Below are 60,948 nucleotides of genomic sequence, written 5' to 3'. Positions count from 1 at the left end.
TTTTTTCATCGATTATTTTTTATTAGATTTGTTTATTTCACTGTGTATTGTCAAATTCATTATAAAGTCAATTTTTTTTTTTTTTTTTAAATAGAACTATACATCACTTGTTCTGTGTGTTTTGAATTGTCAAAAAAACCTCAAAACAAACAAACAAACAAACAAAAAGCCTCGTGCAGTACGTCGACGTAACGTCTTGATAACGTGCGTCGTGACGTCGCTGCGTCACAGTTTTCCCTCCTCGTTGACGGAGCTCGCCGGCGGCGCCGATGTTTCTCTGAAAAGTCTTCCCACCGCGGACACTTTTGACTCCCCAGCTCCAGCAGCACGACACGGCGGCGGAACCGGGAACGGCGGATCGCTGTTTCAGGTAAACGCCCGTCGGAGGAGCCGCTTTTCTTCCGGAGCTTTTCTGTTGTTTTGCTAGCGTTCGGGTATCGGTTAGCGGCTAGCTCGCCGGCTAACGTTAGCCCGACGCCCGGGACTCTTCCGCGCCTGTTTACGGCGGTAAGTCGGGTCCATGCAACCAGGAGCAGGAGCCGGGTACCAGTGTGTACCGGGACGGAGGCCTCTCAGCCGTCTTGGCAGGTCTTTTTTTTGGTGTGTGTGTGTCTGGAGGCCCAGTTAACGTGTTGTTTGCCGCGGCAGGGGCGATGCTATCAGGGGTTAGCCGCAGGAGTTTCAAACTGGTCTCGGCTGGCTCGGACTCACTGCGTCACAGGTCCGATCACCGGAAAGCTCTGGATTCAAAAACCGCTGGCAAGTCGGTCAAACCGGGACTGTGACGTGGTGTTGTGGACTCACCGCCGCCGCCCGGTGGGTTGCACGTGGAGCGTGGGGGTCAGGTGAGGCCCCGGTGCGGTGGAACGGTGAAAAGTGAATTCGCAACAATTCGCTCAAGTGTTTAATTTCTCTCAGGACAAGAAGAAATGCTTCTTTTTCCTCCCCCATTGTTTTCTTAATTTCAATAAAACTGTAAGCCTGAATAAGAAATGACAATGGCATTCATATAGTTGTGAATTTTACGTAAAACTATCTCAAGCAGGAGACACACTCAGTCCCAACAGTTCTATTAGATATAGATGCATTATCAATCCCGAGGGAGATGAAAGATTTCGACAGTCCACATTCAATCACACCTTGGAGCAATTTAGTGTCACTGATTGAGCTCGAGTGCATGTTTTTGGACTGTGGCTGGAAACCATAGGAAACCCCCTCACTGGCTGAACATGCAAACTCCACACAGAAAGGCCCTGGGTGGTATTTGAACCCACAAACGTCTGTTTAAAAAAAAAAAAAAAAGATGCAGGACTGGTATTACCATGCTTTAATAACTGGCATGATGTTTTCAGTGAGGAGAACTGACATTTTAGTTTCTGCTCCCCCGAAAACCTCTGTTCGTCAGTCTGTTTGAAGGTTTGCAAAGTATCCAGGGCACAGTGGTACACAGCAATACTTGCAGGCGAGGTCTCGTATGAAATAATGCTACACTAGAAAATCGTTTTGGATTTTTCTTTTAATGGTGGAAACTTCCCGTCTGGTTTGATCGTCTCTGGGAGAAAGACTATGCCGCTCCAGTTGAAAACGCAAACCACCACTTCCTCTTCGTCCAGAGTTTCCTGGCGTGTCTTCCCCCATCATAACACACATTGCTCGGGAGCAGAATTTGCTGGCAGTCTTTTGCGATATGCATGTCGCACCTCTCACCATCACGACAATGAATGTGAGATTATGCAGCAAGACAATGGACAACCTTGTCTCTTTTATTTGAATAACATGGAGTTTGATTTGTTTTCTTGTCTTTTTCTTTGCAGAAGACGCATGCAGTCCTGTTAGCAGGACAAGATGTTCAACAAGTCGTTTGGTACTCCCTTCGGTGGGGGGACGGGGGGCTTCGGCACCTCGTCCACCTTCGGACAACAAAGTAAGTAACTCCACTGGCTGGTGCAGGGCAAAAAGGCTGAATAGTCTCAGGTTTATACATGATGATGATGAAATCAGTGCGATCATGTCAAAACCTGTGAACGTGGTTTGTCAACATGAGCTAGTGCAGTATGGCGAATGTTTAGAATGACTGGGTTATTGTGAGGGCCGTCCGGCAAGTTTCAGAGGTCCTTGAATGCGTCACGTCGTCTGTTTCTACAGACACTGGCTTCGGGACGACGGGCGGCTTTGGGACTTCAGCGTTTGGGACGACGACTAATACCGGAGGACTGTTTGGAACCACACAGAACAAACCTGGTGCGTCAGAACCACACACACACATTCTGACTTCCTCACCGGCGGAGTTTGATGCCAGAGCTGACATGACGACCAGTGCTGTGTAGTAGTGCTGCTCCAGTATGGGAAAAATCCTAATCGCCATTACTTTGGGCAAGACTGAAATCACGATTATGTCTTTGAATTTGGAACAGCATTTCCAGCAGCAACAGATCGCACACATGCTGTAACAACAAAACTACTTCCTCTACAAAATAAAGTTCCCTGCCACCCCACAGTAACTGGGTGAATTATGACCTCAGCTGATCACCACAGTGGGGAGCTTCATTTTGTGGAGAGGCGGGTGTTCCTGGTCGGTAGTATTTTGGTGTTACGCAGTCTGTGTGCTGCGCTCACATGTTGGAGAGAGAAAAGAAAAGTGTTTCTGAGAACGGTGGATTAATGGAGAATAACGTTTGGAGTTCCTTGCCTCCGACTCCCGAGCATCGGCTCTGCAACATAATTGTTTTTCCTGGATTGTATTGATTTTGAGATCACCTGGAGCCAAAGTCGTAATCATGATTAAAATTTGATTAATTGAGCAGCCCTACTGTATAAGGAGGCACCAAGACACATTGTTTCACTTCCGATCCCGATCTGATACCTGGCTGTGGATATCTGCCGATACTGATGTTATTCCGATACCAGAGCTGTTTGCTTAAATATTATTATTAAAATCAGTATTGTTGATTTTATATGAGACAGTAATAAAGTCCTCTCTACAGTAAAGTAATAAATGTAGGAATGTTTGCATGTTTTCTCTCAAAAAACAACTTGAGGTTGGTATAAAGGTCAGAATGAAGCAGTACAAAGTAGACAACAGCTTTGCAAACATCCACGATTCTGTTGCTGATTCTGTTTTGAGCGTAAAACACGTCCAGACAGCAACGTGTTGTCATGAGAAGTTAGGATGTCCACAGTGCTTCTATTCTCGCTGGCTGCAAGCTGTGGGATGGGTTTCCAGACTCATGACTCCACGTCTCATTGAGACCCGCCTCCGTTCAGGAAATCTATTCCACATTTTGCAGCCAGCCAGCAGAGCAGCGGCAGGGATTCCCTTGTGGAGTCATTCCAGCAGAGATTAACGTACAGACGTGGCCTCGTGGACCGGAAATCTCTGCACGTTGGATCGGAAATACCCGATCTGTGTATGACGTTGGTATTGGAACCTGATACCGATACTGGATCAGATCGACCCCATCCCCAGTGCTGTGCATGTTCCTAAACACCAAATGCATTTTTTTACAAAGCAAGTCGGGGTTCTCCACAATTATCTGGACGTTGGCTGAAGTTACAGTAAGTGGGCGGAAGATGTTCTGTAATCTGGATGTTGGCTCTTGAAAGAAACCGATAAACAAACTCTTGACCAGGCAGAGACGCAGAGATGAACCACTCGCTTGCGTACAGCTCTGTGAATGGATTCACTGCTATTCAAGGATTCTAACGTTAATGACGGCTCCAGGTTAATGCTAAAAGGATCCAGCGTGGTTGAGTGCTGCTGTGGGTGGAGCGTGACGGTCAACATGTGGTGTCTCCTCCTGCAGGCGGTCTGTTTGGCTCCAGCACCTTCAGCCAGCCGGCCACGTCCTCCACCACCACGGGCTTCGGTTTCGGCGCGGCCGGCGGCACGTCCACCAGCCTGTTCGGGAGCACGGGGGCGGGCGCCACCGGCGGGCTCTTCTCCCAGCAGAACAACGCCTTCAGCGCCAACAAGCCCGCAGCGTTTGGAAGTGAGGACTCTCGGCCCCCGGCGGAACCGCCCGCTTCCCGTCGGGCCGAACGGCCCGGTTTAAAAGCCAGTGTTCGGACCGCACCATTAAACACCTCCCCCTCCTGTTTCCTCAGGCTTCGGGACCAGCACCAGCAGCGGCGGCTTGTTTGGAGCCACCAACACCACGTCCAACCCCTTCGGCGGCTCCACCTCGCTGTTCGGAGGCTCTGGGTTCTCCGCCACCCAGCAGCCGGGAACCACCGTGAAGTTCAACGTGAGTTTCTTTGGCCTTGGTGGCAGCCATCATGGTTCCTCATTACGTGGAAGGCTAACTGGATGTGTCACAATCTGATGGTTGGACAGTCAGGAAATACTGCCAGTGCGTGAGGAAACATGGTCACATAGTTAAATTAATACACCGGGAGCTTTTCCTTTTTGCATATGTTTATAATGGACAGGGTTTCTTAAAAGCCTGCGATAACTCGGTCTTCAGTTTCTCACCATGATGGAATAAAACATCATTTGTGAATTAAATCCAAGAGAATTATGAGATTTGTATTATTATCGTAAATAATTAGTGTGATTCAAATACATGTTAACACGTGTGGTGTTCCACAGGGAACTTATCTGGGACTACTGAAGTACATTTTACATGAATGACCTCGGTTTTTTTGTGTTTTTCACATTGATGAACATGAGATTTCTTGCTTAAATGTTAAAAAATAGCAGGAAGGTGTTTAAAATGTCTTTGTTTGTTTTTTCTTCTTTTCCCCAGCCCCCGACTGGCAGCGACACTATGGTGAAAGCAGGCGTGACCACAAGCATCAACACCAAGCACCAGTGCATCACGGCCATGAAGGAGTACGAGAACAAGTCCCTGGAGGTCGGTGTGGAGGCGGACGCCGGGGGGGGGGGTGGGCGAGTGGCGTGGCGTCTGACCTCGCTCTGACCTCCTTCTCTCTCCGTCTTCTGTGGCTGCAGGAGCTGAGGCTGGAGGACTACCAGGCGGGCCGGAAGGGACCCACCAACCCCATGGCAGCGGGGACCGGCAGCCTATTCGGGACGGCCCCGTCCAGCACCACCACAGGTCTGTTCGGTTCCTCGGCCCCCAACACCAGCTTCTCCTTCGGCCAGAACAAGAGCACCTTCGGAGCCGGTGAGAAGCTGTTTGATCGGAGCTACGTCAGTGTCGGAGAACATCTTAAGCCGAGGTGTCAGGCATAAGGCCCGCGGGCCAAAACTTGGCCCGCGAGAGGCTCCAATCCAGCACCAACCGGCAAGAAAATAATCACGATTCAAAAGAAAGAAAACACATTTTAAAAAAGATAAAAAGGGGAATTTCTTAAAGTAGTCAGCTCGGCGCCGAGTTTAGACGACAACTGTTTCAAGTGAAAAATGAGCGAGTCACGTTACACGACGACGGCCACTGGAAATGCTCCGAATTTATCTCGGTGGGATTGAGGGGGGAAAACGCGACGTTTTCTGAAACGCTGCCACAGCGCATGCGCACCGTGATCACAGTGACTGTTCTGTAAGTAGATGTACAATGACGGCGCGACTCCCAGTGGACGTCACTCTCATGAACGTTGCAGTGTAAACATGAAAGTTTTCTGAAAGGAAAACACAAAACCGATGTTTTCACTTGGAAATGTTGTGTGAAACGGGCGAGCTCAACTCGGTAGACCGTCACCAGGCTGCCCCTTCCTCCACCAGGGCCTTTTCTCTGGCTGCGAGTTTCATCAGCTTTCATGTTATGCTTATCTACATAATCTGGGATTGAAAACTCAAACTGGAGACTGTGACAGTGACGAGGTCAAAGACTCAATCAGGTGTTTTGTCCATTTTAATTTTTTGCCCCAGAGACGTTTTCCTTTGAATTCGGTGCGATATTCAGTGGTCAAAGCAGGTTTCGAGTGCAAGTAGGCTTTTTTACAACATACCCTTGATGTTTTCACAATTCACTTTCCTGTACGCTGTTCAAACATCTGTAAATACTTTTCTTACCTGATCAAACTATTTGTTTTCTCCACACAGACCTATTGTCTTATTGTCTCGAGTCAGTGTTTGATTTATATATATATCCCCCCTCTCCCTCTGTGCAGCGGCGGCTGGCGGTTTTGGTGCGGCCACCGGCGGTCTCTTCGGCCAGCCGGCCCAACAGCCGGCCGGCAGCCTCTTCAAGCCGTTCAGTCAAACCACCACTACGCAGACCACCGGCTTCTCCTTCGGGAACACCAACACCATGGGACAGACCAACACCAGCAGCATGGTGGGTGTCGAAGATGCTAGAATTCTGCCACCGGGGGCTGTGTTTTTAGCCATTTTGGTGGGGGGGGGGGGGGGTCACTAACGATACAGTTGCTGAAATGCCACATGTGGCTCAAGAAATAAATAGAAATGATTGAATGGGGGGGGAAATATATCTGTTCACGTGTGTGTCTCTCCAGGGTCTGTTTGGAAACACGGCGGCGTCTCAGCCCAGCGGTCTCTTCGGCGCTGCTCAGACCAGCACGGCCTCTGGCTTCGGCGCGGCCTCCGGCCTCTTCGGACCGGCCAACACGGGCTTCGGGAACGTGGGCACGCAGGTGAGACACCGGAAAACAAAGTCACATTTTGAGACCCCATTTTACGAGACGTTCTGGAAAAACGACGCCACTTTATACAATAAACGGCAAAAATGCTGGGAACAGTTGTCGTCGGGAGCCAGACGGAAGCTTTGAGAAACTCTGACAAGTTTCTCCGCCGTATTTTAATGATGAAAGATTTTTTGGTCATAAATAAAGCTGTAAACATTCTCTTCGCTCGGATCAGTGGCTGGAAACGCCTTTTTTACTGCCAACAAAGTCGCATGATGTTACAGCACCTGTGACTGTGCATGCAGAGAACAGTACACTGTAAACATTGGAGCTCCTTTGGTGGCAGAAATGTACTTTTTATTAGAGAAGCGATGTTAAATTCAAGTGTGAAGGCCACAAACCCCATTCACTGTAATGAATGAGGCCTTTTTCTGCCTGTGCAGAAGGACTAGTTGCCTGCACAGTACCAGCGTTTTCCACACGGTGCATTTTCAGAGTCTGTAAGCAAGGTTGTCGTTGTTGTAAACAAACCCCCCCCCCCCCCCCCCCCCCCCCCCCCCTCCACGCAGCCGAGTCTGTTCGGGAACAAGACAGCCGGCTTCGGCACCACCACCACCAGCGCCCCGTCCTTCGGCACCGGCACCGGCCTCTTCGGGAACAAACCCGCCCTCGCACTGGGGACCGGAAACAACACGTCCACCTTCGGTACGTCTTCAGCTGGGAAAGCATGCCGGCAACCACAGGTCCCTTTATATATAATCTGCAGGACAGACGCGTCTTTAACACTTTATTACGTTATTTGAATTATCTTCAAAGGTCATTAGATTTACTTTCTTGGACGTCTTTGGTAGATTTTTGGCCATTTTTGTATTTTTAGTCATTTTAACCATGATGGCTGTTGAAGAATTTAGTTTTCTACAATAAGTTTTCTGTGTTTGGCTTTTTTCTTCTTCTTCTTTTTTTTGCCATTTTAGTAAAATTACCAATTTACCTTTTCCAAACCATATTTAGCCACTTGGCAGCTTTAGCTGCTTCAGGAACCTGGCAGCTTTAGTCATGTAGCAAATGTATCAGTTTCATACATTTTGCCCCTTTAGCTGGTAGTGTTTCTTTTTTTATTTTGACTAAAGAGCCACATGAGGACTCGGCACTCCAGTTAGCCGTTTACCATGCTAACTGAGCATTCAGCCATGAATAAAAGAAAATCATTGATCAGTTTAGTTTTTTTTTTCTTTGTTTGAAACTACAGAAGTTTGCACCCTGGAACTTTTTTTAATGTGTGTGTGTTTTTTTTTTTTAACTTGTGTTTGGAGGTTTTGGAGCGAGCACGGCTGCTGGAAACCTGTTTGGAAACAAGTCCACCACTGGAGGCCTGGGCACCGGACTGGGAACCAGCTTCGGTGCCGGTAACGCTTCCAATTTTGAAAAAAAAAAAAAAATCTCACTGCTGAGAACTTTAGGGCTCATCTGAGAGAGGCATGCGTCGGTCTCAATGCCTTGTGTGTCTGCGTGCGCAGCGGTGGGACCCGGGCAGACGTTGTTCGGGAACACCCAGAACAAGCTGGGCACCACTCTGGGAACCATGGGGACGTTCGGCGCCTCGGGATTCAGCGGCGGCACGAGCACTCTGGGCTTCGGCGCCCCGCAGCAGCCCGTCGGTGAGCGGCCGAGCGTCTCCCGAAGTTGTTGCGCACTTATTGGAAGCTTTTCCCTTGCGTCGCCTAACCTTTTCCTGTCTCCCCCCCCCCCCCCCCCCCTCGCAGCGCTCGCCGACCCCAGCGCGGCGGCGGCCCAGCAGGCCGTGCTGCAGCAGCAACTCAGCGTCCTGGCGTACTCCCCGTACGGAGACTCGCCGCTCTTCAGGAACCCGCTGTCGGACCCCAAGAAGAAGGAAGAGGTGGGTCGAGCGTCGAGGAGCAGAACCTGTCGGGGGCGGGGGGGGGGGGGGGGGGCAGTAATTCAGTGTTTTTCAACCACTGTGTTCCGCGAGATATAGTCAGGTGTGCCTGACAAAAAACATTTGTGTGCAGATGTATAAATACTGTGGCGAGCGCCGCGGAAGAATTGCTCTGAGTCGAGGTTCTATTCTGCCAGCTGATCACCAGAGGCTTTTATTTTGACATGAACATACGCAACCGGAACTACATAACACATTTCTCACTCATGGTTGCACACCAACATCCAACAAACCAAACCAAACTAGACGAAATAATTAACTATCTGAACCGAGGAACAAAAACACAACACAAGCACAAATCAACACACACAACAACCCCAACAATAACTCTCAATAACCTCCGGCAACACATAATCTGAACTCCCATCATGCCCTGCAGCGACCAACTCCGTGATGCTACAATACTCTTCACCACTAGATGGCAGCACAGAACGTTGCTGGTGAAATGAAACTTAACAGAGTCAGTCTGGTTAATCTCCACCTCCTGCTCCCATCTTGTATCAAAGTACTGTGTCAGTGACAGTGATGGAGAAGTTTTTGAAAAGGAAGAATGTTACCAGGATATCAGCTCTGTGTTCATCCATCAGGTCCAGGTTTCACACTGAGGGAGTACAAATTAAAAAAAGAAATTGGGAAATACTTTTTTCTGTATTTATTTGATTCCTGTTGATAAAGCATTGATGAGAATGACTTTATATTGTTAATAGAGGCTACAGAGGTTCACATTTTAACATTTCCGGGTGGTGGTGTGCCTCCAGATTTTTCCAAACAAAAAAGTGTGCCTTGGCTCAAAAAAGGTTGAAAAACACTGCAGTAATGAACCGCGAGGACCTACCCGCTCGGGTTTCTCACGTACCGTCTGCTCCGACAGCGTCTGAAGCCGACCAACCCCACGGCCCAGAAGGCTCTGACCACGCCCGCCCACTACAAGCTGACGCCGCGGCCCGCCACCAGAGTGCGGCCCAAAGCGCTCACGTCCTCGGGGTCGTCCAAGTCGCAGCTCTTCGATGGCCTGGACGACGACGAGCCCTCGCTCACCAACGGCGCCTTCGTGCCCAGGTACCCCTTCTCGTTGCCACGGCGTCCCCGGGAGATCTGCGTGTAATACTGATGGTGTGTGTGTGTGTGTGTTCGTGCAGGAAAAGCATCAAGAAGCTGGTGTTGAAGAACCTGAACAGCAGTCAGTACAACAGCTCGCTGAACAAAGACGCCAACGAGCTGTCCTCCCCCCCCGAGTATCCACACAACGGACACAGGTTAGCGTCCCAACACCTGCCACGGAACCTCGGTTTGACGCTCTCGCCCACCCAAATGCAGAAAGCCGACCGTCTGCTCCTTCGTCCCCCCGCAGCCACGTGGACGAGGACGAGGACCAGAAGGAGGCGGCGCGATCCGGCAGCCGAGCGGACGACGACCCCGAGGTCACCCACTTCTACGTCAACCCCATCGCCAAGCCCATCCCTCAGGGCCGCGGCCACCCCAGTCTGCACGACACCATCAGTGACCTCAACATGCACAAACAGTCCCGCATCGGCCTGGAGGTCAGCGAACGCATCACGGGGGCATTTATGGGATGTCGGGAGTAAACGGGTTGCGGGTCGCTTGTGACATCGGGTCCGGTTCCGCTCCTCAGGACTCGGTACGGGCGGGTCAGGGCTGCAGCAGCGGGTCCATTTAATTTGATTATTAGAAGTGTTGGCAACGGGTTTCGCTATCCATTCGTTGTGTCGCGCAATTTACATGTCACTCGGCCGGCACTCGCTCTCTCGGTAACATCTAAGTGCTCCGGTGAGGGGAGGCGTCACGGAAGCTGACTGGCGCTCCAACACGCAAGTTGCGGCACGGCATTTGAGCTAACCGGCTAGCGGCCGGCGCGTGCTCCGGCCGCTAGCCGCTGGATGTGGGGAGACAAACCACTTACCTATCCGTACCGCTTTACCTTACTGCTCCGTACCGCTTTACCTTACTGCTCCGTTGGTTCATTCAATATCGACTGGTTCTAAAATGTGATTTATTTTTTTTGTTAACAGATTCATCGATTAATCGAAAAAAAATAATAATGGATTATTCAAATAATCAATTGCAGCCCTAGTTAGGGTTAACCTGCACATATTACTATCCGGATACAACAACCAGATATTTGAAATTTTTTGAAATCTCATAATCGTTGGCTTACTTTCTGAAAATATCTATTTTGATTTGAACTGAAACACGGGACTTGGAATCATTCCTTTTATAAATGAACGGATTTTGAACGTGGGCAGAGTAAGAGTTGCCGTTGCATTGTGGGAATCACTTCCGTGTCCCGTTTGTCTCCTCAGCTGAGTGGCGACGACGTGTCCGCGTCTGTGGGCGAGGAGTCTCTGCAGGAGGAGCGTGAGGACGAGGAGGACGAGGACGAGCAGCAGGAGTCCCAGCATGCACCTCACCCTGCAGGTAACGCACACACCTGTGACTCCTGACCCTGCGGCACAGGCCACAACTCTTAATTCAGCTTTGCTCCTTTAGTCCTCCCATCAAAAATCCTCAGACGCTTCAAGTGAAAACGCATCATTTGTGAGTTTTCGCTTCAGAAAAGTTGCATATTTTTATGGCCGCGTTCTGAAAACGACCAAATCCCAGGAGAATATGGGCTGGGAATCTTGACTTTATCGTTGTTGGCGTCCATCGACTCGTACACGTGCATGAGAACTTCTTCCTATGGCCTTGGTGTGCATGCGCAATAACAGTATTTCAGAAAAATTGTTTACCCCAGCTTTGACACGATGACTGCGTCGGATGGCGTTTTTCGAAACAAACGTGTTTTGCATTTTTACTTAAAGACTTTGTTCTATAAACAAGCCCTGAAAACAAAACACTTCTATTTCAGTAGACAAGAATATATTTCCAAATAATACAATTGTCAGGGTTCTGATGAGAACTCTAGTGGTCCCAGCATTGCTCCCTGTGGATCTCCTCAATTGTATCAATGCATGTGACAGGAAGTCCCCTCAACTCCACGTACACTTCACTGAAATATCATACAGTGTTGTTTTTACGCACAAATAGACTGAGTGGGTTACTCTGGAGTAGAAGATGGAGTAATGCATTCCTCCCAAGTAATCTCCAGTGTAACTCTGGAAGGATGGCTGCAGTTTATTTGATGAAGTGCTCTGAGTTCAGTATCTTCCATTAGAGGTATTAAAAGCAGTACCACGGCATGTGTTGTGTGTGTTTCAGGCATCGTTCTGAGCCGTCTGGGCTACTACACCATCCCGTCCATGGAGGATCTGGCTGAGATGGTGGATGTGCAGGGCGACTGTGTGGTGGAGAACTTCACTGTGGGGAGGAAAGGTAAGAACCGTGCAGCTCGAGGTCTGGGGACTTTTTAAATCCGCTACTGCTGCTTTGTCTTTTGTCTTTTTTTGTCTTAAAGTCCTAGTGAAATGTAAAACACTACTTTGCAAAAAACGATAGTTGGGGTACTACTTCTAAGGTTCCTCCGACTCTGCCCCACCACTGCTGTCGCATAACAAAGTTATTTGAATTTTGAATCTCCAGCCGAGGAAGTCGGGGGAATCCTTCTTCGTGAGCGTGACGTCAAGAGTTGTGCAGATCTCCATCTGTTGTGTTTATATCGGCTTGTTTCCCTCTTAAATATCCAAGTTTTAACAGTGTTTTGAAGTTATAGTCGGCGTTTTATGAGCCTTGATGAAAGATTGAGCCTGGAAGAGACCAAGAGAGGAGAAAAGGAGCACAGGCGGCGGGAGCGGCTAGCCGCTAGCTTGCGCGGCTAGTAGACAATCAAGTAATCCCTGGACTCGTCTTCAGTGATTCCACGTAGTCGGAAAAGCGCTTCGACATGATCCAGGAAGTCATTCTGCCAAAAGTCAGGAGCCTCAAAGGTGAAAACTGCTGAGGCGAGGACGAATGGAGGACGAAGCGTCTTCTTCTTCCTCAAACATGTTCCAGACGGGGTCACCGATGGCAGAACGACCTTCTGTGTCTTCTTCATCAATCACTGGGTTTGAGATGATGATGATGAAATATGGTTAAATTCAGCCTCTTCGTCGTCAAAACTCTGATCCTCCATAACGTAAACACAACTTGGGCGTGTGCACAACCAGTGACATCACTCTATTATTGTCAGAAGCTCCGCCCAGCAGCCAAAATACCCTGTTTATCGGATATTTTCTGGCAGATTGCCGTGTTTTAACATTTTACCCTTGGACCAGTTGGCATAAAAAATGTCCCTAGAAGCGACAGCCAGAGTGTTTTGGAGGTGGAACTTTCATTTCACTAGAACTGTAATGCTCCGCTCTGATTGACCCTGGCAGGTTACGGCTCGGTCTTCTTCCCCGGCGAGGTGAACGTGACGGGACTCCACCTTGATGACATCGTCCACTTCAGACGCAAAGAGGTCATCGTCTACCCAGACGACAAGAACAAGCCACCGGAGGGGGAGGGGCTTAACCGGTGAGCGCAACCGTCAACTCCAAACCTGCACACTATCAATCTTTTTTAGTTTTTCTTCTCCTTTGATCGATGGCTCCTTTTTTTGTGTGTGTGTGTGTGTGTCGTCAGGCGTGCGGAGGTGACTCTAGACGGCGTGTGGCCCAACGACAAGACCAGCTGCACGCAGATCCGCAGCCCCGAGCGACTCTTCGACATGAACTTCGAGGGCCGGCTGGAGAGAGCGTCGTGGAAACAGGGCACCCGCTTCCTGGAGTACCGCCCTGAGACCGGATCCTGGGTCTTCGAGGTCCGTTCAGACCTCCCCTCCTTTTTAGTTTTTTTGATTTTCAGTATCCAGTTTGATTTTATTTAGAACCTGTTAGTAGTTGACATCAACGTGATGTCACTATCGGCTGTGACTGACCCCCCTTCCCCCTCCCCCTCCTCCTCAGGTGGCTCACTTCTCCAAGTACGGCCTCCAGGACTCTGACGAGGACGAGGACGTCCCTCTGAAGGTGGACGCCAAGAAGCTGAAGACGTCTGTGCCGGCATGCAGACCCCCTCAGCAGCAGCAGGTGGCGCCGCAGGCTCAGGTAGAGCAGCCTGCGCCCATCCACACCCTTCATCCTCCTCTTCCTCACTGACACGGCTGTGTGTGTGTGTGTGTGTGTGTGTGTGTGTGTGTGTGTGCGTGTGTGTGTCGCAGAGCTGATGTAGTCTTTGTTTTAAGGACATTTTTATATACATATAGAACAGGAGTTATTTGATATTCAGCTGCCCCCGCAGCACTGCAGGTCACCAGTAGGGGGCAGGATGCCAGAGTTTTTTGAAACGGGCTTTTCTTGCTGGAACTTTTTCTCAGTGACCAAATGAAGAAACGTTGGTTCTGTGAACTGTCAACATATTCAGTCTGATTTCCCCAAGTTTAAATGCTCATTTGCAGCCCCTCTGGTCGCCCCACAAAAACTTCTGTACATGTCAAACTGATTATCCTTTTTTAAAATCTTATTTTTAACTCCTGTGCATACCAGAGTTCTTTTCAAATACCCTTCACTCTTGCTCAATGCTACGTGTTTAGCATTGAGCTGATATGAAGATTTGCATTTCTCGGTGGGTGAATTCTTTGTTCAAAGTTTGCTCTTATCTAGTTTTTAAACTGAACCATTGCTAACGCTGCTTCACGAAATAAACAATAAATACCAGAGTCTCATATTAAATGTCTTCATTTCTATAAACCCCTACAGTCACCTTCATTTGATTTAGTCAATGTTTTTTATAATTTAACAACAAAGTTTTAATTCAGTCTCACAATGGCTTTGTTTTTCAAAAATCATCAGTTTATTTTAAATATTCTGACAAATTACTTGCATCAGAGCCAATTTTGAGGATTCCAAACTCCTTTTCAACAGTATTCAAAAGATGGAACAAATTACAACATAATCTGCAGAAGTTGTGGACCCAGAACTGAACCCTGAGGTACTCCACTGTGAATCATGACTCGGCATTATCAGTCTGCACACAATGCTAATGATCAAGCCGTGCTGTGAACGGTTTCAATAATAAACATGCCCTATTTTGTATATATGCATATATTGTAAAATATCCAGAGGCACATTGTAACCACATGATTTTTAACATTGTATTGTTGCGATGCTAATAAAACACGGGATTTGTACGAGAGAAATCTGGAACCAATAATGTACCAACTGCCAACATTGTAATGAAATAAAGTTACATTATGGAAGTAGAGTTACAAAGAAATATCTGAATTTTGTAGCAGAATAAAACATTTTTTTTAATTAAAACTTTTTTTTGTGCATTTGTTTGTCTGATTTTGTTGATTGGTTTTATAAATTCATGTCAGGAGTTCTAAACGTTAGAGCAACGACCTGGACTGACGTAATTGCAACTTTTCTGGCCCCCTGAATCATTGTGCAACAAACGTGACAAATTCATTTAAATTTTGCAAAAAAAAAAAAACAAGAACTGAAAATCTTCATGTTCTTAGAGCTGCTTAAACAAGAAGTCACGTGAGAGTCAAATTTGACTCCTTTTTGTGTTTTAAAGGGAAAACCTGGTGTTGGTAACCATGACAACAGGGGGAAAGGGCTCATTTTAGTACCACTCCATCATTGTAAGGGAATGATGTGACTTTGCTTCGCATGTTCCAACATTGAGCTCTGTAAACCAATCAGAGGAAAGCTCTCGGTGAGCAGGAAGTGCCGCCGTAAACTCCTTTTGAGCAAAAAAACAAACCTATACATGTATATACACGTACACGTTTCTTTCCATTTGTCTCCAGTCGGTCATCATCGACACGCCCGGCGGCAGCATGGCGGAGCTGGACAGCGACATGGCCGACATCACCCAGAGCTGCCTGGCCGAGATCCTGCCGTCCGGCGAGGAGGACTGCAGCGAAGTGTTGGAAACGATGCCCGGCGGCTCCTTCTCGGCGGAACACGAAGGCATTTCCACCGCCGGCCACATGGCGTCCTCGCTGGGGATCAACCCGCACGCCCTGCAGGTTACTGTTTTCATTTATTCTTGGTTAAATTCAGACTCGCTGAATTCAGCTCATTGTGAATTAACCCGAGAGCTTTGGACTGAAATCTTGACTAAAACTTTAAAGTCCGAGTGAAATGTAAAACACTACTTTGCAAAAAACGATAGTTGGGGTTCTACTTCTAAGGTTCCTCCGACTCTGCCCCACCACTGTTGTCGCATAACAAAGTTATTTGAATTTTGAATCTCCAGCCGAGGAAGTCGGGGGAATCCTTCTTCGTGAGCGTGACGTCAAGAGTTGTGCAGATCTCCATCTGTTGTGTTTATATCGGCTTGTTTCCTCTTAAATATCAAAGTTTTAACAGTGTTTTGAAGTTATAGTCGGCGTTTTATGAGCCTTGATGAAAGATTGAGCCTGGAAGAGACCGAGAGAGGAGAAAAGGAGCACAGGCGGCGGGAGCGGCTAGCCGCTAGCTTGCGCGGCTAGTGGCTAGCGGGAGCTGCTAGCTCGTACAGCTAGCGGCTAGCGGGAACTGCTAGCTCGCGCGGCTAGCGGCTGTAGACGATCAAGTAATACCTGGACTCATCTTCGGTGATTCCGCAGTCAGAAAAGCGCTTCGACATGATCCAGGAAGTCGTTCTGCCAAAAGTCAGAACTCAAAGCCTCAAAGGTGAAAACTGCTGAGGCTGCTGAGGAGACGAGGACGAATGGAGGACGAAGCGTCTTCTGCTTCCTCAAACATGTTCCAGACGGGGTCACCGATGGCAGAACGACCTTCTGGGTCTTCTTCATCAATCACTGGGTTTGAAATGATGATGATGATGAAATATGGTTAAATTCAGCCTCTTCGTGGTCAAAACTCTGATCCTCCATAACGTAAACACAACTTGGGCGTGTGCACAACCAGTGATGTCACTCTGTTATTGTCAGAAGCTCCGCCCAGCAGCCAAAATACCCTGTTTGTTTGGATATTTTCTCACAGATTGCCGCGTTTTAACATTTTACCATTCAGCCAGTTGGCATAAAAAATGTCCCTAGAAGCGACAGCCAGAGTGTTTTGGAGGTCGAATTTTCATTTCACTAGGACTTTAATATGACAACTAGTAGAAGAACACTTACTGTAAGTGTATTTTATAGGCGGTACTATCATAAAAAGTAATGCTCAGGAATCAGTATTCCTGGTAAGTGCGACACACTTGCAGATAGTTGGACTCGTATTGGTATTTCTTTAAGAAAGCTGGACTGTGTCCGATGATATAAAAAAAAAAAAAAAGTGCCGATGTTTAGAGCAGAATGGCTGCAGGTTGTGTTTTTTTTAATCAAAGCCATTGATTCCAGATCATGAAGGCGTCTCTGTTTGCGGAGGAGGACGACGATGGCGACGTGTTTGCGGACCAGACGAAGATGTCGGTGGACGTGTCGTCCCCCCGCCTCGTCCTGCCGGCCAGACCCTCTGGTACGTGGAGCTCCGGTCCGTGTGAGGCTCGTCTGTGGAAACGTGGAGGAGTGAATGAACCCCTCTCTCTCTCTCTCTCTGCAGTCGGTGGTCTCCTTCAGGCTCGCTTTACCTCCAGCCTCCTCCCTCATCTGTCGGACTCCCCCGCCGTCGCCCTCCCCGCTTCTCGCGGCTCTCCCGCGGCGTTTGAGCCCTCGCGCCCCGCCCAGCGGGCGAGGCCCGCCTCTGGCCCCTCCTTCCTGCTGCCGCCGCAAGCTTCGGAGCCTCCCATCAGGACAGTGGGGGTCCGGCGACTGGGGGGGCCCGTGCCCCTCAAGGAATCCATCACCCAGGGGAAGGTGGGTACTGAGGGGGAGAGAGGAGCACGGTGGGGGGAAATAAAGCCTTTTAAAGGACACACACAAGTTATTGAAATGTGGCAGTGCCATTAAAGAACTGATTTTGAATGTGGCTACGTCACAATGTGAGAATGTTGTTCAAAGAAGAAAAAAAGTAAAGGTTTGTATTGTTCTCGCTGTGGTAGAGGACTTCAATACAAGAACTCGTACACCTCCCATTTTTGTGTTTCCATTCCAGAGAGGTTTTGCGTTTACACAGCAACGCTTTGAAAACGTTCACAAGAAAAACAGTGGAAACGCTGAAGTGGCGATAGCGAGCGTGCTCAGCCACGCGTTGGCGCTATTGGTTGTTTTTGTTGATTCCCGCCTAGTCTGCCGTGACGCCACAGGTTTCCGTTAGACGAGGTGAAGGTGTGCTGACCCGGCAGGTGTCTCCCGTTGCAGGGCGGCCTGCTGATGGACACCGGCCTGTTTGCCGTGCGCTCCTTCAGGGTGGGCTGGGGTCCCGGCTGGACGCTGGCGCACTGCGGCCGTCCACTCAGCTCAGCCACGCCCACAAGGCAACAGGAAGCCTGCGCCAAAGCCGACTTCAGCTTCCTGCCCAAACCCACCCGGAACAAACCGTAAGTGTGTGTTTGTTTGTTTGTTTCGTAGCCATGATGAAGGTAAATGTGTGATTTAAGTAATTCCACGTTTTTTTTGTTTTCTTCCTCTGCTGTTCAGACTAGCCGAGAGCCCCTACAAGGTGGTGCTGGAGCAACTGGAGGCTCTGGAGCCTCCGGGAGCGAAGGCCAGCCAGGACGACGACGAGGAGGAGGAGGAGGAGGAGGAACGGGCGGTGCTGCAGCGCCCCCTGGAGATCTGCCTGAAGCACAGCACGGTCAGCACACCGGACGGCTCCGCCTGCCCCCTGGTGCGGCCGCAGCCCGGCGTGGCGGCGCTGCACGAGTACGCCGAGTGGATCTGCGAGCTGAAGGAGCAGCAGGGCGACTCCGACCGTGAGAAAACCCCCACGCTTTAAAATACGCTTCCCTATTTCACAGAGGATGAAAAAGTGCCCAGCACCGAGTCCGCAAAGAACCGCGCTGAGAAACTCCAGAGTGTTTGGCTCTCGGTGGAAACGGCTCTGCTCCTCCTTTTCGCTCCCGCAGCCGCGCTGAGTCACTGGGCCGAGGTGTGGACGCTGTGCGAGGCCCTGTGGGGCCGGCTGGGTCCCCCGGGCCACCCGGAGCCGGGCACCGAGGCCTCGGCCGGCGACTACGAGCAGCAGCTGGACAGGAGGCGGAGCTTCTCGGCGTGGCTGTCGCGCGGCGCCACCGGCAGGGTGGAGGAGGAGGTGGCCCTGGCGGGGAAAGGCTGCCACACGCAGGCAATCTTCAGCTACCTGACGGGGAACCGCATCAGCGAGGCGTGCCGCGTGGCACAGAAGGAGGGTGAGGTGGCGGCTTAACCTGCTGACCTTTAAACCCCCCCCCCCCCCCCCCCCCCCCCCCCCCCCCGGGGCCTCTTTTTAACTTCACCGATTCCATTCCATTGTGTTCAGGGGACCACCGGCTGTCCCTGCTGCTGTCTCAGGCCGCCGGCTCCCAGTTCAGCCGGGACCTTCTGGCCCTGCAGCTGGCCGACTGGAACCGCATGCAGACCGACTGCTACCTGGCCGAGGAGCGGCTGCGCATCTTCACGCTGCTCGCAGGGAAAGCGGTGAGACGCGTTGGCGCCCAGAAACCGCCTTCGGGAAGCGCCGAACACGCGGCGCTGACCGGCATTTCCTGTCCCGCAGGTGTGGCAGTCCTCCGACTCGGTGGTGAACGTGTGCTCGGGGCTGGACTGGAAGCGCTGCGTGGCCGTCCACCTCTGGTTCATGCTGCCCCCCACGGCCTCCGTGGCCGACGCGCTGGCCAGATACGAAGCCGCCTTCCAGGTGAGCCGCCGCCGCCGCCGCCTGCCTGCCGCGTCATCAGTGGAGGAACTGGTGACTCGCTGACCAGTCTGTCTGTGTCGCGCAGGGCTCATGTGAGGGTGGGAAGTACGCCTGCCCCCCGCTGCCCCCCTACCTGGAGGAGGAGGACGAGAAGGAGGAGGAGGAGGAGGAGGCGTGTAAGCGGCCGCTGTACGACCTGTGCTTCCACCTGCTCAAACTCTACAGTGACAGGTGAGGCCCACCCCCCCCCTCTCCACGCTCTGCATGTGTGTGTGACGTGCCCCCCTGACCGCGCCCCCCCCCCCCCCCCCCCAGACACTACAGCCTGCAGCAGCTGCTGGACCCCCTGACTGTCACCTGGCGGCGGCTGGACTACCGCCTCAGCTGGCACCTGTGGGGCGTCCTGCAGGCGCTGCACTACCAGCACCTGAGCACCTCCAGGCAGGGACTCCTGCACGCCAGCTACGCCTCTCAGCTGGAGAGCGCCGGACTGTGGCACCTGGCGGTGCTCATCCTGCTGCACATCCCCGACAACAGGTACACACACACACACACACACACACACACACAGCTGCCTTGGTCGTCGTCTGAGTTGTCGTCCCCCCCTCCCCCGCCGTGGTTTCCAGCCAGCGGGAGCGAGCGGTGCGGGAGGTGCTCACCCTCCACGTGTCGCTGTGCGAGTCGGACGAGTCCCTGAGGAGGGAGCGCTTCCTGGTGGAGCAGCTGCTCCTCCCGCAGCGCTGGATCCACGAGGCCAAAGCCACGCGGGCCCGCCGCGACGCACAGCGCCACCAGCAGGCGCTGCACCTGTACAAGGCCGGACACTGGAACCAGTGCCACCGTCTGATCATCCGGCACCTGGCTTCAGGTGACGACCCCGGACCAGCCCGAGGAGGCGCCTCGGTGCCCGCACATGCACCTGACCCTGCGTTTTGGGTTGTTTTTTTTCTCTCTTCCAGACTGCATCGTCAACGACAACCACGACTACCTGCTGGAGTTCCTGCAGGGCCTGTCGGCCCCCGAACACAGCGCCACCATCCAGGACTGGGACACAGCCGGGAGGGTCTACCTGGACTACATCCGGGTCATCAAGACTCTGCAGGACATCCAGCAGGTTGTGTGTGTGTGTGTGTGCGCTGTGTGTGCTGTGTGTGCTGTGTGTGTGCACACCTTTATCCGAGCGTCCTGCTTTGTTCGTGTGTGCATCAGACAGAGAACGCCGGATACGAGCTGGAGCGTCTCCATGGCGACGTGACGTCTCTGTGCAGCCGGATCGAGTTACTCCCCTGCAGCACGGCCAGAGACCGCCTCGCCCAATCAGGTGAGAGCGCCGAGCGAAGACTAATTTGACGAGCCCCGGCGGATCATGCACAGCTCCCACGCCTCCGGCCCAAACGCCTCGAATGTGACCGACGGCTTCGGGATCCACTCGCGCCGGCCGCGAGCCGCTCTGACTCTCCTTGTCGTTGCAGAGATGGCGAAGCGGGTGGCCAACATCCTGCGAGCCGTGCTCAGCTTGCAGCACAGCGACGCGGCGTCCGACTCGCTCGGCGTCCCGCTGGCTCAGCTGGCGCCGCACATCAGCCGCCTGCCGATGCCCGAGGACTACGCGCTGGAGGAGCTGCGCGGCCTCACGCAGGCGTACCTGCGGCAGCTCGTCGTCAGCCAATGAGAGCGCGCCGGCGTTGACCCGCCGACACGCGGTCAAGACTCTGAGAGGAGAGCGGACTTTTTACAGCAACAGGGAACTCTGACCTCGCAGGCTTCAAACCTTCTTTTTAAAACACAAGTTTAGAGCGTAAAACTGCGCGGATTATTGGCACTCAAAGCTAACGACGGCCATTTTCAGTATCGACGACTTTGTGGACCTTCAGCTCGTTGAGAAATTCCCGGTTTTGGGAGAAACTTTATCACAAAGAACCCGAGGGAGAAGTAGGCATCAGCAGAAGCATCATTAGTGAAAATTACTCTTAAATTCAACCCAATTTGTTGAAGGAAAGAACAACAATGAGACCATGAGATAAATTGACTACATTTGAGGGAAAAGGAAAAACTACTCATTTACAGTCATGTGCTTTCTTTCCTTTATCTATAATCTAAAGATCTAATGGTGAAGTCGCCTCACAAGCTGACTGGCCAACCAGCTTCATGATCTCACCTTCTACCACAAGGGGGTGCAGTGGGGTTACTGCGGATGAAGTTTGCTCTCGGTTGAATAAAGAAAAAAGAACTATTATTGAGACTTGTAAATATAACTTGATTCTGAAAATTGCTGAGAAACCAACTTGGTGTCACGGCTTCCTACTGCCACCTAGTGAGCTCCGGTGGGATCATCTCAGACTCGCGTGCTACAAATTTAAGGTGGAAGTTGCACAAGAATAGTCCCCTGTGGAACGCCTCATTTTGAAATCGATTCTCGGTAAGAGAAATCGTTTAGGTTGAACGTCTCACAGCTGACTGTGGTCCCGATGGTCCCAGAATCGATCCCTGTGGGACGCCAACATTGTCCAAATGTTTGTCACATTCAGAAGGATGAGTGGGTTAGTGGGGGGGGGGGGTGTATAGCAGGTATAATCAGTGGATGGTTGTCAGATACAGTGAGCGGTCCTGGTGAACAAGCTGCTTTCCACTTCATTTGCTCTCGAACATGTCGTGCTGACAGGCGACCAGCAGCTTCAGACTCCCCACAGGGTGGAAAAGTGTCTATTTTTGTAGATCTGATGTTTTTCTGTGAGTCAGAGGTGTGCCTGTAAACAATGTCAACGATTCACTTCTTTTTCTTTTTTCATTTTCCTACATTTTGGTAATAAGATTAAAAGTTTTAGTGAGGAGTTTCCTTCTGGATCGAGCTGCCAGCATCAGATTTCTCTGCACGGGATGATGTGAATGAACTTTTTAAAAAAAATCTTCCACTTTTAAGTCCTGACAAAAGCAACACAACATTTTTGGAATGAAACTCTTCACTAACAGGCTGGAGTGTGTGTACAGCGACGTTTTGTGTATGCGTGTGTGTGTGTGTGTGATTTTGTTGATATTTTGTAATAAAAACGGAGTCAAAATAAACTTTAAAATTTCTTCCTGTTTCTGAGTCTGAAATTTGAACGCTTTCCTCTTTTCCCCGTTTTAAGGGTGGGATGATTCTTCAATGTAATGTTCAATTAAATCCAAAACGATGCTGGGAATAATACACTCCACTGAACTGGCACAAGAGCAATTGCACTTTGTATTCTGTTTTTTGCAATTGGTATGTGGTCATATAATTTGGAAACAAAAATAAGTTAAATGACTTTAATGTTCGGAAGTTTAAACTGAAATATGCTGATGTGTCCATTCAAATATCCACGTCCTCCAAATGTGGTTGTTTTGTTTGTTTGCGTTTAATCGGTAAGATAAAAAGTGGAGATGCCGGGGATTGAACCCGGGACCTCATACATGCGAAGCATGCGCTCTACCACTGAGCTACATCCCCACATAGTTCGAAGGGCGGCCAGATGACAGTACTTATGTTATGTACGGCAGGCGGTGTGGTTTTTATGATTGTGTTTTATATGGTTGTCATTTTGGTCTAGAAAACTATTAATGACAGAATAATATAAATACATTGATTATTAACAGGAATGCATTGATTATTATGACAATTAAAACGTTAATAATTACCGCAGTGCTTAAAGTGGGCCGGTTTGCACTTTTTGTGATTTCAGCCGCTACTTTTGTCACACAGTTTGAGCCCAGCAGCCTAAACAATGGGGCTAATTTATAAGGATTTTCTTTACAAATAAACGAGCTTCATGCTGATAAGACCTGGGTGATGCGTTCAGGGGCAGCTTTCTGCGCTCCGTGGCTCACTATTCGTCCACAGAAGGAAAATCTCCTCTCCTCAAAATCACGTTCAGAAAATACGTTCAGATAAAAACCCTCCGTGTCATTTTAGCAGTAATTCACTTGCCCTCCCTCCCTCTCCCTTTCCCTCCAGTCCAGTCCGTCGCCCACCATTGTTGTCTTGTTTGTTTGTGTCTGAAAAAAAGCAAGAAAAAAAAAAGCAATTCCACAGTGAAATTGATCCTGTCCTGTCCATCCCTACATGACCCCAGGTGGTTCCTCTGTGTCAGTTTAACACTGCAGTGTTTTTCAACCTTTTTTGAGCCAAGGCACACTTTTTTCTTTGGAAAACTCTGGAGGCACACCACCACCCGGAAATGTTAAAATGTGAACCTCTGTAGCCTCTATTAACAATATAAAGTCTTTCTCATCAATGCTTTATCAACAGGAATCAAATAAATACGGAAAAAAGTATTTCCCAATTTCTTTTTTTTATTTTTACTCCGTCAGTGTGAAACCTGGACCTGATGGATGAACACAGAGCTGATATCCTGGTAACATTCTTCCTTTTCAAAAACTTCTCCCTCACTGTCACTGACACAGTACTTTGATACAAGATGGTAGCAGGAGGTGGAGATTAACCACACTGACTCTGTTAAGTTTCGATTTCACGGCACACCCCAACGTCTTGTCTCAAAGTTCTGTGCTGCCCTCTACTGGCGAAGAGTATTTATACACAATTACTCTGCAACACACTGCTATTGTCTTGGCGCGGTCAACGCCGGAGAGGCTGTTCCGGATATATTTGCGTCCCTGCACTTTTTGCAGGGTGTTACGAATAAAAATGTCCCGTGTACACATAGGTGACGTAGCTGCGATGGCCGAGTGGTTAAGGCGTTGGACTTGAAATCCAATGGGGTCTCCCCGCGCAGGTTCGAACCCTGCTCGCAGCGGAAAAATCTTTTTTTTTTTTTTTTTTTTTTTTAATGCTATAATCGACTTTGTAAATTTGTTTTTATTTATATCGTTGAGGGCTCCATTGTTCTTAACCCGGTCCTGACCAAATCTGAACAGCAAAAAAATCCTAATAAGAATTTCAGAAAATTCTGTGAGACAAATCCATCCGCCAGTAAGTTATTTCCTGCTGCTGGAATTCACTGACAGACACGGATTCTATATCAGTGTTCAGTTGGTCAGAGAAAAGGGGAAACTATGCGGGCCATTGCTCTTTTTAATCCGGCCCGTATCATCGTAATGACCTTGTCCTGTAATGCCCGGCGCTCCACCAGGGGGCGCATCGGGCGCATGAGCCGACATCAGCTTCTGAATAACAAAATATTCATATTTACACATTTATTTCAGTCATATTTACAGATAAATAGACATTTACATTGTACAATGAAAACCTTTGCTTGTCCACAGTCATGATTAGACTTTATTATATAATCATTTTTCTTATCATTATAAGATAATATATAAGAAAATATATCATTATATTTTCCTTATCGGTTCGTCAGTCAGTGTGGAACCTGAGGCAATAGGTTTGCCCACCCTTGATTTAAAGTTAGTTCTGGTTTGTTCTGTCATGTTTCATGTTTCATAAATGTTTAGATGTGCTCATATTTATTAATGACTGAAAATCTAAGACCTTAAAATAAGTACTGTTTTGTTTATGGGTTTTTTGCAAGTCTTTTTTGAGGTAAAATTCCTAAAATGCTTTCAAAGATGGATCGAAGTGTTCGCTGAAAATCTACCTGAGGCTGGCTTTAGGTTTTACTGAACTCAGACTAAGTGTCATTTCAAATAAGGTTCAAGGTTCGAAGGTTTCTCTCGATGACCACTAGGGCTCGACACGAACTTGACACTTGTTTACAGGACAAAGTTTGTTTTCCTGCTTCTTTTTCTATATTTCCTCGTACATACAAATTCTGTTGTTGCTGCTGACACGCAATTTCCCCACGGGGATGAATAAAGCATCTGTCTGATCTCCATGGAGTCTAAAGTCGTTGCAAACCAGCCCAATCTGGCAACTCAGAGGCCCCGTAGTCATGACTCACTGTCACGTGGATGACTGTGGGTGTGGGCGAGAGGGAAGCCTGCTTTTCTGAGGCAGCAGGAGCTGAACTCACTCCAAACAGGAAACTCTTCTGCTCCGTGTTTCTGTTCTTCATCACCTCCAGTCGGACCATGGCAGCACGATACACCTCGAGGGGAGGTAGACCAACTGACTTCAGAGGAAGGCACTTGAAACTGGAGGATTTGAGAGCAGAGGAAATACAAAACGGTTATCTTTACAAGAACATCCCACCGTACCCCCAACCCGAGTTCCGTGTGTCTAAATTGAAGCATGACACTGGTCCAGGAGGGTTGGAAGGAATCTTCAATGATGGCGGCTTCAGAGGTTCAGGAGACAAGAGTCTGATGTGGTTCAATCTGACTGTGGGTCCCGAGGAGATCAGATCTGCTGAGGAGAAGCTGCTGGAGGAAAGACTTCCAGAGGTGCCGAGGCAAGGTGCCGCCAACAACTTCCTGTGGAGGTTCGCCACCTCGCCGGCCTTCTCTGAGACGTCCACTTACGGCTCGTTCCGCTTCACCCTCCCCCTGAAGGACGTCCTGAGCGTCTACCGCCAGCAGGTACCGACATCACGCCAGTATCGTCTCTTCTGTGTTGGATCGTCTCGTGTTTCTGCAGATTAAGTGAGGATGAGCTTATTTTCTAAGTCGTCATCATTCTTTTATCAGACACGAATGAAACTGTGATTCTTAACGTCAGTCGTAGTTTATTACACCAGGCATCATTACAAAGTGTTCTTCTTCATGGACATGAAACTGGAGATTTTGAACGACCCTCTTTGACAACATTCAGATGTTTTCTTCGCACTTGAGAGTCAGAACTTTCCTACTTCCCAGTTACTTGTGACTGTACCACATCCTGTGCTCTTCGTGGTGTAGGTGAGGAGAAGGTTTGTTAAGATGGGGGAGTGTTTCAAATGATGAATTGAGTTTTCTCATATCATCTTTTTTTCCCACTGATTTATGAGCCCTGAAAGTATTTTACGATGGTCGTCACTTTATCTCCCCACACACCAATGGAGGCGGTGCCATGAGAGGCATTCCGTCCACTAGGGTCCAGTGGACACTTTCACATTTGGACAGACGAGTGAGTGAATCTTCCTGTTGCTCTACCAACTGAGCCACTCAAACCCATTTCTAGGTCATCCTCTTGTCAAAGTGAGGTTGGTAGTAGTATGTGGAGTAACTCCACAGTGCAGTGTCGCCTCAACATGTCGACCTCCTGGAGGACACTCACACAAGGGAACTGCCTCTAACTCTGCCTCGACAAACACTTGTGTCATGACAACAGTGAGTCTGAACTCAACTTCTTTCATTTTCTCTAGGTTTGCTCTGGCGAGGAACCTGTCATGAAGGTGTATAATACGTCTATCTACAAGCAGGGAGTGCAATACATTGTGCTGATCCACAGTCCAGAGCACGACAAGTGGTTCTCTGACCATGACTATCCTCTCCTGGAGGACCAGCCGGAAGACGCCGTCTGTAAATACAAGGATGGACACTTCCTCTGGAGGTCTCAGGCCATGTGTGAGACGCACTGGTAAGAAAACCAGAAGCACCGACTGGTGAAACCTCCGCAGACTTCCAATACTCTCTGGAAGGACTTTTCACCAGATCAAACTCGACGCTGCCTCTGAGCTGATTCCTGTTCTACCACTTCGGCAGCAGTGATGAAGAAGAGGAAGAAAAATAAACTGCACAAAGGCAGATTACGTCACATGTTGAACTTCAGTTGTGTCTCAATCGTTGACTCCAGTCCAGAACCAGGAACTGCTTCTTTCCAGTTCATGTTGAGATGTCGACCAGATGAAAATGAAGGTTTTTCATCAAAGTTCTTACTTGTGTGTCACAGGAACATTTTGACTTTAGAACCTGAAGCTCAGTTCTCATGACGGACACTTTGAGCTGTGTGACAGTGAGACACTGGAAGGTCTTCATCGTTTCTCAACTTACTGATTAGTTGTGTTTGTTGCTTCTTGTCAGGTATGAGATGGTTGTCACTGAAAACCAGATTAACGCCGACCGCGTCAATGGCTGGGAGCAGTTTTATGTCTGGGATCAAGTTTCCGTGGCCCTGTGTTTGGAGCCAGGAGAGGTACTTCCTCTTCACCTTCATCACACTCTAATTTGCCTTTCAAATGATTTTGTTATTATCTCTCTGGGTCATTGTGTGTCTCTGCAGTCCTGCTAAAATCACCACTGCTTAGCGTTAGCTGCTAGCAAGCTAACGCTACTTTATCACTCCGTTCGAATGATTTTATCCAACGAATGTGAAACTGATCTGCTTGTCCAGCAGTGGAGGAAGTACTCCAACCTGTACTCGAGTAAAAGTACTCAAAGCCTAACCCAACCCGTGTTGAGAGTCACTCATTTCTAATCTGCAATCTGGCTGGATTACAGATTATGACGTGTGGAGTATATTCTCTTTTTGTGTATTCACTGTGGTTGACCTTTACTGTGACTGCAGGAGAATATTGAAGTTTAACTTTGTGTTTATTAAAACTCACCTCATGTTTCAGGTGCTGACACTCGATAGAGATCAGCTGGGAAAGGGCCTCACCTTCTGCGAGATGTTCGACGCACCATACATGGAATACAGGAAGCATAATTTCAAGAAGTTTGATGAGGCTAAACTTTTGGTTGAAGGACTGTGTCCTTCTACCACACTGCAGAGAGAAACGTCAATGAAGGAGCATTTTGACGGTATTTACCTTCAGGTTCTGTCACTACATGTTGCTGTTTTTTTCACAATTACTACTTTAAAATGATTTTGTTGAGAAAAGCAAAGTCACTTTGTTGTTTCCATAAATCTATTTGAACAAAGTCTGCATTCATGGACACATTTTCTTGTCTCACTGTTTTTAGTGGCAGATCCTGAGTGACCAGCGAGACGATGACCGCCTCCAGTCTGGGTTCTGGTGGACTGAGAGAAACACTCAATCATGACGGGAAGGACAAGAGCCGCATTGATGTCATGTTTGATTGTTGAATGCATAATCAAATCAATGGGCACTTTTATTTGTTGTAGCATTTCTGTGTTTTTAGAATATCACAAATTGAAGGGTAGTTTTTTGGGGTTTGTTTTTTTTATTACTGCATGAAGTCTTGTCAGGATATTTACACTTCCATTCCTTCCTCTCTATCTTCTGTCACTGCCTGCACAACTTTGATTTTCATACTTTGTGTCAGCAACTTCGATTTTTTTTTTTTTTGTCAGACATAATGTGTCAGACAGAACTGCTCTGTGGCGGGCCTATAAATCATGTTTGTTGTTTGTCTACTGTGCAACGTCGTCTTCACTGTATAACCAATCAGATTATAATAAAAACCCTCACAAGACAAACTGTTTTGTTTTGTGTTTTTCTCACCATCTTTGTCAAAGTATTAAGTGTGAGTGTGGAGTGCTCACAGCACAGTCAAGACTCGCGACGGGTCAGTAAGTTGCACATAAATGTTCTGCATACACTCCTCGTTCAGCTGAGATCTGCTGCTGCCCCCTGGTGGACCATCGAGGAAGTGCTTTCGTATTTCTGATAAATGACTTCAAATTCTTGATTTTCAAGAGGAAAAGAGACCTGGACCGGCCAGGTGGTGCTTAAAGATCCAGTTAAATATGTTTCATCATTTTAAATCATTCAAAGAATTCCTCCTCCTCGGTACAGGTGGAAAAATCAGCTATGAATCAAATAATCTCTTTATGGCCAAAGACACTCATTCTGGCCAGTTTACACTAAAACATACAACTTTCATTTTGTTCTTCACCTGGAAGAAAGGGTCTTCATCTCAATCGCCAGGTTTCAAGTTCGATTGTACATCCCCCCCCCCCCCCCCCGTCCCCATGGTTGAAGTGTCCTTGAGCAAGGCACTGAATCCAATGGATGGACTGAGTGTCGTCCATGGCAGCCGCCTCCCTCGGTGTGAATGTGACTGACAGTGTAAAGCGGGACTGAACAAGCGTACAAACTTCTCTACAAGTGACCAGTGTCGGGCAAGTTACTTTAAATTAGTAACTCAGCTACTACTTTCAAAAGTAGCTCAGTTGCTTTAAGTTACTCATTACTTTCAAAGAAGTAACTAGTTACTCATTTTTTTAAACTCTAACTTATCTTATTAATGCGTTGCCTCCTAACTGGATCGCCAGGGAGGCTCCCATTCCTCTGGCTTGTTTACATTAAGTCCTATTTTACCACAAGTGCAATGCGCCACCTAGTGGCTGGAACGTGCGATGGCAGTGTGGTGTGATGGCAAGTGAATGATGAAATTACTGAAAATACATTTAAACTTATAAAGTCTGTTTTCCTCTTATTTATTTTATCCTACTGTTTTAATTCATTTCTATTGTTTGCAACCTTCTACACACATTCTTTTGGGGTTGTTATGGCAAAGAACTCGAGTAAACAACTGATAAATGTGATCATTGTACCCAGTATCACTACGATGAAGCAGTGGCTCAACAAAACACAACATACAGTGTGTTGAAACTTTTGATAGGTATATTTATTGTGACCATTGAAACAGGTAGAAACAGGGAGTATAAAATTAAACTGTGCCTCAGAACATTTAGCAGCTGTAGGGATATTCAATAAAAGTGCGTATCTGATTCAATAGGTTATTTCAGCATAAACACAGTGAGGTTTATCTGCTATTTTTAACCTTAATTCACTTGTGTAGTGATACATCCAACCTCTAGAGGACAGCGTTCCCCTCCAGTTGTATGTGATTGCATGGAGCTGGAGGAGTGTAAGACTAGAGGGGAGCTGAGATGCTATCAAGCGTTAAGTTATATAAAAAAAAAAACACGTTTCTCCAACATTCATAGAAACATCACAACTTGCACGTCACTGCGTCACGTCTGCTTCACGTCCACCACGGTAACTGTAGTTCTGAGTTATTCACGTGAAGTAACGAGTGACGAGCCTTTTTAAATCGCAGTAATGATAAACGCCTTACTGATTTTGACAAAGTAATTAGTTACAGCACTCGTTACTGCAAAAGTAACGTAGTTACTGTAACACGTAACTACGTTACTTAGTTACTGTAACACGTTACTTAATAACACATTTACGATTGAACTTTTCTAGAACAGTGCTACTGCACATGCTCAGGAGATGGACAATAGGAACTAGGTTTCCTCCAGTGTCATGACTCCGTCCATATTCTCCTGGACTTGGTAGTTTTATTCTGACAGTCACTGGAATAACGGACATTCTAGTGGACAGACGACCAAGTTGGATTGTTCGTCTGTCCACTAGAATGTCCGTGTTCTCCTGTTGTTAATGTTTAAAGTGGATTGTTCTCGGCTGTGTGTGTGTGTGTGTGTGTGTGTGTGTGTGTGTGTGTGTGTGTGTGTGTGTGTGTGTGTGTGTGTGTGTGTGTGTGTGTGTGTGTGTCTGTGTGTGTGTGTGTGTGTGTGTGTGTGTGTGTGTGTGTTAGGTTTCATTACAAAAACAAACAGCAGCCCCCTCCTGTGGCCTGGCATGCTAACTACATTGCTTTCTATGTTAATGCCACGTTTTTGTTTTTTTTTGTAGATGGACATCGTTTTTTTTTAAAAAGCGTTGCCATGGAAACACAAAACATATTTGAATCGAAAATGCGGAAATGTAAACAGAGTCTTAATGTGTCTTGTTGATGAGACCTGATAACAAATAATAACAAACCCTGATAACCAGATAGTGAATGGTGACGATCAGTGCCGTCTGTTTGGCTGTCGCGTCTCTGACACAGGCGGGGGCCACGGCCAGGCAACATGGTGACGTATTAACGTCACTTAAAAACACAGTTCACAGCTTAACAGAGTCCAGAGTTCTTCATACAGACAGAAGTCTGTGAAATTCATCACCCATTCCTGTATTTTTCCACTCACTCTGCCTGGAAACACAGAGAAGGCAGTACAGATAGTTAAAGGTTGGCATATATTTGAACAAAGTGGGATTGTTGCACTGTTCATTTAATATTCAGAGTAATATGCTCACAGATAACATTTGACGCAGTGCTTCAAAAAAGCACCGTCATACAAATGTTTCAGCATTCGGGTTGATGACAAACTGTTTCTAGACTGATAAAAAGCGGTTGTGCTGTTTTCATCGGACATGATTCACATAAGAACAGGACACAGTCTCTCACAGTGCTCTTTGTTTATGACAAACTGTCCCTCACTGAGATCTGAATGGTTCTCATGGACTTCACTGGTTTGTTTTCCTTTACAACGTCCTAGCCTAGCGCCGAGGAGCATGCTAGGCTAACGGCAAGCTATGGCTGCTTCCACAATTAGAACAGTCAGTTTGTCCGGAGGATTCTGGACTTGAGCTCAGTGTCTTTGGTACCGGAGGTCCTCTTGCTGATCAGGACACTGGATTCAAGTATGCTGCCTTTAATTGTGAGGGTTGTTCTGCTCCACTGGTACTGGGGGAATGTTCTGTTCTGCTGGTACCAGGGTTATCTGGCTGTTTCTGGAGCTGGACCATTTTCAATCTTAAAAACAAGAGAACACTGAGCTGCCTCTGGCAATGGATGTTGTTTTGCTGTGGGTTTTTCTCTCTGGAGCTATAAACAACATTTTGTGCCTCTGGTGCTGTATTCTGTCTTTTCTGTCTGCAGGCCATCGGGGCTATATTTGCTACATCAGTATATCAATTTTTTTCTGATTCTTGATTTCTACTTAAACGCTGGATGTCACGTTCTAGTCCCAGAGACATCTGTTGTCTATAGTACTGGTCGAGGTTTTTTTTTTAATATTTACCAAAGAAACAGACTTTCTGCCTCTGGTAATGGCTTCATACATGTTGTTTATTTCTACTGGCACTGGAATTATTTATATATATATATATATATATATATATATATATATATATATATATATATATATATATATATATATATACAGACTCAGTTCTATCAATATATATATATATATATATATATATATGTCATTGATCTTGTAGATGTGTACATGCGATTCGTGATTCAGCAATTTTCAAACATTTTCCAAACAAATAAACTAAACAGCATCTTAAAACAAATGGTTTAGTTTTGACCATCTTTTATAACTGTCAACCTGTTTCATTTTTGTGTGACAACATATTAGTTGGCTTAATCCCTGTTGATAACACATAATCTTGCTCAGGTGGGACTAATAGATCAGGTGGTGCTCCGATATCTTATTTTCCTAAACACAGAGAGGAACATAGAGGAGGGATGTTGCCGCTCAGTAAATAAATGTTCATGTGTGAGTTGAAGCTGCAGCTTCGGACGTCGTTATGCAACACGAGAGCCAGCGAAGCGACGTGCTTCCATCCATTTATCTCTATTTATTATGTATGAAAAGTTTTCTGTGAGAGGGGGAGAGGGAGGGAGGGAGGGAGGGAGGGAGGTAAAGAATGAGAGCCAGAGAGAAAGAGAGAAGGGGGGTAGAGAGAGTCCTCCGCCCCAATACTCCTGCCGTCTCTCTCCTGCTTGTGAATTGAAGTGGGAGATGAGAAGGAAACATTAACATTGTGAGGATGAAGGGAGGGAGACGAAGAGGAGGAGGAGGAGGAGGAGGAGGAGGAGGGGGAGGAGGAGGGCGTCTGACAGGGATGAGAGTATTTATAGGTGGAGGGATGTGGAGTTAGAGACAGAGAGAGGGAGGCAGAGGTATACAGACAGAGAGAGAGAGAGAGTGAGAGAGAGAGAGCACCAGGGAGGGCGATCCAGACACAATAAGAAGGAAGAGGAGACAAAGAGGAGGAGGAGGAGGAGGAGACACCATGCTGAGGAGGAAGAGGAGCGTGTCGTTCGGAGGCTTCGGATGGTAAGACGGTGCTTTGTGTTCCATCTTCTCGGAGACGGCTCAGCCGGCTCGCCGCTTTCTGGGGTTGTCGGGTTCATTTCCACCCTGAGCTGCCATCCCTGTGATGTCAGCACTGTGATGTCATCACAGCGGCTCCCGCTGATCCTGTCACAGCCTCGCGAGTTGAACCAGGACTCTTTGAATGGGGTCCGGCTGAGTCTCGGTCGCTGTGGGAACAAAAACCGTTAATCAACAACCTGAAGTTTTCTCAGGAAGTCAAAGGGACCTTAAGCCTCAGAGGTTCTTTGTTCAAATCTCTCCCCAGGATTAGCGGCACAGACTCACCTCTATTCAACCAAAGCATTTTTGATATTGGTGGAGCAGTGGGTCGCCCTGTCACCTCATCGTGACAAGATCCTCACCTTTGACCACAGACCATTGTGTGTGGAGCTCGAAGGAAACTGGTGCAGATTGTTTATACTTGTTTCCTCTTTATAGGGGCGAAACAAGTTGTCTCTCAATCAGGAGGTCGCAGGTTCGATCCCCCATCTGTCTGTATTTTGAAGTGTTCTTGAGCAAGACAATAAATCCCAAATGGTTACCAATGGCTGGACTGAGCGCCTCGCATAGCCACTTCCTCCATGAATGTGTGAATGGGTGAATCTGATTCATATTGTAAAGCCCTCTGATCACATCAGTGGAAAAGCACAATATAAGTAAACTTCTGTTTGGCTGCCACTTTCATTATTACAACTGCCACTGGAGTTACTTGTAAATCAGACCTTTTGCCACTATGTGGTGTATCTTAACTTGCACAACTCCATAATAACATAAAGTTGCTTCAGAAGACTTTGTCATTAATCTGTCTGATTAACGTTAAACTAAGTCATTTTGATGTAAATTAATGATGCTCGGTCCTTAATTGAAACATTCAAAGAAGCTTCTCGGTACCTAAACAGTCTTCTGTAGTGAAAAAACTGTCACATGAATAGTCTGTATTGCAAATTGATGATAACATAGACTTGTCTGTCATCTGCAGGGTGAAAATTTATCAGATAAAAGTACATTATCTCAACAAATGCGAGTGATATCGTGGGCCCAGTATGGAGCCCTGAGGGACTAGTTTCTCCCTCATACGTCGCCCCTCACATTGCCACTGTTATTAGAACAATGGTCAGCTTCAGTTGACCCTTTGCCTTCAGTAGGTGCTCTGCAAACCCGGATTTACAGGATGTTTCTTGAAAGAGACTGATATGAATCAGATTCGTGTAGGTTTGTGTCGGCCTTTAATCAACCAATCACAGAAGTTCTCAGCAACCAACTTTTGACATTTGAACATTCAAAAACGGTTTCCTGTGCTATAAGAGACTGATTTGTTCTGCTCATGTAGAGTTGCATCATCTGCATGGAGTAAGACTTTATTCGAGAAGAATAAATAGGAAGTACAATAGAGATAAACATGACCATAATTAACACAACAGACCCAGTAAGGAGCCCTGGGGGACGCCACAGTCAAAAAATATATCATGAAAAAAACAACTAGCTGAAAGAAACTTGAAACAGCTGTATTAACTGCTGCATATTTGATGTTGTGGCTGATGACATTTGATTGAGCTTGTTTGATTTCGTGTGACGAAGTTAAAGCCTTTGACCAGCCAATGGAAATCGTTCTCATTCTGTACAAATCTGCTCTGGAGTCCTCAATTTTGATATGAAGTCTGTTATAGAAATGACAGTAAACGTAGAGTTGTGTGTCATCTATAAGGAGTGAAAGACTGACCATGAAGTACATTTCATGAATAACATAACGGACCCATGTTGGAGCCCTGAGGAACACCACCGTTTAGGAAACTGGCACAGGATTGGCACAGGATTGGCACACTTTGGACTGTTACATGTGATTATTGATTCTAGAGTAGAGCTCTTTCTTTCATCACTGGGACCATTAGTACTACGACCAGTACTCCGTATTTATGGAATTCATCCCAATTTTCCCCATTTAAAACAGAAAATAAATGTTTGTGATGGTTCAAACTGGGTGGTGTAGATTTATGTGGCCAGTTCAGATAATAGCAGGAGGAGGAGGAGGAGCAGGAGGAGGAGAATGTAAAGTGGCCTCTCCTCCTCTCCGTCATTCTCGCCTCAGTAAATCTCTGCCTGTCAGGACTCACTGTGACCAGAATACACAACTGTGTGCGCTAACTCTTACACAAGCCTCCTTTTCAATCATTTACTTTCTTCCTCCTCCTCGCGCCTCCCCTCAAACCTCCTCCTCCCCTTTTCCACTTCACCTTTATTCTGATTTTTTTTTTCTTTTCTGTCGGACCTTCTTTTCCATTCTCCATTTCTCCTTTCGTCAACATTTTCTTCCTTCTGAACCTTGTGTTTGTCTTTATTTCTCCTCTTCTTCCATCTTTCTTTTAGTTCAGAATCAGAATCAGAATTGTCTTTATTGTCATTGTAACAGGTACAGCGAAATTGCATAGAAAGTTTGGGGTAAAGAAGGACAACAAGAGGTGAGGAGAGGGGGGGGGGAGGCAGATTACAGACTGTGCTCTGAGGAGCACATTTAAGCATCAACAGACAGATTACAACATGTTTCGAGACAAAGCACATTGGGCAATGGAAGGGTAGTTTTGCAGCCCGCCGCTAGGAGGAGGGGTCTCGGCGCAGCAGCCTCAACAGGTGCGCAGCCACATCTCCCCTTACAGCCTCTGCTTGGAGTTTGTGGTGGGGGGGGGGGCACAGTGAAAGGTACTGTTTGCTTGTCTCTGCAGTTAGTCCTGTTCTGTTGTTGTGAGAAGGCCTTGAGTCCTGAACAGAACAAGCTTCCAGTAGGCCAGGTGAGGGGTTTATCAGGGAAGAGGGGGGGGGGGGGGGGGATTCCATCCAGGAGAATTATAGACAAATCACCAGCCAGACGTTGCTCTTTTCCCATACAAAGTACCGTTGACAGATTTAAGATCATGGAGAAGAAAGACGCAGCCGCCCTGAGTCTCTGTTTCAACTTGTCAATCAATCAATCAATCAAACTTTATTTCTATAGCCCTTTACAATCACCCAGTGGTATCCAAAGTGCTTTACAACAAAGCTATATATAAAAAAATTAAATAAAAAAAAACTTGTGTCAAAAGTGCAGATTTGAAACTAGAATAGAATAGAATAGAATAGAATAGAATAGTTCTTTATTGTCACTCTGTAGCAATGTTAAAATACAGTGTTAGCAGCAGTGAAATGTTGTGACAGCAGTAAATGACACACAATCCTTGAAAATATAATACGGCAGAGGTAAGATATAAATATTAAAATATGTACAGCCAAGCACGAGCGAACAGAAGTATTTACAAAATAGTGCAGAAGGGAGTGTACCAGCTGTATTGTAACTATTGAGTGTTGTTAAAGCTCCAGTTAATGCTACAGTCTGAATCCACAGCGTCTTGGACTGAATGCAGGATGAGCAGTACAGTGACTCAGGTTGTCTTGTTGTGTAGATGTTTTTGTGTTAAGTTTGTGGTGGTTTTTGACCAAAAAAAAAAAAGGGGGGGGGGGGGACTGTACATTTAAAGTCAGAGACTAAATATACGTAAAGTTCAAATGTGAGCGTTTTAGTGGAATAAACAGTTACAGTCAAAGACAGACTCAGTTCTATCAATGAACAAGGAAATAAAGAAAACGTTGTTTGGATAATGTGACAGGGCTGCGCCTGAAGACTTACGTTTTGATCGAAATGTGGTGCTAACATAGCGCTGATATGCTATTGGCATGGCGCTGGCAGGGAACACGATTGCACGCATTGCGGACCCAACTTTTGTGCCTTAATACTATTATTCAATATATGCTCATGATTAGTTGTTGTTTTGACTATTATGAGAGAGACACGTCAACACAAGAGTTAATGTTTGTTTACATTTAATATGGAAGTTTGTACTGAACCAGAGTGGAACAGAGGACAAATCATTGTCAGGTAGCATTCTAAATCAATTCAGTATTTTGAATAACAATTTGGGACAAAACTTCCAAAAATGATATATAAATGTGGAGGACAGGCACGTCCAATATTCACAGCAGATGGATGCGATGGATTATTTGAATTGTTAACGGTGGGAGAGAGATGCTTCTTTAATCCTCTTGCTGCCGCCTTCTTTCCTTCTCTATGTTTCCTGCCCTCGCGCCCTCCTTCTTTAATATCTGCTCAGGCCTCATTATTACCTTACATAATACCTCCTCCTCTCGGTTCTTCATCAAAATAAGTTAACAGATGGCGTCTCCTCCCTCGTCGGCTCCTGCAGGTTCCTCCTCGTCCTCCCAGCGTTCAGCCCGGGCCGGCTCGTGGAGCCGTGGCGTTAAATAATGCAGGAGCAGCTCCGGGGCGCCTGCAGGAGAAGCTCGCATGAAACCCAGCGACGCGCCCATTTCAGCTGCTCCTCCTGGCTCCGGCTCCACCGTCTGAAGTGGAATCGAGTCAGGAAACGCTGAGTCAGCTCTGCGGGTGGATCGCTCCCCGTGCTCCATCTGAGATCGGAGACAAATCTGGTTCACTAAAGTGAATCTGTCCCACGTCCTGAAATGCATAATCTCAACAAACCGTCGGTTTGGATCAACGTCGTGATCACACAGTATTGAGAAGTTGTACCCATCAGTTTTACTAAACAAGGCCCATCTCCTCCACCGTTTTATACCTGTGTGGCCCTCTAGTGGTGGTAATAATAATGACAGCAGCAATGTAGGAAGGAGTGAAAGTCTTACAGTTTTTCTCCATTGGTTTAGCTAATTTCTTGAAACAGAAATTACATTCTCAAAACAACATGGACAACCCTCCAAACCACTGGGCACTTCTTCACAACAGATTTCAAATTCTCATTCCTTTCAACAAATTGCAAATGTCTTAGCACACTTTGCAAATAATTGATTACAGTTGCCTACAGTTAGCACAATTACCAATTGTATATATCTTGCTGATCTAAACTAACTGTTGATTGTCAGTCAAATGGTTTTACTCTCCAAAACATGTCAGCATTATTTCATTGTGTCAGCCATCATATGCACAAGAGTTCATTCAATTGTCAAAATTAGTCAGGAGCATAATACCATGTATAACACCACCTTACATGATATGAATATCTTTTGCTGATTGATAAATTGACTCAGGTGAATCTAGTACTTGACTAATAAAGGGGGTGTGTAACACATCTCAGAGAATATTAGGTGTGATGTGGATGAAAATCTGTGGCCAGACAGACAGCAGAGAGAGGACGACCATGAGATTGAGGATGAGAAGGACGACCATGAGATTGAGGATGAGGAGGACGACCATGAGATTGAGGATGAGGAGGACGACCATGAGATTGAGGATGAGGAGGACGACCATTGAGGTGGAGTTACTGGTGTGAACGACATTGAATATAATTTTCCTTTTTTTGTGTTGATGTGTTTACAGTACAGTATATTTTGCTGTATACATTTTCTTTTTACTGTGATGTTTGGCAGTTACTTTATGTTTGTGAATACAAATACAGTAACAATTTCCATGACAGTGTAGGTCCATCATTTCTTTCAGTTTGATACAGTTTGATTTCTGGTAGCTAGACAAAAGGCCTCAATTACAGTAACCATTCATTGTCAGTGAATGGTCTGGACCAAGATTGAAATGTGACATAAGTGATATTTCCATGGTCCACTGCCATAGTGACAAAACATCTAAACATTTTGACCAACAGTGCTTACACAATGCCAAAGAGACTTTGCATTTTGGGGCCATTGACTATTTATATGAGAAAATGGCTTAGTTTTGACACACGAGTTAACTGTTTTTGGAGAGATATGACCTTTTGCAGGTGAGCCATGGTGTTGTGCTGAACCATCCAGGCTATTTTGGCAAATGCATGTAGAGCTTGGAGAATGTCATTTCTGTTTCAAGAAATGAGCCAAAGCAATTGAGAAGGAAACTTGTGTTTGGGGGCCTTGACTATTTATATGAGAAAGGGACTTAGTTTGAAGCATGAGTTAACTGTTTTGGGAGAGATATGACCTTTTGCAAGTGAACTATGGTGTTGTGCTGAACTGTAAGCCTGTTTTGCCAAATGATCTTACAGTTTTGAGAATGTAATTTCTGTTTCAAGAAATGAGCCAAACCAATGGAGAAAAACTGTAAGAGGTTGAAAGTCTCCCAGGGGGAAAGATGGAAACGCGCTGGAGGGCTTTCAACAGGAAATATAAGTTTCTTTGAGGAAAATATCAGAATATTTGAAATTATCATGCAGTGAAAGATAAAATTGCAACGTTTTCCTTGACATGTAATACTAAACAACAAATGTGTTACAACATTAACCAAGTGCTTATTATTGAAACTGGTTGAGTTTTCCTAACAACAGTAGTACTCGACTTGAATTTCAACTGTGTGTAGGGCACATTCACACCAGCACTGTTTGATCTGGACCACACTTCATTTCAGGAACCGTCCACTTGGTTTGGACCAGTGTGACTAGCTCCTCCAGACTGATCCAGATCAAACAAGTGAACTCTGGTCCACTTGATAACAGGGGTCTCGGTTCACGGACAGTGTGAACGTATCTTGGACTTTCCAGTGGACGGAGTGAGAGGACGTGACGTAGAATGCTGTACATTTTCGGCAGTGAAGAAACAAAGCTAACATTGGGAATCGGAAGAAGCAGACGCAGAAAGATAAAGTTGGAAAATATCTCGTGGGCAGACGTGGAGTAGTAGAGAGGAAACTGCTCATTGTTATTTGGTCTGAAGAATATTGCGGTTGCTTGTGGCTCACCACTAGCCACAAGCTAACTCACCCCTTTAGCCACTCGCCGGCTAACGGGGCTTCATTTACACTTGGTCCGGACCAATCGATGAGTCATGCTTCTGCTTCATGTTGTGTTTCCTACCTGGTTTTGGGCGATAGCGTCCCCAAACAAGCGGCGGTGGTTGTGGGACATTGTCCAAACGTTGTGTCCGCTCTCAAAGGTGCGGTGTGACAGCAAACTAAACCAAATGAAGGTGTGAATCCCCCCCCCCCCCCGAGGCGAACCGAGTCCTGGACTACCCTGGTGTGAAAGCACTTAAGTGCCAGGCTCATTTTTGGCAAGTCTCTGTGGTGCGTTCAGGCGGTCTGAAGCACATTTAGCAGCGTGATGTTTTATTTACGAGCTGCAGGAGTTTTCGCTGAGTCATCACACATGTCGAGTTTTCAACCTAAAGACCTTTACTTCCCTTTTTTTTGTTTGTTACAGCACTCGCACTCTCCACCTGCTCCCCTGTGTCACATCACCCGTCCAGTCTTAACCCTTCAGTTCTGCTCCTGCTATCTGTAGAGCAGCTGTGAGCACAGAGCGTGTGTGTGTGTGTGTGTGTGTGTGTGTGTGTGTGTGTGTGTGTGTGTGTGTGTGTGTGTGTGTGTGTGTGTGTGTGTGTGTGTGTGTGTGTGTGTGTGTGTGTGTGAGCGTGTGTGTACAAATTGTGAATTGTGCGCATGAACACCTACATGTGCTTGTGTGTGTCTGATATGTTTATACATGTGCATTCAAGCTTGGACCGTCATTCTGGTCTAATTCTACGTGTGTGTGTGTGTGTGTGTGTGTGTGTGTGTGTGTGTGTGTGTGTGTGTGTGTGTGTGTGTGTGTGTGTGTGTGTGTGTGTGTGTGTGTGTCTGCAGTACTTGAATAAATGGGGTCTTTATTGCCGTGAGCCTGTGAGATAACTCCTCTTGGCCGCTCAGGTTGCTCAGGTTAATGGAGAATGTAGAAATGTGTGTGTGTGTGTGTGTGTGTGTGTGTGTGTGTGTGTGTGTGTGTGTGTGTGTGTGTGTGTGTGTGTGTGTGTGTGTGTGTGTGTGTGTGTGTGTTCTGGTGTCACAGTGTATGAACAGCCAGTTCTCTCCTCTCTGTCTCTGCAGGATCGATAAGTCCACAGTGAGTGCTCTCAGAGCCCGGTGAGTACCAGCACACACCTGCTCAGGTCTCTCTGCCACCTCAACACGCCATGCAACACTCCACCACCCTGCTGCCACGGCAACCAAAACACCGGTCGTATGTGCGTACATGTAGGATGTAGGTTTTATCGGGCCATTGATATGAGAGTCTCGGCAGCTGCTGCGCCTATTGTAACCAAGACATCAGATTTATTTGTCCTCCTCTGAGGACCCTGCCCCCGACACGCCCGGTGGATCCATGACTCCGTGGCAATCTGTTTGTTGCTTTCTGGTTGCGTCACCCACCGACCAAACCAGGGTTTGATTCCCTTCCGTCAATCTTTCTGTCTGTCCTGTCGTTTTCTTTCTCTCCATCGGCAAACCCCAACTGGACAAGCAGTAAGTCTCCCCCTCTGGCTCTGGTTCTGCAGGTTTCATCCTGTCTCCACTGCTTGCTCATGTGGGATCGTTGGTTTTTCTCCATATATATGTGCTGTGTGATAGCGGCGTTGAATTTGGTGCTGTGAGAATAAAAACTGAAATTCGCCTGTGCTAAAAACTGGTGCGAGGTGTCGGCGCCAGCAGAAACATGTTCTCTCTCCGGTCAACGCAGGAATGAGCATGAGGGACGGTAGAGAAGTGACTGGATGCACAGGAACCGTGTGTCCGTCCAGCGTGTCACATGTGACACAGTGTGTGTCTGCAGGGAAGGTGACCCCTCAGCTGTTTCCCCCGCCACACTCCCATCTCTCCGCCCTCTCCACCCCCACCCCCCCTTTTTGTTTTGCTTCTGTGGTGGAGGACTTCAGTCTGAACATGTGTGATGCTCTGACGCGGAGCCAGGACTGAGGCAGCGGCTTTATTGTCCTCAATCTCAGAATCCTGCCCTCCCTCCCTCCTTCCCTCCCTCCTTCCCTCCCTCCTTCCCTCCCACCATTTCTCTGAGCGATTAAGGAGATTTAATCCTAATGGACCCTGACAGAGAGGGAGAGGGAGAGAGAGAGAGAGAGAGAGAGAGAGAGAGAGAGAGAGAGAGAGAGAGAGAGAGAGAGATAGAAAGCTGAGCGGTTGTATCAGATTTCACTGAGATGCTCGGTAACCGACGGCAACAAAGCGATGCCACACGACGCCCGGTGAGTCTGGCGCTTCCTCCGCCTGCATTAACTTTCACCATCGTGGTTTCTATGGAAACAGGATGTGACTGACAGGTGTCCAGTGCTCCCGTCAATGTTTACAAGTTGTGTTTACGTGTTGCGTTCGCACATCGTGGCTACGTCGTCATGTTTACATGTTCTGCTTACACGTGGAATGTTTACAAATTGTGTTTACATGTCGTGTCCCGTACTGCGTTTCTTTGTTACGCATGCATGCATGTTTGTTTGCTTCTTTATATTGTCATATTCACAACTTTGCATTATGTTTAAACCTGTCATGTTTATGTGTTTTATTTACATGTGTTATGTTTGTGTGGCATCTTTACACATGTTACGATGACATGTTGTTTTCTGTATTTATTTATGTGTTTGTTTTTGTTGTTATATTTACAAAATTGGATTTATTATTGTTACAGCTGTTGTGTTTATATGTTGTTTTCACGTTATGTTAATGTATGTTATGCTGACACATAATATTTGTGTCATGTTTACAGTAGATGGTTGTTTACTGTGAGAAATATGCACCTGCAGAAAGATTACATGAAATAATTATTGTTAAATGTTTTGAGTGTTGGATTGACGGTAAAATAAAAGTGTCACACAGAGTGAAATAGTAAACACTGTACCAGATTTCTCACTGTTGGATTTGTACAAGGAAATCTGTCATTCCTTAGTGAATGTCAGTGCACGGCATGGTAATATAATCATAGATAGATAGATAGATAGATAGATAGATAGATAGATAGATAGATAGATAGATAGATAGATAGATAGATAGATAGATAGATAGATACATAGATGGAAGATGAATGGATGAATGAATGGATGAGTTGATAAATGATGGATGGATGGATGGATGGATGGACAGACGGATGGTTGTCTGCATTTTTTGCAGACCAGTGTGAGTTTGCTGACCTCTGGAGTGACGACGGACCTTCAGACTGTTTCTGATTGTGTTTGTGTGCTGGAATGCAGAGCATCTTTATGACTATAGAAATATAGAACATAGAAATATAGACACTGTGTGTGTGTGTGTGTGTGTGTGTGTGTGTGTGTGTGTGTGTGTGTGTGTGTGTGTGTGCGCGTGTGTGTGTGTGTGCGTGTGTGCGCGCGTGTGAGTGTGTGTGTGTGTGTGTGTGTGTGCGTGTGTGTGTGTGTGTGTGTGTGTGCGTGTGTGTGTGCAGATGGTATGTCTGGAAACAGAAGCCAGCAGCATCTCTGCTCTCCCGCTGCTGTTTCTAATGTTGTTTGTTTGTTTTCGTTGCCCGGAGCAGTGACTCATCCGCCACCTGATGAATGTAATATTTAAAGAAAGAACCGGGGGGGGGGGGGGGGGGGGGGGTGCGGGGGGGGAGGGGGGGGGGGGGGGGGTAGGCACAGATTTTCTTTATTTGTCTTCACATACTGCGATGTATTGACATGCATGAGCAGCAGCAGCAGCAGGGGCCTCCAACACCAGCTGCTCAATGCCTCTCCAGCGCCCCCTGGTGAACATTACTTTTATACTACTTCTCGGGTGCTGCTATAGCACTTTTATAATCTGTCCAACGATAGACAGATTCTACACTTTACAATGTCATACTTAGGAACTTTGCCCCACCGGCGCCTCCATCAGGTCCTGGCTGGTGTTGTGGCGAGCTGCAGGTTACTCTAAATGTTAATGAGCAGCTTTGATGTTCCCAGGTTGTGCAGTGGCCTCCTGCTGTGACGGGGGAATCACAAATCCATTTCACATGAGTTTACGCACTGACACAGAGGCGGCTGGCCGTTGGAGCAGTGTGACGGATGAACTCCTGGTAGTAGACGCCGCAGATCACGAACATGAACAGTCCCGTGTCGTCTCAGGAGACCAAGTCCGGCTCCTTTTCCTGGTTTACTTGTGCTCTCGGCCTGTCTGTGTGGCCTGGCCCGTGCACTGGTGTGAGGTCTTTGTCCTCGCCGCCAGCCCACCGGCCCTCTGGCTGCTCCACTTTTATCCCTCCTCCGTGAAAGTGTCACTTCAGTGCAATACATTTGGATTTATAAAAGGAGGTAAAGACGAAAAAGAGGATTACGGGCGAGAAAGTGAGAGTGGGAGAGAGAGGGAGACCAGTGTGCTTTTATGTGCAGGGCTCTTTAACGACTGATCAAAAAATAAAAGCGCATCAAACAATAAGTCGTCATATTCAGTGTTCCTGTCACGTTATGAGAGATAAATGATCACGTAAACTCATGAGTCATAATAAAGTTTGATGAAATAAATCACATAAGTGAGGATTTGATTGGAGTGAAAACACAAAACCAGTCTCCTGTCAAATCATGACTCGTCGGTTTTGAGTTGTGTGTTTTCAGGTCATTTGAAGTTGTAAATTGAATACATTGAGATTGATGAGTCAGTTTAAACCATGAGTCAATGTTCAGGCTCAGGTCAAATGGTCAATTAAATATTGAACTCAAATCATGATATAGTTTACATGATATGAACCATGAGTAATCGAGATTAAGGCTGAAGTATGAGACACCAATGATTGTATGAAATAAGTTTGCTTTAAAAGGACATCCCATATATTTTAATGTGATTTGTGGTCATTTTGTGATCATGAATTTAGCACTCATATTAAATCATTAGTCATCTGCATCCACGTTTGAGTCAAGTTTCACCCAAAATTCATAAAACATCATCAATATTAAGATTTTGTGAAATCATGACTCATCAACATTGAAGTTTGTGTCAAATCATGACATATCAGTATTCAGAGTTATGATTGTCATTGAAGAGAATTATGCCATAAAGTATCATCAATGAAATCAGAACTCAACATTTAGGAACATGACTCATCAACATCTAAGTTTGTGTCAAATCATGACTCATCAGTATTCAGACAAAGTAATTATTGTCATTTATCAGAATCCCGCTATAAAGTATCATTGATAAAATCATGACTCAACATGTAGGAACATGAGTCATCAAGATTCAGACCTTGATCTGAGATGAAACCATGAATCTGCGGAAACAGCAACATCAAACAGTCGACGTGATTGGTTGTTCCTCTCGCTATTTGTTCGTGATGGGTACCAGATGAAACCATGGCAACAACAGCAAGCAGATCAGTGGGAGGGGCCTCGGGGCAATAAAACAACAACAACCTACAAACACACACACACACACACACAATATGAACCAGCTTATTTGGCTGCACTGTAAAAACCAACACTGGTGTGACTTGTGTGGTCTGATTAGTGATGTTTGTGTTGATTTACAGTAAACAGGAACAACTCACCATCTCCAATGTTCCTGTGGCGGACTGCCCCCCCTCACCCCCCCGCACCGCACCCCCCACCATGAAGGTAACACACACACACACACACACACACACACACACACACACACACACACACACACACACACACACACACACACACACACACATCATCGTGAGTCAGCAATATTTGGCCCACTGGAAACCATGAGTCAGCGTCACAAGCCATGTGAATTGGTCTCACTTTAAATCATGAGTCATCACAATGCGTCGCGAAATTGACTATTAAATCATTAATTAAGAAAATATCTGAGTAAAATTCTTTTGATTTATATGTTTGTTTGTTGACAGCTAATTTGTATCAAGAGCTTGCTTGTGACTCTGAATGCTATCTCGCATGAATTCGGGTTGCTAATTTGTGTAAATATTTCTTTTGTGTTCATTTTTGTTTTCAGGTTGTCGTCATTTTTCCAGGTTATTATTATGAATGTCATTGTGTGTGCAGTTGCATTATTGCCGCGCCTTTCCTTGAATTCTTTGTGTTGGTATCCATTTTTAGCTTTTTAGGTGAATAAACGATCTCTTTTGTTTGTGTTTCTCTGCAGTCGGCTCACTTTTTTGACATGATGGACAAGATGGAGGTAAGAGCTGATGTATCATCGAGTCTCGGCACACTGGCCAGACACAAACATGTTTTCTTCATCTTTTCAAGAATGAAAGTCTTTTAATGGTGTTGACTTCTCTGGCCCCTCCCCCACCTGCAGCCTTTACACCAAGTGGACTTCACTAAACCTCCTTGACCGTGTCTTTACAACCTGTTTTACAATCTCTTTTCATCGGCCCGCTCCCCACGAGCCAAAACAATCTTTATTCTACCCGTTGTTCTTAAAAAGTTGTCTCCATGTGACACCGTGAAAACTACTCAAAGTTGTGTAGTATATATGCCAGGATGACAGGTGGCACTGTAACTCAGAAATCAATAAATCTAACATCTCACCTTATTAAACCAAATAGTATCAGTAGCTTCTGCAGCATCATCAGAGCAGGTAGTCATTGTTGTTGTTGTTGTTGTTGTTGTTGTTGTTGTTGTTAAGCGGCGTCGTGGAGACGGTCGCAGGGTCATCGGGTCGAGCGGTGGGGCGATGACATCATCGTATTCAGGCTATGTGCATCTTGTCCATCCAACACGTCAAAGCTGAGGCGGAGTTTTTCACATTTTAAATTGCGCGCCAGAGTTGTAGTAAATTGTTCCGCGCATGGACAAGAAGGGTTCATTCACAACAATGAATGTGGGTTATGTGTGCTGTTCACTCTTGAACTTTAACCACTTCTTTAATAAAGTGAACATTTACTGCACAATAATCCGGATCGCATCTGGAGATTCATTTTGTTTTTCACAAAACATCAGATACTGATGATACCAAAAATGACGAAGTGAGAAACGTTAAAGGAGCTGCAATGTTTACAGTGTACTGCACTCTGTGTGCACACACGGGGGTTTTATTTTATGTGAAAACAGCACCCACGAGTGGCCTTTCAGGAACACTGCATCGTCTTCAGTGTGGAATAAGATGGCGCGCTAATGAGCTGTGAGGACGGCTGCCGTGGCCTCTGGACTCTGGGTGTTTATTTATCATCGGAGTTGAACAGAGTTTGTTTGGACAATCAGTAACGTACCCTGGTGAATGTGCGTGGACGCCCTCCTAGAGTGTCCGGTTCTGGACGTTCCACTGAATTACAGGCCGTCTCAACCATGTCCTCTCCTCTCCCACGTCCTCGCAGCAGGTCCCAGAAGTTGCCGAGGTCAGGACGCTCCCTCAGAGACAGAAGGCACGTCTGTGTGTCCTCACTCTTTTGTCCACCTCGTCGTCTATCCCCAAACCCCAGTCACTCGCTCAGCATGTTTACCGCCCCTTCATTCATCCCTCGTTCATTCGTCAGTCCCTTGTTCGTCAGTCACCTGCTCCCCAGTCATGATCCACGTCAGCGTCCTGCTACCAAATCCACCCGAAAATGAAAAATGATAAGAGATATACTGACTGAACCAGACAGACAAAATTAGTCAATTGTGAATGAAAAGACAAAAACAGCCTCAAATAGATGCTAAATGAAGACGACATCAATTCAAGTCGTCACCTGCCGTCACGTTTCATCTCCTCCATCCGTCGGTTCAGCGTGACGCCTTCCCTTCAGATCTTCACTCATGGAAGAAAAGTGTCTTAGAGCTGAAAGCTGCTCAACGTTTACATCAAACATGTTGTTTGTGTTTTTCCAGGACGACTACATTCCTTATCCCAGGATAGAGGAGGTGAGGTCCGACACACACAGTCACGTTGATTCCACTCACGACTGCCACCATCATCCATTTTCATAAACAATGACTTCAAAACTGCTTACCACAATTTCTGATCATCAATTGTTGCGTGCCAAGATAGGAGCCGCTAAGTCAATGCTAAAAGTGCTAACGATGGCTCATGTATCAGGAACCAACAGCTGGAAGGTTGTTTTTTTTAATGTCACTTCCTGTGTGATTCCAGGTGCTGGAGAAGGGGGCGCCTTACCCTCAGGTCATCCTCCCTCAGTTCGGCGGGTACTGGATCGAGGATCCGGAGGATCCTCCTCCCCCCGCGCCTCCTCCCGCGGGCGGCGGGACTGAGGAGGACGAGGAAGGACGGGGAGGGAAGCAGGAGGAAGCAGAGGATTTTGGGTACCGGCTGGAGGAGATGAACCAGGCTGTGCGGGCGTACCGGAAACACTTCCTGGGCAAGGTGAGGTCACGGTGAGCTCAAGCTTGTCTCAAAACATCAAATCTATGTGCTTTTTGATAATGTGTTGCTAACATGTTTTTACATTATTAAAAAGAAGAAGAAAAAAATGACTGTGAATGAATGGAGCAAGGCTAAATGGAACCAAACCCTCAAGTGGAGGAAATTGAAAATGTTCTGTTTTCAACCTGGAGCCACTTCCACAGTTTTCTCTACATCCATTGAATTTATTTTACTAAAAAGAAGCTCAACTTGTCTCCTCTCCAACAATATTTGTCTGAAAAACTACAAACGTGCACTTTTTGTGTTCTGGGTCTCAGAATTAGTCGTCTCATCAAACCCCCCCCATCGAACCTCCCAGGTTTGTTGGTAGAAAGAGTTATGATTTTCTGAGAAATAGGATGAGTCGAAGAGGTGTCCAGAGCTTGACTTCACTCAGGTAGCTTCTCTATCCCGTTCACTGACGCCTGCGCTGATTTCCAGCCCGAACATTTAACTCAACACAGATCATTTTTTTCACCAAACAGGGTAAACGTACCTTCTCTCTCTCGCTCTTTGTCAGGAGCATCTGAACTTCTGCTGCTCGGCCGGCGCTCTGGGGAACATTCTGCTGTCTGTGAGGCACGAGGAGGAGAAGGAGGAGGAGCACCTCCACGTCATCGTCAGGTACCGACAACCACAAACACATGCTTTCATTTCCAACCAGAGTCTGTGGACGCGACACACCAATCAGAGACAAAAACATCAACAAGTAGAGCGGGCCCTCGGTAGAGCGCAGACCTTCCCCAACGCCATAACAGAGTTAGCATCGCAAGCATGTCAGCCATTAGAGTAGAGTAGAGTAGAGAGCTTTATTCCTCCCCAGGGGGAAACACAAACTTACAACAGCTCAAGGTAAAACGGTGCAGAAATTATAAAATTAAGGAATTAAAATATGTAAACATATGTAAATATCTAACACAAGAGCAAAAAAGAGCACAAAAAATTGAATATGTAAAAATTTAAAAAAATTAAACAGTCCAGTAAAATAGAAAAATCCTCTAAAAATAGAGTAAATTGCCAGGACTGCTATACACACAGTGTAGATGGGTAAAAGAGATGTACTCGGTGCAGGTGTAACGGTACATGTAGGACATTTACAGTGAGTTGTTAAATATCCTAACAGCTGTTGGGATGAATGACTTCCGGTAGCATTCTGTTTTACACTGCGGGTGTCGGAGCCTGAAGGAGCTGCTGAGCTCCTCCACTGTCGGGTGCAGTGAGTGGAGTGTGTTATCCATGATGGAGGACATTCTGGTTAACGTCCTCCTCTGTCCCACCTCCTCCACCGAGTCCAGCGAGCAGCCCAGGACAGCCCCTCCTGACCAGCCTGTTCAGTCTCTTCCTGTCCCGGTCCGTGCTGCCCGCTCCCCAACAGCTCAGATTAGCTCATGTTGACGCTAACTAGCCCGTCAGGAAGCAACATCACGGTGCAAAACACTGAGCTAAATGAATGATAAACCACTACCTGAGTCACACAGGTTTTTCTGGATACTAGCTGAGATCTCAGCTGCGAGCTCCGGAGTGGAGTTAGCATTGTGCTAGCAGGCGGCTAACAGCAGACCTCCAGTGCGTCCACAATGGGGGAAACGTCTTTCCTCTGAGACGTTCAACCCCAAAATCCCTTCGATTGATCCTTGGATGATAACAATTCGACCCTGGAGATTTCATGCAGTTCAGGCCAATACTTTTTGTGAAAACTTGGTGAAATACATTCATGCAAACTGATGAATACATGAGAACAAAAACATGTTCTCGACAAACATGTTCTTCGCCTTAACGTTCGTTGGCAAAGGTAACAACCACAAAGTCACTTGTCGTACTGTGAATATTGTCCTTCAGAGTAACAAGGTACCCAAGTGAAAATGCTCAGTTCCAGTCTCTGGTCCCGGACTTTGGTCCAAGACTCTGGTTCAGGACTCAGGTTCGGTTCGTCCCGGCAGGTCTCGGGTGAAGAGCGTCTATCACAGATTATCTCTGACGGAGCTGTCGGACATCCCCAGCGTCCCGGAGCTGGCCAAGGTGAGAGCCGTGAGGGTCTGAGCAGCACCTGGGCAGAGATCAGTCCTGCAGTCAGTCCGCTTCTCTTTCTGCCGCAGCTGCTGTGCGACGAGGCGGCGGGCCTTCGTTTCAGTCCCGTCCTCTACCCGAAGGTGAGCTCACGCCTCTCAGAGCCGTCTCTCGGACTCCCCGATGGACTCAGCTCACCGCTCTCTGTTTGCACGCAGGCGTCTCAGCTGATCGTCAACTACGACGAGCACGAAGTCAGCAACACCTTCAAGTTCGGAGTCATTTACCAGAGGTTTGGACAGGTAACTACTGACTGGCCGGGATCTGTCTTTTAGAGCGTTTCCAAAGACAAAATAATGTAAGAAACTCACCAAGATGAGTGGCGTGACAGATATGGCATGGCGGCCAGGAAACCAATCAGCATCATTTCATGTTGGACACTTGAGGCGCTTCTCAAAAGGCCCCTGGTCAGACCTGATCAGTCAGACGGCTTAAAGTCAGTTCTGGTTTGTTCTGCTTGTTTCTACCAGATGTTGAGATGAAGAAAACAAGCAGCGAGTCTCTGATTATTAACTCTGTCACTTCTCTTCTAATTCACCGTGTGAAAGGAGAAATTTTAGTTATTTTTAACTGAACACAAACAGAAACGTGTTCAGAATTTTGTAAACGTGTCCAGGTTTGTTTATGTTTATAACTGTTTATATAGGTTCCTATTTATTAATGGCTGAAAATCTAAGAGTTCAGGTTTCTTTCAAAGCGTTCTAAAGCGATTTGAAAGATGAATTGATGTATTGTTTGAAAATAAACCTGATAAACCTTTTATTTTCCCCAAACTCAGACTAACTGTCATTTTTAGTAAACCAGCCTCAAAACACATTCATTTAATAAAATGTACTAATGAAGCTTCTGCTTGTATTTGTTTACAAGTATGTTAATAAAAGACTATCAATAAGTGCTGTTCTAATAACTGGGCCTCTCTCAATCTAAACAAGGCAAGATTGTTGTAATAAAAGTTAATACACTGTATTAATATCAAGTTAACGTGGGATAAAATTTAAAGATAATGAAGAGTCCCACCTAGAAAATGTATCACCAGCCGCCACTGCCTCAAATATAGAATGGCTCTCTAATGCGACGGATGTGCTGGATGAGACAGAAATGATAAATGTGTCATAGATGTGATGTCTGAGGGATGTAATGGAAGTGACACGGCCGAGTGGAAAGGTGTAACGCGATGTGATTGTGACATGCAGTCTCTCTGAAGTATGATCAATGTGAAGGTCGTATGATGTGTTGGATGAGAAGGAATGTGGCACAAAGTGAGATGTGATGGGTGAATTGAATGTGACAGGTGTCCCGTGGCAGGAGCATGAGGCATGTGCCAATGTGGAGTCTTGACTGAATGAAATCATGTGAAAGGTGTGATGACCGTGACATGTGGTCGATGTAACGGATGCGTCATGTGACAGACGTTGTGAATTGTCACCCGTCCTTCAGGTGTCAGAGGAGGAACTTTTCAGGAACGACGAGGAGACGCCGGCCTTCACAGAGTTCCTCCGGCTGCTGGGAGACACGGTGGAGCTGCAGGACTTTAAAGGGTGAGACTGGGAACACAGCTTGTGTGTTTTTCTGCACCAACACGTCGAACCGTAACAACTGTGATCGTCGGCTTGTGATTTTTTTTTAAAATTCCCACTGTGTCCCTCTGGAGTAGGTTCAGGCTCAGAATATCTTTTTTTTTTCTTTCTTTTTTTGGAAATAAACTGATGATAAAGCTTTGTGTCTGCTGGAGACAGTTTGTGTCTTAAGTCTCGGGTGCAGAAAGAAAACCAAAATAAAACAGGCGAGCAGCCAACACAGCAACAGATGGCCTCGTCGCAGAATGAGCTCTCACGACACAGACGTGGCTCGTGTTCCGCTAAAAACTGAACGTTGCAATCCTTAATCTCCGCAGCTTCCGTGGTGGCCTGGACGTGTCTCACGGTCAGACGGGGTCTCGGTCCGTCTACACCATCCACAGACGGCAGGAGATCATGTTCCACGTGTCCACCAAGCTGCCCTTCACCGAGGGCGACGCCCAGCAGGTTAGAGAGCAGGACAACAACACGAATCAGCGGCAGAGCAGCCGGACACAGTGTGATTCAGTCTGGCACTGCACAACGCAACACGGAATACAGCGCACACGGCAGAGCAGCATGTACTGCAGGTCCAGGAAAAGCATGGAGAGAACACGCCTGAACAGTAGCACAAAGACGTGGAAACATTCAGAGAATCTGGAGAATTCAGACGGGAAGTCCCAGATGGTTACGATAGTAACAACAACAACAAAAAAGATAGATTCAGGAAGAGGAACTGTCATGGCAGGAAGATAGATCCAGGAGTTTGTCCTGGAGGAGGTGAAGAGCTGGAGGTTATCAGTGACGCAGTGGAACAGGAGTCCAACGGCTGGTTATTAAAGAGGGAACAGCTGGAGAATAAAGAGGAGGGCGCCGAGGACTGAACCCTGAGGGACACCGTGTAGAAGAGCAGCAGGGAGGGATTTGCAGTTGTTGGTGGAGATGAATTAGTCAAGTGAGGAGGAATTGATGGTGTCAAAGGCCCTGAGGTGGAGGAGAGGAGGAATTGTCCAATTTAGCCTAAAAGCAGTGAAATAACATAAAAGAGCCAAAATACCTGGAATTGCCAAGAAATGTAAAAAATAGCAAAAAATGGATAAATAAAATTATAAAATTATAATAAAATTATTATTATTATTATTATTATTATTATTATTATTATTATTATTATTGTTATTATTATTATTGTTATTAATAATAATAATAATAATAATAATAATAATAATAAAAATGGAAAGAAAATTAAGAAGAAAAAAAACACTACAATAGCTAAAACTGCTCATACAGCAGCTAAAGTGGCAAAAATGGCCATAAAATAGCTAAAGTGGGGGGGGGGGGGAAGTTTAAAAGAGGCAAAGTCCCTATAAAATAAAAAATAAAAAATAAATCTAAATTGTAGATATGACACTTTATGATTGCAACCTAAAGTTTTGTTTGTATAACAAATGTGTTTTTTCTTCATTTCAGAGGATTTATCATTTTGTGGCTCCAAACAAATTTTATTTGGTGGAAATCTGTGAAAACTACTCTTTTGGTCATAAAGGTTGCAGACTCGTGGTTTCGGTGTTTGGCAGACTGAGAGTTGTTGATGTTCAGAGTTGGCAGAATAATGCCGGCAGGCAGGTGAGAGTCTTTTGTTTCCAGGATTAACGTGACGCTAAATGCTGTTCAGCTGCAGAGGAAGCGTCACATAGGAAACGATATCGTGGCCGTGGTGTTCCAAGAAGAGGCCACGCCCTTCGTCCCAGACATGATCGCATCCAACTTCTTGCACGCCTTCGTCCTGGTGCAGGCGGAGGAACCCTGCAGTGAGAACACCTCCTACAAGGTGCCTGCTCAATTTTCCATTTTCGCCATTTCACATGCTTCGCAAACAATCAGTCGGATCCACACGATGGATGATTGACAGTCAACACGAGAGCTACGTTCCTCTCACAGCCATTTTATTCTGCTGCTGCTACCTGCTGAAAGGCTGTGAACGCTTCGATATCTGTCTTGTGATCGCCAGGTGTCCGTCACGGCACGAGAAGACGTCCCGCCGTTCGGCCCGCTGCTGCCCAATCCAGCCGTCTTCAAGAAGGTGAGCTGTAGGTCTGTTGCAGTCCACCTTAGTAAACCAAAAACTCCACGTGAAGCTACTTCTGCTTGTTTCCAGGGCCCGGAGTTCAGAGAGTTTCTCCTCACCAAACTCATCAACGCCGAGCTCGCCTGCTACAAGAGCGACCGCTTCGCCCGGCTGGAGGTGAAACTACCCACAATCTGCACACTTTAGTCTGCGCTGGTCCCTGAATGGTCTCTATTAGGAATGCACCAATACAACTTGTGCAAAGGACGAGAACTAACCTTTAGCTACTCTCCGATACGAGCACTAATATGAGAAATTAAATTAAATTAAGTTTTAAATACCACAATCATAGTATTAAATTTTATACTACAATAATTTAATTTAATTCAATTCAATTCAATTCAATTCAATTCAATTCAATTCAATTCAATTTAATTTAGAGTCAATATGGCAAAACATTTAATGTCTTTTTTTTCCACATTTCATGGTAAGAATCTCTTTTCCTTGAAGAAACTCAAGATGATTATTGTCCATAATCATCTTGTGCATTATTGTTGCATAATGATGTATCACAATTAAAAATCAATCAAAAAATAAATATGATTGTAGTATTAAAAACTGATTGATATTAAAAAACTTAAGTTAGCCATTCATCTATTATGCAAAGCATATTTTTATAGCATCATTTCTGTGCCAGTGTATTTCAGTGAATCTGTTGGGGTCTGTGGTCCTCGCTGTGTTTCTGTTCAGGAGCGAACGCGGGCCGCCCTGCTGGACAGTCTGAACGACGAGCTGCAGTCACGCTCCCAGAGCATGCTGGGATTAACGTCAGGCGCCGAGGAGGACGGACGATCTGAGAACGGACACGCCCACGGAGGACTGCTGGAGTCCATCAAGGTCAAGATACAGTTCAGGGGGGAAATCGTAACTGAGGCCCCATCTACACGACAACGAATACACCTGTAAACAAACATGGCGGACCCGTAGTGGTTTGACTAGCGGTCCGTATTCTAGTTTTATCGTCCACATCGGTAGTTTAATAGGTGAGACTCTCCCCTGATAGCGTCTGATTCGTCATCAGTCCGTACGGATGTTGGGTTCTCTACAGTTTGTTCACGTTTATAGCGTCTTGTTCTCTGCACACATGTCTGTGTGGTTTTCATTACAATAACAAGCGGCAGCGCCCCGCCGTGGCCCGGCAGACTAACGACATTGTCGTCAGAGTGGCAGCTTGCGGCGTAAACGCAGCACTTTAAACAGATGAGGTGTATGTCTCATGAAATGTTGTGGTGTAAATGGGGCCTAAAACGAAGTGACACCTGCTAATGACAGGAGGTTGGAGATGGAGATTGTTCGTTAACAGGAAAAAGTTGATTGACCTTCTGAATCCCAGAGGGCGATGAGAGGGCGGAGCGTCTCCATGGAGACCATGTCTCGGGGCGGGGCGGGACTACCCACCAGTCTGAGTGGAGGGGGTCTGGCACACATCAGTACGGAGGTGAGCGAAAACAAAACACTTAAAAACCATTAAAGTTACGCGCACAAAGTACAGCTTCAGCTAAAGTGACCACATTTGATTTGGCGGACCCTCTCGCGGCAACGGAGCTTCGGGTTTTCTTGTTTACGGTGAACGATTTCTGCAAAAATCGCATGTTTTCTTCCGGTGCGTCCGTGTTTGAGTGATTCCATCACACGCTTGATAGTTTTGTACAGATTGAAGCTCTTGCTTTAATCGATTTAATAGAGGAAATGTAAAATTGTAGAGAACAAAAAGAAATTGTATTAGGAGTTTTCATTGATCTACAAAAAGCTGTTGATCATCATATATTAATTAATAAATTAGAGGTATACCAAAGCAATGGTTACAGAGCGACCTGTCTGAGAGACCTCAGTTTGTACAAATTGAGCAACATAAATCAGAGCATAGAATTATAAAATGTGGTGTTCCTCAAGGGTCGGTTCTGAGGCCTGCTCTGTTCATTGTGTATATCAATGACATTCAAAAAATATCTAAATTAACTAAATTTGTTCTTTTTGCGGACGACACGAATATTATTTGTGCAGGAAATAACTTGGAGCAACTTTTGGAACAAATACCTGAGGAAATTAATCAACTAAAAAACTGGTTCAATGAAAATAAGTTATCATTGAACCTAAATAGACAAAATGTATGTTATTTCGAAACTGAAAAAATGACATTACTGTACAATTATCCATTGATAACATAATGATTGAAAGAGCTCAACAAAATGTATTTGTAGGGGTTGTGATGGACGACAAGATCTCTTGGAAACCTCATATTAGTTATTTGTAGACAGAAACTTTCAAAATGTGTGGGTGTTATGAGGAGAGTGAGCCACGCTCTCAATCACAATGCCCTAATGATACTGTACTATTCGTTTGTGATGTTATATTTAAACTATTATGTAGAAGTCTGGGGAAATTGTTACAAGTCTAATTTATTGCCTCCACTCACTCTACAAAAAAAGGCTATAAGAGTTGTTCATAAAGGAAAATATAATGATCATACTCAACCACTTTTTTTCTTAAATCATCTGTTCTAACATTATTTGATTTGGTGAACTATAAAACTGCTCAAATAATGTTCAGGGAATTAAAAAAATCTCTACCCTCAAATATCCCAAAATTATTTCGCAATAGAGGCACACATCATACGTAGAACTTTACGTTACGTTACGTTACGTTACGTTACGTTACGTTACGTTACGTAAGCTGTGTTGTGTGCAGGTTTGAAATAGAATTATTTACTTACTTACTTACAAGCTCAGTGCGCCGCTGACTCAGCACATTTCTGTTTCCTGGTGTCAGTATAACGTGAAATCTCCGGTGAAGAGACGATCGGGACTTTTTCCACGCCTACTGAGCGTCGACAGCCAAACGGAGAAACACAACAACAGGAGGTAAACACCCGATGAGCCATATTCACACCTGTTCACACCTGTTCATACCTGTTCACACCTGTTCACACCTGTAGATACCTGTTGATACCTGTTCATACCTGTTCACACCTGTTCACACCTGTTGATACCTGTTCATACCTGTTCACACCTGTTCGTACCTGTTCACACCTGTTCATACATGTTCACACCTGTTCATACCTGTTCATACCTGTTCACACCTGTTGATACCTGTCCATACCTGTCCATACCTGTTCACACCTGTTCATACCTGTTCCCACCTGTTCATACCTGTTCATCCATGTTCACACCTGTTCACACCTGTTCCCACCTGTTCATACCTGTTCATCCATGTTCACACCTGTTCACACCTGTTCACACCTGAACACATGACGTTATAGATGCACTATGAGTTGAAATTGGTTTTCAATGGATCAATTGTTTAATCTGATTTAAGGCTGTTTTGGACTGGTTTGAAGCTGTTTTCTTGACTGGTTCAAACTGGTTTGGAGCTGTTTTCTTGACTGGTTCAAACTGGTTTGGAGCTGTTTTCTTGACTGGTTGTCAGACTAGTTTGAAGATGACTACAGACTGGTGAGATGTTCTTTTTCTGGACTGGTTTGAGGCTTTTTTTCTTGATGAGTTGAAACTTGTTTCAAGCTGGTTTCAGACTTGTTACAGACTATATTTTTTAACTGGTTTAGATTTGTATGAAGTTGGTTTTTATTGGTTTCTGACCAGTTTGAACCTGATTCTGATGCATTGAGGTTGCTTTCTTCAACATTCTGAACCTGTTTGAAGCTGGTTTGATACTCTCTTTTTTTTGGGACCGTTTTCAGGCTGCTTTCTTGAGCGGTTTGAGCTGGTTTTAAGCTGTTTTCTTAAACGGTTGAAACCTGTTTGAAGCTGGTTTCTGGTAGTTGTAGGCTGTTTTATTAGACTGGTTTGAGGCTGTCTTCATGACTAGTTTGAAACTTGCTTCAGACTGGTCTGATACTCCTTTATTGGACCGGTTTAGACTGGTTTCAGGCTGTATTCGTGAACGTTTTAAACCTGTTTGAAGCTGTATTATTGGACCTCCCCCCTCTTTAACTCCGCAGCCTCCTCAGTGAGCAGAGGAGCTTCGACAGCTGCCAGCCAATGCTCGAGGTGACGTCAGAGCTGCCGTCCAATCCCAGCTCTCCGGAGGCGGGACAAAAAGACAGGTGGGTGGAGCTTCCTTCCTGCAGCGTCTTGAATGAAGTTCATAAACTCATTAAATGTGAGTTATAAAACATTTTTTGTTTGGGTGACTTTGAATCAGTTCTCACATTTTGGCTGTTGATAATTGTTTATTATTCTAATCAATTTATTATTATTTTTTTATTAATTTATCTTTTTATTGTTTTAAATAGTATTTGCATTTTCTCATTGTTTATGTTTACTTATCTTTTGTCCCAGTTGTCATTTTCGGGTTGTTTTTTTTGTCTTGTTTTGTGCGTATATGATGTTATTTTCCATGTCTGCATCTCGTAGTCTGCAGAAAACACATTTGAAAAGTGTTGTTTTTTGTTTTTGTTTTTTAACCAGCTCTTTTTGTGTGTGGATATTGAATGTGCGTGGTGTGATTCCGTTGTGCAGGATCCAGCAGAGGAAGGAGAGCAGTAAGATCTCCAGGTCAACATCCAGCAGCTGCAGCTTCAGCGTCCCCGCAGACGACTCGCAGCCGCTGAGACGACCCGAGGTGAAGTTCACACTGTGACCTGATGGTGGCGCGTATGCGCGATACGGAAGTTCTGGATAATGCAGCATTTAACTGTGGTTCCCAAACTTTCCCCGTTGGGCCCTCCTGCATTGCACACCTCTGTTTCACACCACAAAAAGAGGAAAATAAAATCAAATAAACCACCTTTAACCACCTTTACAGTGGAACTATTTACAGTGGAACAGTATTCTTTGCAACTCTGCTTGGACTGCTGCCTCCGCGACCCGGCCCCGGATAAAGCGGTAGCCAATGGATGGATGGATGGATGGATGGAGTATTCTTTGCTGAGCACCATAATAGTGTGATTTTGTTCAGTGTAACAGGCAGAGTTCGAATTACGGGGGAGCTAAGGGGAGCTGGGCTCCCCTGAAAGGGACCTGAGCTCCCCTGAAAGCCTAATTTGAAAAATTTAGGGGGAGCTCTAAAAACACTGGCGCATACCTATTCTACAAACTTGAGAGGTCTGATCGGAAAATAGGGCTCCCCCGAAAGCCACGTTGTAATTCGAACCCTGGTAACAGGATTATATTTTATCCCATTTCTTGAACAGTGTATTCGGCAATGTTTTTTATGTTGGGCCACCAGTTAGTGCTGTTGGATGTCTCAGTAGTGAAACCACACACTCAACACGCCATACACATCAACGCAGACGTTCGTACGGACAGACGATGAATTGGATTGTTGTTAGGGACACCCGAAAGGCTCCAAACGTGACTGATTTTTGCTTTTAGTAACAAGTCTTGTCTCTGTGTGCTCAGCTGTGCCAGGCGGTGTCCGAGGGTCCATGTTCGATTCCGCTGGTCGCCTGCCGGAGCCCCACAGGTTGTCCAGGCGTGTGAAAACCGTGTGTGTGTGTGTGTGTGTGCGTGTGTGTGTGTGCACATTTGCGTTACTCTCAGTTTTTCTGCTCCTCTTTTAGACACCAGGAGCAGAAACTCGCCCAGATCCAACCTGAAGTTTCGTTTCGACAGACTGAGCCACTCCACCACAGTGAGAGACAATCTCATACTGCACACATTTAATAGATTCTCATTTTTTAGATCCCTATATTAACGTGTTTTGTTCATAATTTCAAATGTTTGGCAAATTCTTTTCTTCAGTGTTTTTTTTTTTCAAAGTAATTATTACAAAATTATTTTAAATTAATTGGTCACAAACACATCTTTTTATATTTTCATATTGTATTTTAGAAATGTTCAGGGAAATTGACTGCATAATTGTCTTTTCCAGTGATATGTACTTTTTTCTCATTATTTTTTCATATCATCATGCTAATTAAGCACAATTTTTGGGGGGGGATCTTACACATTTCAGTTTCAGTTTTTTTCCAATAATATTTAAATCATTTAATTGTATTTCATCTTACCTGTGAGCTAAATGACTCTTTACATTTAATTTTTAATGGAATATTATCCTTTATAATGTTATGTTTTCTTATATTTTGTTCATTCATAATCTATTAATCTACTCAATGAAGTAATTCACTTTTTTCATTTTATATATCTTTTTCACCATTATTGTCATTTCTATTTCATTTTAATATTCATTTCATGGACAGTTATATTATAGTAATATTGTAGTATTTTGTTTATGTGCGTTTAGTTATTTTATGTGTACAGCATGTATATTACAGATAACATTTATTTAGTCGGTTTTAGTATATTTGATATTCCTGCTGAATCTCAGCCATGTTTGTTTTTGCAGGGAAACTGACTATGAAGACACAAAGACGGCTTCAGGTCTGAACACACAGATGGTCGAGCCTCTGGAGGGCGTAGTTTTTGTCACAGCAGCAATATCTGGGAGCAGGAGATAAAAGAGCATCTCAAAGCTCCATGTATCCAGTCTATTAAAGTGTGACGTCCCGCAAGGCTCCCCACTGGGTCCTTTTCCTTTTTTTATTTTTCCTACTTTTTTTATGAGAAAGTTTCACTCTATGCAGACGACACATGACTTTACGTTGCCATCGATCGCTCATTAGACTGTTTCCCACTGCAGGAACTTTTCTCACGTGTCTTGTGAGGAACTCAGGAGCTTCTCTAATTTGCCAACCAAAAGCTGAAACTTTGTCAAACTACAGGAAACGGCTCATTCAAACGTTATCATTCCATCTGAGTCTTTGCTGTGTATTTTCGTCAGTCTCATAGACGAGGGTGAGAGGGCCCAGCGGTGCTTCCTGGGACTGGAGGGGCAGGTTAATGGTGACTTCCCGTGGCTTAACACTAAGAAAAGCTGAGCACTGTAACATTACATGTAATCATATGGATGAATGGACGAATAGTTTGATGTTTAAGATGTCACAATATGATGGAAACTGCCTACATAACTGTTTTCCAAAGTGAACCAATCATGCAAAAACCAGAAGGTCTTTATTTTAACAGAGTACAGTGATTAAAAACTTAAGTGTTCAGATTGTTGAAAAACCATTGGGGAAATGTGGAAAACATCGAGGTTAGTGTGACCAGGCTCACAGCTGCAGTTTTCCAATCCTGTAATAATAAATGTGATTTCTGGTTCACCGTCAACTGTGATGAAAATGAAGTTGTGTTTCTCCAACTGGTCAATGTATTGTACAGTTCAAGGTTTGTACATTCCTGCTAAAGTTAAAATAAATGTTTCTAAAAGTCTGTTACCACTGAATCACTGAAGACATGAAGTATTG

General features: G+C 45.9%; 3 protein-coding genes across 5 annotated transcripts; all 3 read left to right on the top strand.

Moving 5' to 3' along the window:
- Nucleotides 1-238: 238 nt before the first annotated feature.
- nup98 (nucleoporin 98 and 96 precursor) lies at nt 239-21,385 on the top strand. 3 transcript variants are annotated; one of them, XM_080509292.1, is made up of 35 exons: nt 239-370; nt 1,815-1,924; nt 2,146-2,241; nt 3,804-3,989; nt 4,105-4,244; nt 4,746-4,853; nt 4,952-5,057; nt 6,073-6,239; nt 6,418-6,555; nt 7,116-7,251; nt 7,860-7,952; nt 8,064-8,204; nt 8,310-8,443; nt 9,375-9,562; nt 9,643-9,759; nt 9,855-10,044; nt 10,825-10,939; nt 11,723-11,836; nt 12,820-12,958; nt 13,067-13,244; nt 13,390-13,530; nt 15,240-15,461; nt 16,779-16,896; nt 16,981-17,234; nt 17,679-17,857; nt 17,958-18,232; nt 18,386-18,667; nt 18,778-18,935; nt 19,015-19,155; nt 19,241-19,386; nt 19,471-19,692; nt 19,782-20,023; nt 20,115-20,269; nt 20,365-20,476; nt 20,628-21,385. In XM_080509292.1, the coding sequence occupies exons 2-35, from the start codon at nt 1,846-1,848 to the stop codon at nt 20,825-20,827; spliced, it is 5,412 nt and encodes a 1,803-aa protein (XP_080365418.1). In that variant the 5' UTR covers nt 239-370; nt 1,815-1,845; the 3' UTR covers nt 20,828-21,385. The 3 variants fall into 3 exon arrangements, with proteins under 3 accessions (XP_080365418.1, XP_080365417.1, XP_080365416.1); XM_080509291.1 differs by having other exon boundaries at nt 4,952-5,126; nt 7,860-7,946; XM_080509290.1 differs by having other exon boundaries at nt 4,952-5,126.
- A 3,713-nt stretch (nt 21,386-25,098) lies between these two features.
- LOC308139784 (uncharacterized protein) lies at nt 25,099-28,375 on the top strand. Its single transcript, XM_080509314.1, has 5 exons — nt 25,099-25,608; nt 26,373-26,587; nt 27,031-27,142; nt 27,567-27,750; nt 27,913-28,375. The coding sequence occupies exons 1-5, from the start codon at nt 25,162-25,164 to the stop codon at nt 27,927-27,929; spliced, it is 975 nt and encodes a 324-aa protein (XP_080365440.1). The 5' UTR covers nt 25,099-25,161; the 3' UTR covers nt 27,930-28,375.
- Nucleotides 28,376-32,795: 4,420 nt separating this feature from the next.
- Nucleotides 32,796-59,125, top strand: LOC308139143 (rap1 GTPase-activating protein 2-like; the record flags this gene model as incomplete). The annotated part of the gene is made up of 22 exons (XM_080508488.1): nt 32,796-32,839; nt 40,722-40,757; nt 45,133-45,217; nt 45,735-45,770; nt 46,912-46,959; nt 47,405-47,437; nt 47,667-47,897; nt 48,457-48,560; nt 49,877-49,955; nt 50,033-50,086; nt 50,162-50,245; nt 51,441-51,541; nt 51,898-52,027; nt 53,232-53,387; nt 53,568-53,639; nt 53,715-53,801; nt 54,375-54,521; nt 55,018-55,122; nt 56,454-56,545; nt 57,643-57,747; nt 58,163-58,265; nt 59,045-59,125. The coding sequence occupies 22 exons, from the start codon at nt 32,796-32,798 to the stop codon at nt 59,123-59,125; spliced, it is 2,013 nt and encodes a 670-aa protein (XP_080364614.1).
- Nucleotides 59,126-60,948: the final 1,823 nt, after the last annotated feature.

Source organism: Blennius ocellaris (genome assembly GCF_963422515.1).
Source record: "Blennius ocellaris genome assembly, chromosome: 14".
Taxonomy (NCBI): domain Eukaryota; kingdom Metazoa; phylum Chordata; class Actinopteri; order Blenniiformes; family Blenniidae; genus Blennius; species Blennius ocellaris.
Note: the sequence above shows the minus strand (reverse complement) of the source record. Positions and strands in the feature narration are given on the sequence as shown.

Bases quoted from the DNA above. Each gene is read 5' to 3' on its own strand.
- LOC308139784 (XM_080509314.1), top strand. From the start codon at position 25,162: ATGGCAGCACGATACACCTCGAGGGGAGGTAGACCAACTGACTTCAGA. The intron at 25,609-26,372 runs GTACCGACATCA...CATTTTCTCTAG, and splicing joins TGAGCGTCTACCGCCAGCAG to GTTTGCTCTGGCGAGGAACC. The intron at 26,588-27,030 runs GTAAGAAAACCA...GCTTCTTGTCAG, and splicing joins GCCATGTGTGAGACGCACTG to GTATGAGATGGTTGTCACTG.
- nup98 (XM_080509290.1), top strand. From the start codon at position 1,846: ATGTTCAACAAGTCGTTTGGTACTCCCTTCGGTGGGGGGACGGGGGGC. The intron at 9,563-9,642 runs GTACCCCTTCTC...GTGTTCGTGCAG, and splicing joins AACGGCGCCTTCGTGCCCAG to GAAAAGCATCAAGAAGCTGG. The intron at 19,387-19,470 runs GTGAGGCCCACC...CCCCCCCCCCAG, and splicing joins CTCAAACTCTACAGTGACAG to ACACTACAGCCTGCAGCAGC.